Source organism: Pelmatolapia mariae, linkage group LG22 (assembly GCF_036321145.2).
Source record: "Pelmatolapia mariae isolate MD_Pm_ZW linkage group LG22, Pm_UMD_F_2, whole genome shotgun sequence".
In the NCBI taxonomy this organism is placed as follows: domain Eukaryota; kingdom Metazoa; phylum Chordata; class Actinopteri; order Cichliformes; family Cichlidae; genus Pelmatolapia; species Pelmatolapia mariae.
The window spans coordinates 5,960,047-6,032,135 of record NC_086245.2 but is presented as its reverse complement, the minus strand read 5'-3'; the positions used below and the strand labels follow the sequence as shown (position 1 = coordinate 6,032,135).

The 72,089-nt window shown below is 39.0% G+C and overlaps 3 protein-coding genes and 1 pseudogene across 3 annotated transcripts in view; 2 read left to right on the top strand and 2 right to left on the bottom strand.

The window, feature by feature from the left end:
- The first annotated feature begins 3,668 nt into the window (after positions 1-3,668).
- On the top strand, positions 3,669-8,370 carry LOC135932735 (DLA class I histocompatibility antigen, A9/A9 alpha chain-like; annotated as a pseudogene).
- Positions 8,371-29,659: 21,289 nt separating this feature from the next.
- Positions 29,660-35,844, bottom strand: LOC134632498 (G2/M phase-specific E3 ubiquitin-protein ligase-like). The gene is made up of 11 exons (XM_065470333.1): positions 35,575-35,844; positions 35,328-35,390; positions 33,170-33,595; positions 32,903-32,963; positions 32,503-32,638; positions 32,188-32,283; positions 31,671-31,963; positions 31,258-31,388; positions 30,669-30,869; positions 30,362-30,551; positions 29,660-30,105 (listed from the first exon to the last, which is right to left on the bottom strand). Exons 3-11 carry the CDS (start codon positions 33,275-33,277, stop codon positions 29,798-29,800), a joined length of 1,524 nt encoding a protein of 507 aa, XP_065326405.1. The 5' UTR covers positions 33,278-33,595; positions 35,328-35,390; positions 35,575-35,844; the 3' UTR covers positions 29,660-29,797.
- Positions 35,845-37,313: 1,469 nt separating this feature from the next.
- LOC135932732 (class I histocompatibility antigen, F10 alpha chain-like) lies at positions 37,314-67,536 on the top strand. The gene is made up of 8 exons (XM_065470334.1): positions 37,314-37,466; positions 39,393-39,653; positions 60,602-60,880; positions 62,911-63,213; positions 63,728-63,823; positions 66,054-66,071; positions 66,245-66,313; positions 66,643-67,536. The coding sequence occupies exons 1-7, from the start codon at positions 37,400-37,402 to the stop codon at positions 66,289-66,291; spliced, it is 1,071 nt and encodes a 356-aa protein (XP_065326406.1). The 5' UTR covers positions 37,314-37,399; the 3' UTR covers positions 66,292-66,313; positions 66,643-67,536.
- Positions 67,537-71,809: 4,273 nt separating this feature from the next.
- The window catches only part of psmb8a (proteasome 20S subunit beta 8A), a 10,637-nt gene continuing 10,357 nt past the window's right edge, over positions 71,810-72,089 (bottom strand). The window contains exon 6 of the mRNA XM_065470329.1: positions 71,810-72,089. This exon is cut by the window's right edge and continues 691 nt beyond it. The gene's annotated coding sequence lies outside the window, so the exon portion shown is untranslated.

Sequence of the window (72,089 nt, the reverse complement as noted above, 5' to 3'; positions counted from 1 at the left end):
TGCTAAATCATAGTGTCTGCCAAATCACAGTATTTGTGCCAAATTATGGGATTTTGCCAAAACATGGTCCTTGTGCCAAATTATAGTATTTGTGCCCAATTAATATTTCTGTTATGTTATAGTATTACTACTAAGTCGTAGAATTTCTGTTATGTTCTGCCAAATCATAGTATTACGGCTATTTCAAAGTATTTCAGTGAAATTACAGTGTTTCTGCAAAAACATTGTATTTCTGCCAAATCATATTATCTCTGCTAAATCATAGTGTCTGCCAAATCATAATATTTGTGCCTAAGCGCAGCATTTGTACCAAAACATAGTATTGCTGCTATATCATAGTATTTGAGCCAAATCATAGTATTTGTCCTAAAGCATAGTATTTCAACAAAATCACAGTATTTCTGCTATGTTCTAGTATTTGTGCTTGTAGAAAAACCTGTGTTATTGTGAGCTACATTACCCAGCAGCCTCTGATCAGTGAGGGAATTCATGGGACTTCTGAGCTAGATGGTCTTCCTTTGTTCCTGGGCTAATGATTGAGGAGAGAGCTGCTGGGAAGGGGAGCAAATAGCCCATCCTGTACTTGTTGGGGATGGTGTGTGTCACATAAACATGAGTTAATGTTCCATGCTTAAGATGTTTACCCTGCTACTTGTGTGTATCGGTTTTAGTTACCTTTAGCGTATGTGCTAGTTAGCGATAGCTATGGCAGCCCAGTTATTTGATTGTTTTGGGCTTGTTCCTGCTTTGTTTGTTCCCCCTGCAAATTTATGTGAATTTGTACACTGTAATATCGCTGTATTACTTAGTGGCTAAGTAGGAGGCTGACTGTTACTAAGTGCATCAGTGTACATAGGTCATCTCTTGTGTTGGACTGCCCTCTTGTGGCGCCTTTTGGGTAGTGCCTTAGTAAACGTGAACACTGCAAGAACTGGTATCAGACTGGTTTGTAGTGGAGGAATTTGTTGCCAGTTTCTTTCATCTTTAATCCATATTCATGTTGTAATGTAGTAACTTTTGTTGCACAAATACCACAATATCTCAGAAATACTATGTTTTGGCACAAATACTTTGATTTGGTATACTTTAGCTTCTTCACCCCTTTTCAGCAAAATGTTCATTTTTTCCCCCCTTTTCAGCACAACTTCCAGCTTTTTTGGCTGTTTTCAGAAAAAAACTCTTTTCAGCAGAAACTCTGCTGATTGACCTCTTTTCAGCGCAACGTTCTGCCTCTTTGCCTCTTTTCTGCAGAAATTCTGCTGATTCACCTCTTTTCTGCAAAATTTTCAGCCCTTTCACCTCTTATCAGCACAATTCTCAGCAGCTTCTGCTCATTTCAGCAGAATTGTCCATCTCTCCACCTCTTCTTTGTGAGAAAGAGTTTGGCTCAGTGAGATGAGTAGCTTCCTTGAGACTAGGAGGGCCAGGTTCGAATCCTGCTCAGGGCAACATTTTTTTTCAGCACCATGCAACTTTTAATCTTTTTCAGCTTTTCAGCAGACAGCTTCAGCGTTAAGGCATCCACACAGCATTTTCGCAGGAAATGCAAATTTTTCTAGTTAAAGATTTCTGTTCCAATTCTGGTCAAATTGGGCTTCAGTGTTTGTTTACAGCTCCAGATCCAAGTGACAGTAAGTCAAAATCATGTTACCTTTTAGTGTCCAACATCAGTCTGTATTCAGTTTGAATATTGCTGTAAGCTGATGTAGATTTGTTTATGTCCTTTATTCACTGTAATATATAACGTTTGAGAGAGAGAAAAGAAACAGAGTGGACATGGGGCCAAATTCACCAAACATTATAAAGTTGTAGCTTCTGTTTTACCCACATTCACTGATAAAGATTTCGCATAACGAAGCAGTGTGTTATGCTGTTATCAATTATGGATCCCAAACCTGCTCTTATAATAATCTTACAAAAATTATTCTAAGATTCTATTTTTTTAGTCTCTGGTTCCTAGGTGAATGCGGACGATGGAAAGAGAGAGAGGACAGAGAGATCATACAAGAACAGGAAGAACGAGGGAGCAGACAGTGAAGAAAAACTAAAGTTATTTGTCACAGAGTAGTTTTTATGTATTTCATGGAGACTTTGTTTTCCAGTAGCTCATGTAAAACCTGCCAGTGAACATCGTAAACAGAGCATATTGGTTTGAATAGCAGCATTTTACAGGATTCACTCTAAACATAGCTGAATATTGCTGCCACTACAACGATGTGACAGAGTACAAATCTGTTCTCCACGACTGTGGAGTGGCAGTGTGATTTTCTAGGCTCTGTACTCAATAACGCCACTTAAAGTGCTTGATGGTTTGGTGGACTGCCTCTGTGTGGTTAAGAAACTGAAATAATGTTTCTCATCTTATCTGTTTTACCACAAATAGTTCTTTAACTTCTTTAATGACTGAGCCTTTGCCTTGAGTTTTATAACTAAAGGCTCCGCCCTGAAACGGGTGGATTAGATTAAAATCTCTGATTGTTCGCTCTGATTTATTTTTAGAGACACATCATCCAACTAATTAGGTTGCCTTTGAAGGTAATATTTTAATGTGTGTCAAATTGAATTGAGGTTTGGAAATGTGAAAATGGTTGATGTCATTTGCAAGCAGCATATTGCCTTTATATTAGTCTTGCTCTGCAATTTTGATTTTCTTGGCCTGATTTGGAGGCTTGTGGACCAACTTTTCCTCTTATTTTGCTCTTTGTGTAAAATAACAGTGGCATTAACTTACTACTGTGATTATGTTAGTCTTCATAAACTTTACAAACTCAAAAGAAAAATAAGGTCTCCTGTTTCCTCAAGTGCCATTTATTGCAGAGCAACTAAGCTGTGTTGTAAAAGAGAAAACGGCTCTGCAAATGGAAAAAAGAAACAGTTCCTTTTATAAGATTTTGCTAATGAAATTTTATCTGGATACTTTAACCACCACAGAATGAATTTACAGTTTTTTGAGGTAATTGTGCCGGGATGAGATAAATCTGGGCTTCTCTGCTCAGGCTTCTGCCCCCGGGACCTGAACCTGGTCAATAAGTGGGAGAAGATGGTTGGGTGGAAGCTTGCCATGTTTGAACTTCAGCAGGGTGTCTCAACCATATCTACATGCCTGAAAGCATCGGATTGCTGCCATGTGATTGGCTGATTAGAAATTTGTGTTAATGAGCTGTTCAACAGGTGTACCTGATAAAGTGTCCGGTCAGTGTATATGTATAACCTGTTTTCCTTTTGAAGCACTGAGGGAAGCACTTCACCACAGTTTTAGTCTTTGTAGCGTCAATAAAACACTGTGTTTGTCCTCTGGTGACATTTTATTTGGCAATGTTTTCAGTCTAAATGTAGCTTAACAACACAGAGACAACAGAAACAATAGAAACTTTAACCTACAAAAGATCTGAGCAGCATGACTCATAAACTAAACATACTCCTGTATAAAAACAAAGCTGGAAACACCCGGCCTCTCTCCTCGCCTCCTTACATTATCACATTTGGCAGACTTTACTTTCAGTTCTGCTGATAACATCAGTGGGTCATTTTAACCCAGATATTAGTGACGTTGTCACTGAGGATGGTTTTCATTGGCTCGATGATGCTGCTTTGACCTCAGCTTTGGGTCTCCATGCAGACCCACATAGATAATAAGATATTAGCTGTTAGATTATCGAGAGGTCACCATGAAACTGTTTATTTTTCTGTTTCTCCTGGAAATACACAGCACGGTGGGACGTGAGTTAGACATTTATATCACTTACTGTAAAGGTTTGTTTTGGGTTTTTTTGTTTTGGTTTTTTACTAAGAAGGACATATTTAAGATTATTTTTAAAAAGGCCATTAATAAGCATTTTTTCCCATTTTTAAATAAAAGCCATTAATATCTCTGCTAGTTCTGGGAAAAATGCTTCAAGGGGCATGATTAGCATCACTTTCCAGTCAAAGTTTTAATCACATCAATGTGTCAGTGAGGACTTCCTGATTCCTGCACAGTTCAGGGTGTGTCAACAACATTACTAACAGTGTAACATGATCCATTACTCATTATCTTTATTAATCACATCAATTTAGACTTTTAAAATGATTTAAAATCAATTTTAACAAAAATACAATCTGATATTTTTTAATTTGGCAACATTTACAAGGAGCCAGTAACAAGTTAGTGATAATTTGATTAATAATCACATCAGTATCAGTCTAAAAAAATAGTTAAGAAAACCCTTTGTGTTGGACTGTGCCATAGCCTTAGATTTTTGTTTTGTTTACATTTTAATCACCCTGATATAATATATAATTTATAAAAACTGCCCTTAATTCAGCACTGTTAGAATGATAATAGGATGATTAGATGAAAGATGCGCTGTTTCTGTTGAGTCTAAAGGCTGAAACAGTAATTTTTTCTTGCAGCGACTCACTCTCTGAGATATTTCTACTCTTCTTCCTCTGGAGTCTCAAACTTTCCAGAGTTTGTAGCTGTTGGTTCTAGGGTTGCCAACTCCCTGAAAAAAAAAAAAAGGGACGCCTCATGGCCAGGGCTGGGTGACCCGATTGTCTTCACCCTTCCCAGTGTGGGGAATTTCTTAGCTCTTTTTTTTGTGTGTGTAATTATTTTTTTAACCATTTGACAAAGTGCGTCCCTTTTCAGCTCAATACTTTTGTTTCTAAATACGGAACGATTCCGTTTTTCAAGGGACGGTTGGCAACCCTAGTTGGTTCGGTTGATGATGTTCAGATGATTCACTATGACAGCAACACACAGAAAGCAGAGTTTAAGCAGCAGTGGATGGAGAAAGCTGCAGAAGATGATCCACAGTATTTGTCCCGCCAGACTAACAGGCTCATGAACACCCAGCAGGTCTTTAAAGGCAACATCGACATTTTGAAGCAGCGATTCAACCAAACTGAAGGTTTGTTTCTGTTTCACTTTTTTACTCTTAAAATGAAGCTTTTTATTAACCTAACTGCTGAGACTGAATGAATCTCTCCAGGATTTAAAGATGTTTATTGTTACAAACATAAGCTAGCTTGTTAGCGCCCTTCATGGTTGCTGACCAGCCAAATCTAAAAAGTTGATTTTGTGTATTTATGTAGTTTTTGATGAAGATCTTCAACCAAACTGAAATATCACATCTGTGGGAAAATATCAACTATTTCCTGCCCCTCTTGGACCTCAGGTGTTCACATTAACCAGCTGATGTACGGCTGTGAATGGGACGATGAAACGGCTGAAGCTTACGAATATCATCAGAGTCATGGATCGCTCCAGTAATGCAGGCTGCAATCACCAACTTGAGTGGGACAGTGACAGATCTCTTTCAGGTGATCTGAGGAACTATCACACCCAGCTTTGTCCTGAGTGGCTGAAGAAGTATGTGAACTATGGGAGGAGCTCTCTGATGAGGACAGGTAAAATCACATGACCTGATTTATTGTAATACACCACTTTAATTTCATGTGACTCTATAATGAACAGGCCACATCCTGTTCTCATGAATTTATTACCACTTTATCACATTTATCTTGTTCCTGTCACAGTTTCTGTTTATTTTACTTTTCCAAACCATCACCGCAGCTGTTTACAGCACTCACTTCACTTGTGTACTATTCCCCCATTCTTTAAACGGCATTTATATTTGTGTGTCTAAGACATTCAAAATACATCAAATGGAAATGGTGAACTTAGCATGCTGTTATCAACTGTGATTTTTTATTTATTTATTTATTTTTATTCCTTAGAGCTTCCCTCAGTGTCTCTCCTCCAGAAGACTTCCTCCTCTGCCATCAGCTGCCACGCTACAGGTTTCTATGCTAAAGGAGCTGAGATGATCTGGAAGAAAGATGGAGAGGAGCTCCATGAGGGTGTGATTAAAGGAGACATCCTCTCCAACCATGATGGGACCTTCCAGATGAGTACTGATCTGGATTTTTCATACACAAGGACTGGAGGAGGTACAACTGTGTGCTTTAGCTCTCAGGTGTGAACGAGGACATCGTCACCAAACTGGACAAAGCAGTGATCAGGACTAATGAGGGTAAGATTAGACACATAAGAGAAGAAACCTTAAAAATACGCCTTTATTTTGTCTTATTTGGGTTTTCCATTTGGCTCCATGTCAAAGAAGGAAACAGGAAAAAGCCATTTTCACACATGCTTAGAACAAACCAGGTGTTTGACACAGATTAGGCAGCAACAGTTATAATCTGGGCTTTAGTCCAAAGGGGCCGTTAAACTGATGATCCAAAACTTTCAACAAGAGTCTAAAAATGGCAACAAACTGCTAAATCCAAAATACACTCAGAGAAATCACACGAGGGAAGACAAACAGACACTAAAACAAAGACTGAAGGGAAAGAAGAGTGTTTATACGCACACGAGGTAACCAGAGAATGACGTAAAACTAAACCCAAGATGTAAAGGACAAATGACAAGCAAGCTAACAGGAAATGGATGAAACACTGAGCAAACTTAACACAGGGGCAGAAACAAAGACCCTTAAAGGACCAATAACACTCTGTGACTACAACACTAACAAGAACTAAAACACAAACAAGTCTGAAGGATCCACTAACACAGCACAGATGAAAATAAAGACCAGACAATAAACAGAGAGCTCGGCAATCACACAAGAGCACATAAAGAAGAAATAAATACAGCAGCAGACCCGAAGATCACACACCGCTCAGATTAAACTGAATCTTCGTCTTTCATCATCATCACTGGGAGGGATTTTTTTTTAAATAATAAGAACAACAAACTTTAATGTTGATGTGGTTTTAGTGACGCTGATATTTTGTTCTGGTTTTGTGTTGTCTGTTTATAACAAGGAAGGGTCGAAACTCTGATACTGTGTTCATTCATTTACTGTTTATGACTGCCTCAGTCAAACTGCCAAACATTGAACTGTAATATAAAACATAAGTTTGATTATTCACTATAATCTACAAATAAAAGTCTGTGTTTAGTTCCTCTGGTGCTCTTTAGATAAAGGACTAATGTGGTGTTAATGAACGTTGGTCCAACAGTGAGATGAACTACAGTATGTACTGTAAATGTGTTGGTTTCAGGTTCTTCAGTCTTCCCTGCTGGTGTTGTTATCCGGATTATGGGAATACTGCTCCTCCTGACTGTCTGCTTCTCTGGAATCTCCATCTGGATGAGAAAATATAAAGGTGAGAAATATGAAACACATTTACCTCCAACATGTTTCCAACATTTTGATGTTTATGCTCTTATAATTTGATATGTTTCATGTCTGTTGCTTCCCATGTGATAAAGTTCATAAAGTGTAAACATTTGTATTAGATTATTTTTGCTTTCATATGTTCTGAATAAATAACTATTGCTCTCTGTTTTCAGAGCTGTACTGACAGTAAGTATTTGGTTTTTATTTAAAATGTTTGAGACAGAAGACGTTTGAAAGATTTCTCTGTGTGTGACTCAGTGCAGCTTTAGAAAGAAATTTATCGCTCAACCATCTCAGCTTTGCATGAAGTCATCCTCTCCCAGCTGTCATGACTCAAAGGTACATCCAGGACGAGATGCCAGTCTATCTGAGAAAGAGAGAGACAACCACACAAACTCACACGTGCAGGGAAAACTTAGAATTAAAATGATTAATTAATTTCTGGTAATTAAATTATTTTAGAATAAACATTTAACTTAACCTACAAAAGGGTCTTTCTGTGTGGAGCTTGCATGTTCTCCCCGTGTTTGCGGGGTTCTCTGGCTTCCTCCCACAGTCCCAAGACATGCAGTTACTGGGGACAGGTTAATTGGAAACACTAAATTGCCCATAGGTCTGAATGTGAGTGCGACTGGTTGTCTCTGTCTGTGTGTTAGCCCTGCAACAGACTGGCGACCTGTCCAGGGTGTACCCTGCCTCTCGCCTTAAGACAGCTGGGATAGGCTCCAGCACCCCCAACGACCCTGAAAACAATCAGCGGAAACGAATCGATGGATGCATTTAACCTGACATGCATCTTTTTATACTGTGGATGGAAACCTACACAGTTACAGTGAGAACCTGCAGGAACTTATGATCAGGAAGCTTCCTGCTGCATCCAAAATGGAGAAACTGAAAACAATACAAGACGTTATTTGGTTTTAATTTACAATGCAAGTCAAATTCAGTTTACATAAAGTGTTTGCACTGAAAACCTTTAGTTTTGGTGAGAGAGATCACTGCAGGAGCTCTCAGGCAAAGCTGAGCACACGCACACACACACACAAGTGCTTTTAAGAAAATTAAAGAAATTAAAGAAAACTGATTTGCTCACACAGGATGCTGATGTATAACAGCCCCCTGACATGTCATTGTAGAGAAGTTCAGACCTCCATGATTGAGTGTAAATACTGTATTCTCATAATAATCTCTAAATATTCCAGAGCTGTGCAGCTGTGGAATATAAATGTTCTGTTGCTTTCATCTGTTCATCTTAAAGTTTCATAAATAAAATGCTTTTTAAATGAATTATTATGTCATAGTTTCATATTTTTTTAAACTCCCCCACAGTGAAGGTAGAGGAGAGGCAGGGCGCAACTACAGGTAACAACCTGACCTGGTTTGTCTTCATGATTTTCTGTCAGAAATGAAATTAGAGGAGAAATAGGGAACAAACGGGAACAAGGTTTCTGCTGATGAATGGACACATGAGACAGGACTTATGTTTCCATCCCACATGATGACACCATGAGCCAATCCTCAGCAACTCTAGACTTTTTTTTTTTTTCAGTCATTTCCAAATAATTTCCGGGAATATTTTTTTGAAACTTGTCAAAATATTTTTCTTTTGGGTAGATGAGGTTAACTGGTTACAGTCTTCATCATTTCATTGATAACATCCCCACCGTCCTGGTATAAGTAAGTTAAAATCAGTGTCAGTATTTTAAAGTCATCCCATTTCATATACAAGAGTAATAAAAAGTGTTTTGTTTACCAACTAACAGCTCTTTGAAAAGATCCTCCTCTTTTCTCTGAGATAAACCACAGATAATAAACTCTCTCATCCTGTGAATAACAATGAAAATGTTAAACTGATCCTGCGTGAGGTCATTTTAATATTTACATGGGAAAAAGATCTGAGAATTAGTTTTATGAGGCCTGGATTACATCATTTATTAATCTCTACCATGTTTGGTTGAAATCAAATATTGAAGTCATCATTTAGTGATCAGAGAAAGCCATCACAACTTTATTATTAAAATGTTTCCAGTTTTAGTTGCATATTATGAAACGTCAGATAAGAATAAAACAACAAAAAACAATTTTTAAATGTAAATGTTGCACCTGTGCAAAACTACATAAGAATATTTCAACAGCAGAAGTAGTGGTATATGATTAACTTACACAGAAACGCTTTTAAAACTTATTTGTGGGTAAAGCCATCAAATCTTTAAAATATTTGCCTGGATATTTTGTACATGAAGTTTTTATGTCCTATTAACCACTGAAATGAACATTATTTTAGATAATTCTTCAAAACAACTGCCCAAACAAGTGATCATATGCATGGCTAAGTGAGAGGACATTAGGGGAGTCATCATTTTTAACTCAAGCAGGTGATCTTTCCACTTTTCTACTGGGTAGAGCTCAGAACAGGTCAGTAGACTACAGCAGGTCAACAAAGACAACAAATCTACTGAAGCTCACAATAAACATTATGTGACTTATTATATGGCACTGACTGTTTATAAGTCTGGCCTGTAGTTATCTGATGTTTGAGATTCAGAAGATTGAAAAACCTTTTGACTGTGTGAGTTTGTGCAACTACAGAAAAATGATCCAGATGCAAAAAATAAAGTAAAAGCTGAGAGACTGCATGATATTACACTGGCTCAGTATTTCTCTTCTCTTGTTTTGACAGGAGACCAGTGAAGAGCAGAAGATAATGAAACTTCAATATGATATAATAATACATTAATGTACCATAGAAAACCACTCAAAAATTGTCCAATTGTCCATTTTTTAAATGCTAGTCTCCAGGATTTCTTTTTATGACAAAGGGAGAGAGAGATGGCTGATGTGATGGAAAGAATGTGCTCATTGTGAACCTGCTGTAATCTATGAAGAGCACAGGGCGCCAGTGGCGAAGTTACCAATCTTGGAGTTCTCTGGCAAATGCCAAACGTCCTGCACGGTGTTGGGCTGTAAGCACAACCCCCACCTGTGGACATTGGGCCCCCATGCCACCCTCATGGAGTCTGTTTCTGACCATTTAAACAGACACATGCACATTTGTGAAGGTCATCTTGCAGGGCTCTGGCAGTGCTCCTCCTGTTCCTCGTTGCACAAAGGCGAAGGTAGCGGTCCTGCTGCTGGGTTGTTGCCCTCCTGCGGCCTTCTCCATGTCTCCTGATGTACTGGCCTGTCTCCTGGTAGCGCCTCCATGCTCTGGACACTACGCTGACAGACACAGCAAACCTTCTTGCCACAGCTTGCATTGATGTGCCATCCTGGATGAGCTGCACTACCTGAGCCACTTGTGTGGGTTGTAGACTCCGTCTCATGCTACCACTGAAGTGAAACCACAGCCAGCATTCAAAAGTAACCAAAACATCAGACAGAAAGCAAAGGTACTGAGGATAGGTCTGTGGTCACCACCTGCAGAACCACTCCTTTATTTCCACCTGTTGTCTATTCCATTTGCAACAACATGTGAAATTTATTGTCAATCAGTGTTGCTTCCTAAGTGGACAGTTTGATTTCACAGAAGCGTGATTGAATTGGAGGTACATTGTGTTGTTTAAGTGCTCCCTTTATGTTTTTGAGCAGTGTAGATTAAAAATATATATTTTTTTAATTTAATATACTTAATTCTTTTTTAATATAAGAGCAGTCACCATCACCCACTCTATGCCCATGACTTGAAGACTGCTATATAACTTTGCTTAACTGCTACACTACATTCACTTCTACTGTTTTTAATATAGTTGGCTGATACTATTCTTACAACATTTACATATTTGTGTTCCACTGGCTCAATAAAGAGCTTCTAAACAGTGTTTTTATGTTTTTAACATTTAGTTGACACAACTCTTTAATTCAAACTTTGAAGTTAGTTCAACTTGTTTACTATACTTGGGTTAAAGTTGGCCCAACTTTTCTCCAAGATGACACAGTGACTTAGTACACCTAATTATAGATGTTGGGTCAAGTTAATGTGTCTCTTTGGGGTCTAGTTAGCCCAGCTGTTAAAAATGAAGTTAGCTCAATTATTTGCAGTTTTTTGCTGCACTCATTATTTTTTTTGGCCCAAAATAATAATACAGTGCTGCCACCCCAAAAATTAAATACACAATAAAAAGCTATTTTAAATGAGCAAAACACAAAGAAACAGTTCGCTAAAACTTTAAGGACAGAGACGATTTCATTGGATGATGACACTAAAAACAGTACAAACCAGTTAAACAGCAAATATGTGGAATGATGGTGGCAGGTACAGCTAAAGGTTTATAAAAACTTAAGTGGGCCTGTTCATTGTGTTGCATATTCCACATTTCATACTAAATTTTAATTACTAAATACTACATTTGTGTAGTATCACGCTCTGCAAGAAATGCTAAATGCTTAAACTAAACCTGACCTGAAAAAATGAAAACTGCTGCTGATTTCCTCAGCGTGAGTGTGTTTAGTATTAGATGAGTCAGATTGTACTGAAGGTTCACAGAGTGGAGAAGAAATTTGTCTTTAGGCTATATGCTAAACCATAAGAATGCTTTTTGGGTGGTTTTCATGTGAAAGTGTCTTTGTTAACTCTAAAGTTTGATCAACTAACCTAGTGTGAGCACTTCTGTTTGAAAGAGTTTTAGTCAAACAGTAAGTCTGCTACTAAAGCACATTAGATGTAGGTTCTCAGCACCTACGTACATCTAATGTGAGCATATTTCACCAAGTCCAACAAAACCTTTCTGTACTGCTTTAAATGTGTTCCTGCTTATCTGGATGTTCAGTGCTGAGAGTCAGTCACCCAGACTCAGACCTCTGCACCCTCCAAAACAAAAGCAACTTCAGCTGATCCTGCAACTGACTTCAGGGTACAGAACTCTAGTGGTGTGCGGATCGATATTGAAATATCGATTCTTCCGATACCAGTAAATTATGTTCTAGAATTGATTCTCATATTAATTTAGCGATATTTTAGTACTTTGGGGGTAAATTTGAAATTTATTATTAACAGGAACACAGTGGAAAGAAACTATATCATTTGGATCGTCTAAATTGGAAGGAACTGTCACTACCCGATCTGTACCGGAAACCCGATCGGTACCCCGCATGCGCGAAAGGTGTCTACTTCCGGTCGAAGCGTTTTACGATAGTTACGGGTCAGAGTATCTGTTAAGATGTTAAGAATAATAAGTATCTCTTAAAATGTTTCCAATAATGAAACATTTTAATATAATGTAGACAAAAACGAAAAATAAAAAGATAGTTACGGATCAGGACTCCCCGATCCTTACTGCGCATGTGCAAAGTCGGACCGTACAAATCGGGTCTACCCGATCCGTACCGCGCATGTGCAGGGGTTTTCTTCTTCTTCTGTTTGTTTAATGGCAGTTTACTCCCCAGTGTACGGGGATACTGCCACCTGCTGACCGAGCGAATGAACCCTATTGTAAACTGAATTAGCGTCATTACAAACGTGTGTTAAATTTGATTTAGTGATAGTCGAGTGTGTTTATGCTTGTCTGTGTGGAGAGGATTGATTGGAATAGTAATGATGATGTCCGCTATCACTGTCAATTGTCAGTAAACACTTCATCTGGCTGATGAATCTTCACGTGACATATTACAAAGTCTGCATTATTAACTCTGTAATTAGGCGCCATTCTTCTTATTTTACGGCGCTGTTCGGGGGACGCTCTCTGTTGAGGAGAAAAGCATGAATTTGTTTGTATACGGATTATCCACTGTTTAAATGTCCCGGTAGTCGAAAAGGAGGCACAGCTGTTGAGAAATGCTATGAGCTAACTGGGCGCTAACCGTATCATTCAAATATATTGAATGTCGCAATGTTGGCAAAGAGAGGAAGTGACGTAAGATTTGCGCATGTGGGGTACCGATCGGGTTTCCGGTACGGATCGGGTAGTGACAGGAACTATTTCCTCTTATGCCTTTCATAGTCATGTGCGAAATACAGCTGTATAAATGTGTCGCAGCCCCTTGGCGTGCGCACTCACAACAATGGCTGAGCGTAAACGGAGTCATGTGTGGACATATTTGACATATTCTGTGATATGATTTACAGTGCTGCAGGCAACATGCTCAAATAGCGCACAACTTCAGGTTTTTTATTTCTATATGATAATTCTGCATTATTAAGCTATATTATTATATTATTATTACAATTACATAATACAATTATATATTGCATTATGAAATACAATGAAAAATTACGTTTTTGTACAGAGTATCGGTATCTGATCAGTATCGTCGTTACCACCCTGAATTTTACTTGGTATCTGATTGGAAAGTAAATCAGTGGTATCGCACATCACTACAGAACTCCACAGGAGCTCTCCTTTAAAATGAAAAAAGGGACATTTTAAAATTCTTTATCATTAAAAAAAAAAATCACTGAAGCAGAAGCTAAATATAACACAAACATAACAGTTTGCCTCCAAAAAGTGTCTGTGAATCTGGTACGTGTTTAATTAAATAAACTTGCTTTTGGCTATACACCCACAACTCTTGTGATGTGACTTAAGGACACTTGGAGTGCAGTAAAAAACAAAAACAAAACAAAAAACAAGCCTTATAAGTGTTGCTGCCACAGAGCTGCCCTTGCTTGCTTGATCGCTGATCTAGAACTTTCTACGTGTGTAAGCGTGTGGGTGGGAGAGGGGCATTTGGCTATACAGCCAGCAGGAAAATCAAAGCTTTCATGTTCCGTTTATAAATGGATGGAAGTAGAACTAGCTAAACTGAGCTCACTAACATATCTTTACCGTATTACAGAGCACAACAACATCGCCTATACTGTGCAGTTTAAGCAAATTCAAGCAATGCAGACACATTACACCACCCTACGTCACTTAGCTTCTATAATGGCTGCCAGAGCTGTACTGGGTGTTATCGAGCATTTTCCCGATGGGCCGGCCTCTGGACACTGGATTGCCCAATCAAATCTCTTCATGCGCCCTGCTCCTCCTCTACCTTCGCTGTGAGCTCACGCAGCTTGTAGAAACGGTTTAGTCCGGAAGAAATGGCGAAAGGTGCAGCTGAAAAGCAAATAGAAAACAATAAAAAGAAATTAACTTTAAAAAATGTGTTAGCTATTATGGTGGACCAAACGTGCTAGGCCTATTTTTTTTTGGCCTAGTCCAGCCCTGGAGCCCTGCCTCTCCACCATTTGTCTTACAGTAACTGGCTGTCATGAAGTTTGATTGGATCAGCTTAGAAAGCGGTGAGGTTGTAGTGCTGTTGTGTAAAGGTCACGGAGTTGATAAACCATTTAATAAAAATGAAAACACTGATAGTATTAAAAAATATATTATTATTATTCACACCTTCTATCTTTTTGTGCTCACAATCGTGTTATATATTTGTTTGTATTTGTTTGTTTGCATTATGATTGAATGTGAAGGTTCTCAGTCATCCAGGTCATTGTAGTCTAAGGAGCTTGGAAAGAAAAGCGTCTGGACTTCTTTAAGTTACTTGAAGACGTTTCACCTGTCATCTGAGAAGCTTCTTCAGTTCTAAGGTCAAATGGTGGAGAATTCCAGATTTAAGCCCTGTGGAAGTAACCCCCCGAGAGGGGACAATGGACCCCCTAATGATCCTCTACCTACCTACCTCTACATTGGAGAGACCAAACAGCCACTTCACAAGCGCATGGTACAACATAGAAGAGCCACCTCCACAGGACAAGACTCAGCAGTCCATCTGCATCTTAAGGATAAAGGTCACTCTTTCGAGGATGCCAATGTTCACATTCTGGACAGAGAGGACAGATGGTTTGAAAGAGGAGTGAAAGAGGCCATCTATGTCCACTGTGAGCGACCATCTTTGAACAGAGGCGGGGGTTTACGACACCAACTATCTGCCATCTATAATCCAGTTTTGAGTTCCCTTCCCAGACGCCTTAACGCCCACTCACATCCTGGACCATCTGACCTCAGGAAATCACATGATAAGGTGGGGCCAGGTTTCACAATGAGCTCACCCGAAACCCTGGCTGATGGTGACCCACACCCACTTTCACACCTTGGCTCATGTGATTAGGTAGAGGATCATTAGGAGGTCCTTTGTCCCCTCTCGGGGGGATACTCCCACAGGGCTTAAATCTGGGACTCTCCACCATTTGACCCTAGAACTGAAGAAGCTTCTCGGATGAGAGGTGAAATGTCTTCAAGCAACTTAAAGGAGTCCAGACGCTTTTCTTTCCAAGCTCCTTAGACTACGATGATTGAACTTTGATTTTGTCATTATTTGTCATTCCTAGTCTTTTGGGTTCAATGTTAGAGTTCTTAGTCTTCTGGTTTCTGTCACTGTGTTACGTTTCCTGTTTTACTTTGAAAGTAAAACAGGAGCCCCCAAGAATACAGAAGACCCGAGGCCACACATCTCGGCTACCTGCACGTCCATCACAGAGTAACAGAAGCAGCTGACCTCCCTAATATTAGACAAGATCAGGCACCCAAGAACCGCTCGGCTTTGCTGGCTAGTCTAACAAAAACGGGGTCTCCTTTCTCATAAGACTCAGGATGCAAAGTCAAAATGACGTTAATCAGTTAGATTTGTAAGAAACATTTACTGGGTATAATATGTTTATTTCTGGCTAGTGAACTAAATTAGGAGTTTTCAAAGTATTTTAGTAGTTATGATAATAGCTTTTCTACTTTTATCAAATGCTTTTGAGAAGTTTAACTAGCGAGTGCTATGGTAGTAATGTTAAGATAAAGTTGAGTAATAGGTGTTATTCAAAATGCACTGACTCAGTTTCTGGAACATAAACTTGGTATGAAAAAGCTAATGGCAAACTAGGAGACCTGTGACTGGATAAGTGGAAGAAAATTGATGGTGGATAATGATTTTCTATTTTATGCCAACAGGAGCTGTTACTGCTGTCAGAATAGCTTATCATTGTAAATGATAAAGCTGATCATGTTGACTACAACCAGAACCAACCAACAAAAATATGTCAAGATCAATGAACTAAGCCTGGATGAATTCTTGAATTCAGATAAGCCATCCCAGAAAATTTGAAATTAATTGTGTAATTAAGTGGACAATGTCACTTTCTAGAAACCACTTTCTAACATGTATGCAGGTATACAGGGATTGTGTTTTTATGTAAAAACCATGTCAGCTTTGACAATTGACTTTTCATATCCTTATAAAGGAATAAGGAAAGGACCACGGAGAGTAGCCTGCTGATCTCAGCAAGTGACTGTAAGAAACATGAGCAATCTGACAGCTCTCCAAAAATGAAGCTAAAACATCTCCAAAACGTCCAGGTCATAAGCTCTGATTCCTCCATGTTAGCCAATCTGCTGTAGAGCCTCTTCAGTAAACCCCAGAAAAAACCCGAGGCCCCGCCGCACTTTTTCAGTAAATTAAATGTGTTAGTAAGCTGTAACTGACGTCATTAGCTAAGACGAGCTGTTGAGGAAAGCCATGCTCATTAACTGGTCAATGCATATGAATGAATTTACCCTGACTAGAGAAATTACTGTGAGCTTGAAAGTTAATTAAAATCAGCTGGAATGTAAATGTGTCTGCCTTCTGAGCTTCTGTTTAAATGTGCTATAAAATATAAAGAATACATTTTTCATAGTCCATGTTTGACACATATTTTTTCATTTAAAACAATGATAACATTAATAAATATAATTAACATTTATACTATAAGGATAGAAACAAAGCATGGATCCATTTGCATTAGTATTGATCTAATACTGATATCGATCCAAATGTCGACCGGTCCACCTCTAGTGCAAACAGCAGCATGTTTCAGTGTCTCCACATCAGTGAGGACAGTAACACCAAATCAAACGACCTTGCACTTCATTAATCCCTCATTAATGGCACATTTAACAGTTTTAGCTGAAGATGAATTTCTGAGGATTGAAAATGTTAAATGTTTTTTGTAATCATATTTTCTAATATTCTTTTATGTATCTCATGCATGTATTTTAAGACAGGTGGGAATTATGTCTCCTCACCCCCGTCTTCATCACTAATGACCTAGTCCAGTATTTACTTGGGCGTGACTTAACCAGTTAACCAATACTAACCCGTTATATGTCAGCTGGTCTATCCATGAAGATGTGATTGGTTAATTTGAATTTTTTTCTGTTTCCTGTTTTTAGCGTAAGCACACTGTTACTATGTGTTACTATGACCCTGATGAAGGCCACAAGCCGAAACCCGTTGGTCAGTCAATAAAGTTGTTCCTCTTCCCTTTAAGTGCTGCTGGAGTTTCTGCATTGTGATTGAAAATGTTCTCACAGTATTCTTCTATCACGTACTGTAAAATCAGTTCCAGTTTTTGATATCTCAGTTTGTTACTAACACAGCTAATGTCCACAAAATAAAAGAAACTGGATTAAAACAGTAAAGCCCAGCACTGATGTGCCGAAACTAACTACGCACATTTGGCTGCTTAAGTCAAAATTTGTGTTAGGTTATTCCACTTTTTCAGCATAAACTGTGTATAACCTGATATAATAAAACCTGATGTAAGGTCAAAAGGTCTTCACTTGTATATTAAACTAAAAACTTTAATCCAGGATTCTTTGCATTGTTCTGCTAACAGACAGAGGCTCAAAGGTATTTGGACAAATTAAATAACTGAAAATAAAATGTTCATTTCTAATACTTGGTTGAAACCCCTTTGTTGGCAGTGACAGCCAGAAGTCTTGAACTCATGGACATCATTAGATTAGATTAGATTAGATTAGATTAGATTAGATTAGATTAGCTAAAACTTGATTAATCCCTTTGGTGGGTTCCTCCGGGAGATTCAGTTTCCAGTAGCACAACACCGAAGGAAGTTGCATGTTAAAGAGTTGGAATACCAAATAAAGGGAAATGAGAGAGTACAAATATTAGCATAAATGTAGCATATTTACACATATACACATATATACATACAGACAGAATATATAATAAGGATAAATAGGATCAATAGGAATATGAGTGAATTACACATTTCAACTATTGTGAGTCTATTGCACAGTGATTGTTGCACAGTTGAATGTAAAAAAAAAAAATTGCACAGTTAAAAAGCACTACAGCTCAGTTGTTCCCGCCCTCCTTTGTCCTCCCTCTCCCCTCCAGCGAGGAGTTAAACAGTTTGATGGCGTGTGGGACAAAGGAGTTTTTAAGTCTTTTGTTTCTAGACTTTGGGAGAAGCAACCTGTCGCTGAACAGACTCCTCTGGTTGTTTATGACCATGTGCAGAGGATGCCCGGCATTGTCCATAATGTCCAACCGTTTCTTTCGTGTCCTCTTCTCTGCCACTGTCACCAGAGTGTCCAGCTTCATGCCGACCACAGAGCCAGCCTTCCTGATTAGTTTTTCCAGCCTGGACACGTCCTTCGTTTCTGTGCTGCTCCCCCAGCACCAGTGTTGGGTAAGTTACTTTAAAAAAGTAATTAATTACTATTACTAATTACTTAGTCAATATTGTATTTAAAATACTTATCTAATTACTGTTTCAGAAAAGTAACTTAATTACTACATAAGTATTTAACTAAATACTTCTTAAAATCCATATAAACCTTGAGTGGACAAACAATAGAAATTAAACTCTTTAAATAATAAATAAATTTTTTTAAAGACGGACACGCTACAGTACGCAGCGGTAGCATCTGTTCCACAATGTAGCCTGGCAGGGCTGGACTGGGACAAAAAAAATCGGCCGGGGCATTTTGACTAGAGACCGGCCCACCAGGTATTATAGGAAAAGCCATAAAGCCTTTGAATGAAAACAAACGCTGTTGTCACAGTGATGTACACTGTCTTGTTGGTATAAATGTATCAATCTAATAAACTTAAACCTACACCATCCTCCCTATTCTGGTATTGGTCGAGTTAACCTTCTGAACTATCTACAACACATAGTGAAAACCTGAAAGTAAGACAGAGAAGACTAGAGGTGAGACATGATCATTACTGATTACTGATGACAGATTTAGATATATTTTCATAAACCATTCATTTGCCACATCAATAAACAGCATGGCAGGGCAAAATATTTTTTCTAACATGGCAACCTTTAAAAAGTGAAAGGAGACAGAAAGACAGGTGAGAAAGAAAAACTTAATTGACTTTTTGATGGCATTTCACACACAGTACCGGTACAGAATCTAGAAAATGTGGGAAAATGCTGGCATCATAAACAGTACTTAGCTACTTCTGAAGAAATTATGATGGGACCCTAAAAAATTACTATGTACAATAATGGATTTCTATACATTTTACATCAGATGAAAACGTTTGTTGTAAGATTCAGAGCGATAAACAAACAAGAGAGAAAAGCCGATCAGCTGATCACTGATCAGTTTCATGATTGAAGTAGAAACAGAGGGAGATCACCATCGGCCCACCGGGCAAATGCCCGGTATGCCCGATGGCCAGTCCAGCTATGTAGCCTGCAATCATGTTTTAAGCTCACCTTCAGACGCTTTCTGTGCTGCTGAAGTAAAATCACGTTTTGCTGCTTAGCAGGAGTTGCTGCGGTGTTATCCATGGATGATGAACAAGGATCACTCAGAAGTGTTCGTCTATGCTCTGTGTCAGGCGCTTCAGTAGATTACTCGCGCTATTAACAGCAGCCGATAGCTTTTTCTCCCCAGCACATAGCTCACATATTACTGTAATATTCTTGTCTGCTTGTTTCAGAAAAGTGAAGAGTCGGGAATATGTCCATTTCGTAAAACAGCCACACGCTTCAGCCGAGTCCGACATCTTCCGCTTTAGAATACGACTATGCAGCAAACTGGCGCGAAATGACGTGCAGCTGCACTACAGCGATGTTAAAGCGGCGGAGTTTACTTCTACGTTTAGAAGATAAATTAATGAAATTAAATAATGATATTCAGCGAGTTTAATTATTTTACAATGTAACGCAAGTACATTGTAAGTAACTGTAATTAAAATACCTAAAAATGAACAGTAATTAGTTACTCTACTTTTTCAGTGGAAAAGTATTTTAATTACAGTAACGCGTTACACCCAACACTGCCCAGCACACCACAGCATAGAATAGTACTCCGGCAACCACCGACTGGTAAAACATCCTCAGGAGCTTCCTGCAGACGTTGAAGGACCTCAGTCTCCTGAGGAAGTACAGTCTGCTTTCTCACTCCCGAGGCGTAACATCCCGACGTTTTGTCACGTCCTGCGGCGTTCCTGAGGAACGCGAAAGGTGACCTTCCACGTTGTTATGGTACGCGGCGGTTTCCAGCCCTGTACTGCAGCCCTAAACTGAACCTTATCACTAAGCCTAACCATAACCTTATGCCTAACCTTAACCATAACCTTATGCCTAACCATAACCTTATTCCTAACCTTAACCATAAGCGTATCCCTACGCCTAAACCTAACCTTATCCCTAAACCTAACCATAACCTTATGCCTAAACCTAACCATAACCGTATACCTAAGCCTAAACCTAACCTTATCGCTAAACCTAACCATAACCTTATTCCTAACCTTAACCAGCACTTTAATGAGGTGAAATAGTGTTTTCTAAAGCATTTTAAGGGAAAAAGCGAAGATGTGTAGATTGAGTCCAAACGGTTCTCATGTGTCCGCAGTTTTCCGATGTCGTGACGTAGGAACGCCTTGGGTGCCCGAAAACGTAATATGTTGACGATTTGTCACCTAGCGTAAAATGTTACGATTTGGGAGTGAGAACGGGTTGTTTATGGAGGTGCTGCGTGTTGTGTGCGTGTTGCCCGGATTCCTTCTTTTTTAGTGTTCTGCAAGGCCTTTACTGCAGCAGCTTTTAGGTGCTGTTTGTTTGTAGGCCTTTCTGTCAGAAGTTTAGTCTTCAACAAGTGAAATGCATGCTGAATTGCGTTAAAATCAGGTGACTGACTTGGCCATTCAAGAATATTCCACTTTGCTTTAAGCCTTGAATGCCATTTGTATCATATTGGATACATACGTTTCTTAAAGGAAAAACGGTACAAACACGTTCTGTAATTGCAAAATGTTATGGACAAAACTCTTTTGTTATGTAAAATTAATTTTTAACAAAAAGTTGCCAAAAATGCCCAATGTTTCAAATGTGACAACATATGTAATAAACAACATGATATCGCAAGGAAAGTTTTTGTTTGTTTGCTTTGGCTACATGTTTTCCATCTGTATTATCAAATACCAGATTATTGGTTAAGCTGGATTTGAGCAGACAGTGTGTCTCTAAACACCTCAGAAATCATTCAGCTGCTTCTGTCCTGTGTCACATCATCAATAAACACTAGTGTTTACTAGTGCACTGCCATAACTGTGTAACTTTCTACAGGACTGAATATAACATCAATATGTAAAAGTCCAGAGCCTCTGTGCTTTATCTGAGGACAATGTGTCGAACACAAAGCAAAGGTCTCCATCACACTTTTCATAAACTGTTTGGTTTGTCCATCTTGTCAAACTAATATTGGAATAATAATAATAATAATAATAAAAATAATAATAATAATAAATCCTGATCATTTACTCACAATGTATTAAGTTCAGAAATGAGAAAAATCTCTTTCAAAAACCTTTCTGTACAAACAAATGTTTAAAATTACATGTAAATTCTCTCTCTTTCCTTTAAGGATCAAAAACCTGAAATGGGTGTGCACCAGTCACCTCTCATGCCCACACTGAGGTTTTGAGGAAAATTTAACACTGCCAGCTTCGCACAGATGTACAAATGTAAGTGTGTTCAAGTCCCAGCAAACAAACAAACAAACAAAAAGGCAGGTATAAGGTGGAAACCCAGATGTCCCAGTTCTACACTCATTTCTGTACAATGGGAGGAAGTCGAGCCAAGTCATCTGTCTTTTATATAGTCGTTGATCTCTGCTGAAGCTCTGGAGGCTAAAGGTGTTTATTAGGGAAAGCCTTAACATCTAGGGACAACTTTCTATTTTAACTTGATAGATTAAAGTGAATATACTACTCTGGATATATTTTAATTTTTAGCACTTCATAAGAAATGGCTCATGCTTGTGTATTCACTCATCACTCATCAGTATAACTGTGTCGCTGACATTACTAAATGGGCCCGGGAATACCTCCAAAAACCCCTGTCTGTTAACACAATTTGCCTTGCCGTCTGCAGATGGCAGCTAACGCTCTATCATGCAAAAAGGAAATATGAAGTGAGTCCAGAAGCGTCGTTTGTTTTTTGGCCATTAGCCTTTTAAGTTTATTTAATTATTTTTTGATTTTCTTCAGTCTCAAGTGCAGAGTATCAGAAGGCATGCTGGCCAAATAAGTGAGAGCACCACTCAATATTCTCCATTTCACACTTTGCAGAGCTATATTACTCCTGACGCACACATACACAAATCTGAATCAAACACTAACGGCTATGAAATGAACAGAAAAAGGAATTCATAAGGAACTTTTTGCTTTGCCTCTCCCGCTGGCCCAGTCAAATCTGTATTCAATAAAATCTTTAATGAGGTGAGTCACCGAGTCACTCCCTCTACATCACCTTTGGACAGCAGAACTTAATTTGATTCGTCACACTCCGTTTTTGCACAAACAGCTTGAATCACGTTGAATCACCTGCAACTGGAAAGCAAAAGTTTGCATTTTGCCCTATTACAGCTATAATTACAGCTCAAACTAGCCTGACAGAGGTGGTTAAAAATAAAATGCAGAATTGTAATGTAACTTGTAATGGTGGTGCAATACTCAAACAGATTGATGACACTATGCTTTACTACTGTTTGTGTGATTTTGGCCTGTGTTCTCTATCCCTGAATCTGGAATCCTGGTGGAAATATTGTCCAGGGATACAAAAAAAACAAACAGTCTGATTGACTGATGTGATCGCTGCAGACTGCTGTATTAGTATGTTTATGTAAGTAAAGGATCTGCAACTGTTTGAGAAAACACTCAAGAAATCACCAAGTTTGGTTTATCTACTCTTAACTCAGGGTGAAGGTATTCAGAGTTTGAACGAACGCTGCTGTTCTGGTACTGAAAACGGAGTTACCCATCTTAAGGCCTTTGCACAGCAGATGTGTCAAACGTGCAAATATTTAATATGTAAAAAATATCTTGTGGGCTCACACATTCTTTATGCAGTTATGCACACCAAATGCATAATTACACAAGACAAATTTTTGGTTTTTATTTTTTCAGATCAGTTTCGGTTTTTCCACACATCTAGTGGTGACACAATAAAAGCATGTACGAAGGCGGAACATTTGACTGTTGTTGTGTCTGGAAAAGCTCACAATCAGCTCTCTGAAATTACTTCTCTTCCTCCTCACATGTGGTCCCAACTCTGCTAACAAGAGCTTAAACTGTCCCTATGATATCCTGAAATATGTCAGAAAGCAGTCGTCCTGATTTATACAACTACTTCAACTCCTGGATTAAACCATGAAATTCTCACTGCTGCTGCCTAATATTGGGAATGGGATGTTTCTTCCTTTTTCTGTTTAGTAAAATCAGGATCAGCTGATCATTGTTTAATGTCATCTCCATTTTTTCACATGTGTTGAGTTTCTTACACAGCAATTACACATCCGGAAAATAGAACCATGGAACAAGACAATGCCTGACTTGAGAAAGTGCTACATTGGATTGAGTTAACTGCCCTAAAGCTCACTGCCACTGCAGTAGACACTCGACTACAGACTAACATCAACTACAGAAGAAGAGGATGGCCCAATTACAGTTGTAATTAACCACTAAACATCAGAACTTACATGAAAGTGAAAAGTTTATGGGGCGCCGTTTGTAAACTGAAACATGCCGAAATTAACGGCAACATTTTTCCACATTTAGCTCTAAATCTTACAAAAACATGTTTTTTCGAGTCATTTTTTATAACATTTAGTAAAATATTTGTAACTTTTTATATTTAAAACAGAATTTTAAATGTTAAATCTAAATGCTAAATGTTAAATCTAAATGCTAAATGTTAAATCTAAATATTATATATAAATCTAAATGTTAAATGTTAAATCTAAATATTATATATAAATCTAAATGTTAAATGTTGAATCTAAATGTTACGGGAAACTAAATATTTAGCTAATATGCAAATTTATTGTACGGGTCAACGGAAATACCAAAATAAAAGCTTCAAGAAAACCTCCCGCGCTAAAGTGTGCCGGTCGTGGTCAGGTTGTGTGTCTGCGCTCCTCTCACGGTCACTTTTCACTGCCATGAGCTGCTTCACCTATTCCCTACCAGCATGTCCAGCGATTTAGCTGAAAACATTGGAAGAGCCGTTTTGTTGGCCATCCAACGATTCAGCGGTAGTGCACCCTCAACCTCACAAACGCTGCAGCACTTGGTAAGTTTATTGTATAGCATTTTGGACGGGTTGATAGCAGTGTTAGCTGTTGGGTCTGTTCCCACAAACCCCGCTAGTTCTAGAGACTTATTCATCATGAAAGAAAACAAGGCAACAGCGTTCGATCGATTACTTGCGCAAGGGAGGCCTCATCTGTGTCCAGCACGAAAATGACCCCGACGATGGCCTCCTCCTGCTGCCTTTTATTGAGAGACAGTTCACACAAAAAGTAACGCCCACATAGTTTCTAAGACAAGGCATTGTGTGTGAACTTCTGTATGTAAGTAAGAATGTGTGTGTGTGTGTGTGTGTATGTGTGTGTGTGTGTGTGTGTGTGTGTGTGTGTGTGTGTGTGTGTGTGTGTGAGACCTCCTGCTGACCAAAGGGTCGTAAACGCAGGAAGCTTACATCAAAAGAAGCAGATCTTCCAGATAGGATGTATCTGCAATAAAACATTACAGCCCCCCCCCAACCAGAACCTCGAGAATCTGGGGGGAAGGACAGTGGAATCCCTTTCATCAGAGTTGGCAAGCATAGAAATGACAAACATTTAACAATTCACTCTAACATTAGCAAAACTAGCAAAGCTAAATTACTTAGCTAGTCCTCAATTATTTCATTTGGTAGGCAGCAGACAGAGATCGAACATCATACAACTCTATTTATTTATTTGGTAGGTAACAGTCGTTCTTGATGTAAATGTTTCCTTAGGAATCCAGCAATGCACCTGGACCAAGTAGACCTGCCGTCTCCACTGGGATACCGTACCGCTCGGTAGGCCTTCTTACACATATCATTTAGCTGACTGGTTTTTGTTTTTTCTTTGATGTAATATGTCACCTTAAATTAAATCCTGTCAAAGTAATGATTCTGATTCTACATACATTTCATCTTCTTAGGGGTCCATCATTAGCAGTGTCACATCACCACCAACAACATTCACAAGTTTTACGTCATATTTTATTACTGTTTTTGCTGTGAAGTGTCTTTTGATTGCTCACTTTAATATTTTAAAACTATTGATAAAATATTACTCTCTAGCTAATCTGTCACAATGTAATTGCCTCAAATTACCCATCTTTTGTTATAGAATTGTGCTAATTGAGATTATCTGTGCCGTGTTCTAGGATGGTTACCAAGGAAGGCTTCAGATTTCCAAAGAGGAATTGGAAAATGTTCTTTCCCTGAAAACATCTTTTACTGAAGCTGCATCAATCCTTTCCATCTCCAGGCCCACTCTGTATAAGTTACTGCAAGACTATAATATCTCAGTGTCAAAATTCAATGTAATAAGTGACCATGAGTTAGATAAGATAGTGTCCCAGATAAAAACTGAACATCCAAATGTTGGAGAAGTGATGCTGATGGGTCATCTGCGTTCCAAAAACATAGTGGTTCAAAGATGGCGTGTAAGAGAGTCACTGCGGAGGGTGGACTCGGCTGGTGTTCTATCCAGGAGAAGAACTGCAGTTGCTCGGTGAGTATATTCTGTGCCTCATCCAAATTTCATATGGCACATAGATGGAAATCACAAGCTGATTCGTTGGAAGTTTGTTGTTCATGGTGCAATAGATGGATACAGCAGGATGTTGATGTTTCTTCAGTGCTCCAGCAATAATCGAGCTGAGACTGTGAAAGCTCTCTTTACTGCAGCTATTGGACAATTTGACAGACCCCTGCATATCAGGACTGATCATGGAGGAGAGAACGCTCAGATTTGGGAGGACATGCGAGCAAGCAGGGGTGAAAGCTCTGTCTTAATTGGAAGTTCTGTGCACAACCAGAGGATTGAGCGTTTCAACCGAGACTTAAACAATAACTGTAGCCGCATTTATGCACCTATATTTTATGAATTGGAATCACTTGGTATCCTAGACTTAGAAAATGCAACAGACCTATTTTGCCTTCATTATGTGTTTCTACCACGAATCAACCGCACTTTGAAGGAATTCAAAGCTGGATATAACAATCACTCTATTTCCACTGAAGGTAATAGAACTCCCATCCAGCTTTTTGCCTGCAGAACTCATGTGTTTCATTGTCACAACCCAGAACTTTCTACAGCAGAGGTCTCCATACCCTCCTTGTCAAACTCTCAAAGTAGGTTTGTCCCATTAAATGACAGCGATTTGCAAGAGCTATATACAAGCATTCACCCCAGGGGCGATTTTAGCCCATTTTGAATCAAAATGAATCAAAGCACCCCCAAAGATTTCTTACTTTTTTTTGACAATATTTGCTGTTTTTGTGACACACTACTAAAAATATAAAAAGCATACAGTACTTGGTTGAGACGTAACATTTCAACAACAAGTATAGATTCCCCCCCCAAAAAAATGGTTTGTTCCAGCTCGGCTCTCCCCTTTTCTGGCTCTAGCACCCTTGCTGCCAGAGCGATGGTGGCTGAGACACAGCAGAGCGGAGGTGTAAGTGCCTGGCATAAAACAGGACATATTAGCTGCATTTAACCTTCAGTTACTCTGTATATAGTTAGGTAGGAGCCATGTTTCTTTTTAACTGAAAAACCTTACACCCAGGTAACCTGCAGTGTTGAAAACGTGTTTTCCGACGATGTTTGCTACCCCACAGTTTGTCCTGCTCTGTAGTAAAATCAGCGACATTTGACCGTCCTGTTGCTCCCACTGAAATGTATACAGCCTATTTAAAATCTAAAACTTAAAATTGTCCGTAGCCTACTGATGTTACCACTGTCCTGTTTGAAATGGATACTAACTAGCTAACTGACTGAATGCCCATTAACCTTATAACTCCTGTTGTATGTGTGTGTGTTTGTGTACAGAGACAGCCAGGTTCATAATGGATATAAGGAAGTTTTTCTCAAAAAAAGGAGCCACATTCAGGTAAAAGTGTAAGAACAAATGATCCATCAATAAAGGATAATGTTGGATCAGTGTTTCAATATTTATATCTTTTATTAGATGTTCATGTGGTTTGGTTATTTGCCTTTTGGTTGAAAGTACACTGAGAGAGGACTTTTCATTAGTGATCTTAATAGTATTTTTTTCATATTAATGTAATTTTTTCATCTAATTGAATACAATCTATTTGTGTATGATTGTCAGTCCAAAGAGGGAGAGAGGAAAGAGGGGAACGTGAGGAGAAAGTACAAGGTCAGGAAGAACCAGGTAAGAAAACAGACAGGGAACAGTGACAGGCAAAACAGAAACTATTAAACTGACGAAGAGAAAAAACCTGATTTTACTCATACAGTCTGGAAGTTGTGTTCTCCCTATATTAAAGCTGCTATACAGAATCTACAAAACAAACTGGGTTGTAACATTTTTGACCCTCTTTAACAACATTCCAACATAACATTATAATTGATTGGGGAGATTAAAATTCATGATATATTTTTATGTGGTTCAGCTACAACTCTACTAAAACCCCAGCCAGTAATAGGTAGGCCAACTTTTGGACCGTCCAGTTGTCTGTATGACTGCTGCAGTACGTGCACCACATTTGCACACTATCAGAAAGTGCCAAATGGTGCCCTGGTGGAGTGAGGAGCTGTAAAGAGAAGCAGAGTGCTCTGTTCATATTCTAAAACTGTTTTAAGCTAGCTTGTTTCAAAGATTCTGTACAGCAGCTTTAAATGTTTTCCAAAAGCACACATGCACTTACCTTATCAGTGTTTCTCAAACTTTTTACAGTGTGAACCACCTGAGAAAATGTCAAGCTCTCCCAAGTACCACTATGAAAGCATGAAACCCATAAATCTTACAACACAAAATTAGTATTATTAAATTAGTCAAATTAGTATCTGCAGTAAAGATTTTTTCATACATTGTATACATTCTACCACAGGCAAAGTTACCTCCATTTTTATATTTTTTATTAATATTTTGTAATAATTTATTTGTAATAACTTATTCTGTTTTGGGAGTATTTTTTTTATGTATCTGTATTATATTATACATACTCATTAAAAGTGAATCTCTGTCCAAATGCACTCAGTTTACTTCTTACTCACTATGAGCATCATTCATTATTCTCCCCCAGTAATTAAGATTAGAATATGTATTTTTTTTATTCAAATCCATTCTTCTTTTGCAGCATTTAAATAACCTTCATCAGATTTGATGGTTTTGTTACAGACTTTTAAAAAAAGTGTTTTGTTTTTCTTTCACAAATGTGGGGATTAAATTGTGTTAAAATGTACAAAACAGTGATGTCATGTTTTGTGACGAGGACCAGGCACAGAGAGACTTGATGAATTTAAGAATCTTATGATTTAATAAAGAAATTTACAGACTTGCACAGAGATGGTAAAGTTATGATGACTGATAACAGAGACGAAGACAACACACAGCGAGGACAGAGAGGAACAGGGGTTTAAATGCACCAAGGAGACAGTCATAGAGAACTCGGGACAACTGGAGACATTTAAGGATGCAGGGACTGACAGAGGCAGGGAAAAAGTCTCATCGTGATGTGTAAAGTTTATTTTGCCTGGCTGGGCAGCTCTCACCCCCAAAGCTCTGATCCTAGAATCGCCCCTGATTCACCCTTTTGAAGAAGACAACAATAATGGTAAAACATTGTTTCAACGAACACAGCAGTATATTTTTAACAAACTTGTAAATGTGTGACCTCAACCACAGGATACCAGTGATGTTCTAAAGAGTGATGACACTTAGTATTCTTAAATGCTGTACAGCAAATGTGTTTTTTGTACTACTGCAGAAGCCCCCGCCCCTCTAGCAGTGATACCTCCTGCCACATAAGGACTCAAAGTTAATGACTGATAGTGACTCATAGGCTATTCAGAAGGCTACAACCACTTTTGGTTTATGGGTAAAAACAGTTATTCAGATTGCAGTAAAGCCATCAAATTCACACTGTAACAGTGTAATACAGTATAACAGTGAAAATTATCAACATGGAACAGTCAGTCTTTAAATCAATTCACAAGATTATCTACAGTATTGTGCTAATCATTGTAAAGTTGCAATAGTCTTAATAAATGTTGCTGTTAGATGTCTAAGTAATCCTGGCTTGTTCTACAAAGCATGTTTAGTATACTCTGTGCATAAACTGTTTTGAAATGTCCTTGTTTAAAAAAAGAAAAAGCTTAATAAAATTATTAATTGTATTACACCAGTGACTTTATTGATTTGTTGTTGAAAATACAGAGTTAGCATTTTTATAAATCTATTGAAGCTTTGAAAATTATAACATTTCAACATTAAATGCAGTCAGAATTTATTTCAACTATCTTGTATGAAGCAAAGTTACTTGAAACTACAATTAATGAACAGGATTAGAGTTAACAAACCCACCATTTTAATTTCACTTTTTTGGAACATGTTTAGATGGTGCTGAATAAAGCTCCATTCATGAGTGCTACTAAGAAGCAGTAATGAAAAGCATCATCATCAGCCATTGTTGTTTCATTCACAAAAAGCTGAAGCTCATTTGCACATGTGTGTGCAATCGGGAGATGTTTGCTTTCATCATGAACGAATGTTATTTTAGGAGCTGGTTGAAAACCTATGGCTGGAACCTTGCTGCTCCCGGTGGCAAAAGCCAAGATGTGACCAGGCCTCAAAGCCTTCACAAATGCCTCTTCATCCTTGGTAAGAGTCCTTTCTCCAAGTGCGTCTCTCAGCTCTTTATCTAAAAACAAAGAAAAACCCCCGTTAACCTGGGGACACTAAAATAGTTAAAGCTTGAGCTAACAACTAAATGATGACTAATGTATTTATAAAAAATACAGAGGTTCTGTCTTTGCTTTGCTTGTCAGTTGTAAGCTTTCATACATCTTTATTCCTGTTTTGTGTGTGCATGTGACATAAAAAGACAAATTAAGTTTTACTTTAGTGTCCTGAATTGTTTCATGGCCAGACTACATTATATGTGAATTTCTGCTTACTTTCGACACACTGGAGAAATTCCCGAAATTTGACCACCATCAGCTCCTCTCTAACTCTTCTGTTGCTCCCAAGGACAGAATAGCTTGGCCTGAGAACCCCAGCAATTAAACTGGCTGTCAGATCTTTGTCCTCCCCCAACAGGTCAAGCAGAACACACAAACTGGGGTTCTCTCTCAGGAGTGATAAAATCTAGACAGAAAAGTTTAAATAATGGTTAAATTCCAGTTTTAAATACAAAAAGTAGCTCACTCTAAATGTTTATTATAAAATAATGACTAATTGATACAGAAAAAATATAAATCTCACTCCATAGTAGGACAAGCCATCAGTTAGCTGATCGAAACAGCTTTGCCGTTGCAGAACTGCAAGGTATAGAGCTGCATTTTTCACAAACAGATCTTTATTGGCCATGGTGACTGTGAGTGGAAGACCTTCAACTTGATATCGCCATGAGTCGCAGCAGCTGACTGCTTTCTCCAAATCATGTTGAGTTGTTGCATTTACAACCTAAATATTTAAGAAAAACACTTTAAATGTTTGTTTTTTACCAGTGTACACAAATACTGCAGATGTTTCATTTTAATTGGACTCGAAACGTTTTTGTTTTGGTTTATTTGGCTGTATTTCACCAATAATTTTTTTTTTTTTTTTTTTAAACAAAAAGGAAACAAATTGAAAATATAATACATGGAATTGCCTCTAATAACCAAAAGTGTATTTATTATATATTATAAAAGAAGACCAGAAGACTTGTGAATATAGGAAATATTACAATATTCTTGTTATAATATTGCAATTCACCTTTTTCAGATTCTCTCTTAACTCAGGGTCACCTATATCATCCGGTGTTAGGTGTACTTGAAGAATGTCTCCTGACACAATGTAGTCTACTTACATGTGGAGAGAGAAAGGCTGGTGCTTCTCCACCTTGCACTATTATCGTGGACAACATCCTGCCAATGGTTCGATATACTCCATTTTGCAAGTGTAGGATGTTAAATTTCAGTGTGCATCCATTTGGTGTAGCTGAAAAATAACACACAAAAAAAGTATATTCTGTGCAGACGCCAACTGATATCTTGAGATTGACAGACAAAAATGTATTACTTTTTTTTTTTTTTTTACTGTTTCAGACACACAGAACATAACAGATTTATTATCTGTAGTCATTTATTAACTTGTTAATGTTCTGTCAAACAATGTTCAGATCAGGTGGTTGTTGCGTTTGTAACATTATAAAAACAAGTGTCGTCAACAAGCCTTTAGGCCTTGAGTAAGTAAGTTAGTTTGTCTATGAAATCATATTACCTTCAAAAGCACCACTGTCCTGAAAGATGGCCTTCACCAGTAAACGGAAAAACTCCCGCCTTGGCCCCCCAAGGTCAGCAGCATCTTCCTCTGTATCATGTTCATCGCTTGCAAATGTGACATAAAGCATCTCACAGCTTTCTGCAAACTTGGGTCTCTTGAACTGCCGCAAAGCAGTCGACCACACATTGGCTCGACTGATATGGAGTTGTCTTGTTCCTGGTGTAATGACTTTCTCACTATGAGCTCTAAGAAGACCTTCAATTTCTTCTTTGCTGAGCTTCTTAAAAGACCTATATAAAAAAGGGACAATGACAAACAGATCTTGGGGAAAAATGGAAATTTGCTATACATTTGACTCAAGTGCACAGAGTTACAGATAATTATGTTGTGATAGTCCATATTAAATTAGTCAGAAATGAGCAATTACCTTTGTAATTGTGTAACTTCAAAAAAATGATGCAAGTAAAGATGCAAATAAGATATTCAATAAACAGAGGTTACTTTCAAATCTTACCTTGAAATATGAACTTCACTTTGTCTATCAGACTCTTCTAGGAGGCTACGCTGAATTGCCTCTTCAAGAGCTTCATCTTCCTCCAGAAAAATAGGGCTAAGTAGACATGAGATATTAGAAATCATAAAACATGTCAGCCTTGAAGAAATTCTCACACTACATCATTAAAAAAAATAAATTAATAAATGCAAATCCTAAAGTTGCAGTCATTCAGCAAAAAAAACCCAAACATGTAAATTGGAAACCTGCATCAAAACAATATCCTAAACAACTTCTAGAATGAAGGATTTCTTTAACCCCTAGACAACAGCTTACACAAATTCTGCCACATTATATGGAAACATCTGCTGTCCCTCTGCCTGTCCCTCATTTTCACTCTCCTGAATGCAGCCCTCTGTTTCCTGATGCTTGGCCTCACTTTCACCTGGTGCTGTAGGCAACGCATGATGCACTGAACAAAGGAAAGAAGGTCAGCATGACTTGCTTCATAATGTTAACAGAGCCTTTATATATCCTTATATTAGTTCAAGTGAAAGTTGGGCACATATTCCTCCTTGGCTGTAATCACCTGTGATAATCCGTAAACATTAAAATCGGACAAATTAATGATGCTCTCATCAAACAAACCTCCCAGGAATTACTACTCACTGCAGTAACAAAAGCTAACTGGTCATTGAGCTTAGAACCTCACTAGGTTTTCATTCACGTCACATACCTCGTCTTCTCCGGCAGACTGGACTTTCAAAGTCACTATCAGAAAGCTCGTCTGGTTCCTCCTGAGGGAAAAGAAAGCACGTTCTACATAAAATCAAATACAGCTGCACCAAATTACTGCTAACACAGAGGCACATGGCTGCACTAAAAACTGTTTACACCTGCTAAAAGTGCAATATTAATTAATACAATTAATAAAATTATGTTAAGGGAACAGACTCACTTTTTAGACAATAAATATTTCTGCACTGCAATATAAAATGTTTACCTGTGCAGGTTTTTGTATCCCTGCCATTATATAGAGGCAGGTGGTGGAACAAATCGAGCCAGCTTCTTGGCCACCCCAAAGAAAACTGCTAGAAACATTTGGTTTCATTAGTCGTTTACATCCTCTAATTGTACTCAAATACTCAAAAGGGAATGTCTGGCCAGTTGACAGTGCAAATGTTCTTCTGAAGATTGCTGCTATTTCTTCTCTAAGTTGTGCTTCAGACCAGTCAGATGTAAAGGAGATCTTCCCAATAAGGCCATCTTGTGCTAGTTTTGCTCTTGAATCTCCTCTCGGTATGAGAAACGTTGATGCTGAAGACAAGGGCAAGCACACAACATCTTTTGTATAGTGTTTGCAGGTCTTGTTTTTTCTCACAAAATGTTAGCGCGTAGCATGAGCTTGAGGAACTGATGGAAGAGGAACCTGAAATGAATTCAAACACAGATACAGATAGACACCTATGCATTACAATAGACTCAGACCATCTTACTATTGTCTACCCATTACACAGAAAACTGAACCTTTTGTATCTTGTAGATTAGCATTTGGTGATTGTTGGTCAAGTTGGTGATTCAGTCCCCAGGTGCTCTAATCTACAGCTCCCAATGGGTTTATCTGAGTATGACTGTGTGCGAATGTTGGACAGAAAAAGTGCTTGTATTAATCTGTGCCTGTGAATGGGTAAATGAGATCTGTTGTATAAAGTGCTTTGAGCACTCAATTAGAGTAGAAAAGGCCTGCAGTTAGGTCAATGTGTATTTGGACCCTAACAAGTTTTATTTTGTTGCCCGTTTACTGAAACATTTTCCAATCATAATTATATCATGAACATGATGTGCAGACTCAGCTTTAATTTAGGGTATCCATATTAAAATGATGATGTCATTACCAATTAAGCAGATAAAAGGCCTGGAATTGATTTGAGACTTAGTGTTTGCATTTTGAAAATTTTACTGTGAACAGACAACATGCGGTCAAAGAGAACATAACAGAAAAAAGAAAATTAAGAAATTAATATAGCCACTACAGTGACCATCAAAACAATGAAAAATATTGACGTAAAATTTATTTTGCGACACCACAGAACAAATGATAGCGTATAATATGAAATGATAGATGTTTTTATATCATCATATTGAACGGCCCTAATACAGAGGGTTCACTGCAAGGTGCAAGCCACTCATAAGCCTCAAGATTAGAAAGGCTAGAATGGACTTAACAAAAAAACAAAACAAAAAAATCATCTAGTAAAAGCCAGCAAAATTTTGGAAAAACATTCTTTGGACAGATAAAACCAAGATCAACCTCTACCAGAATGATGGCAAGAAAAAAGTATGGAGAAGGTATGGAACGACTCATGATCCAAAGCATACCACATCATCTGTAAAACATGGCAGAGGCAGTGTGATGGTTTGGGCATGCATGGCTGCCAGTGGCACTGGTAGTGTTTACTGAATATGTGACACAGGACTGAAGCAGCTGAATGTGTTCAGAGACATACTTGTCTGCTTAAGTCCAGCTAAAAGTAGTCACAATGATTGGGTAGCATTTAATAATAAAGATGGAAGATGACCCAAAACATACAGTCCAAGCACCCCATGACTTTATTAAAGTAAAGAAATAGAATATTCTTGAATGGCCAAGTCAGTCACTGGATTTTAACCCAATTGAGCATACATTTCACTTGTTGAAGACTAAATTTAGGACAGAAAGGCCCACAAACAAACAGCAACTGAAAGCCAATGCAGTAAAGGCCTGGCAGAGCCTTAGTAAGGAGGAATGCCAGCATCTGGTGGTGTCCATAACTTCAAGACTTCAGGCTGTCATTGCCAACAAAGAGTTTTGAATAAAGTAATAGAAATGATCATTTTATTTTCAGTTATTTAATTTGTCTAATTACTTTAGAGCCTCTGAAATGATAGGATTGTGTTTACAAAATACTTTTTTCCCCTCACATTTTTATGCAACCATTTCGTCCAGCCCATTGAATTAAAACTTAAAGTCTGCACTTCAATTGCATTGGAGTCGTTTCATTTTTAATTCATTCTGGTAATGTACAGAAGCAACATTAGAAAATGTGTCTGTATCAAAATATTTATGAACCTGACTGTATATCAAAACCAGTCAGCTAAATGATATGTGTAAGAAGGCCTACCGAGCGGTATGGTATCCCAGTGGAGACGGCAGATCTACTTGGTCCAGGTGCATTGCTGGATTCCTAAGGAAACATTTACATCAAGAACTACTGTTACCTACCAAATAAATAAATAGAGTTGTATGATGTTCGATCTCTGTCTGCTGCCTACCAAATGAAATAATTGAGGACTAGCTAAGTAATTTAGCTTTGCTAGTTTTGCTAACACTGCTATCAACCCGTCCAAAATGCTATACAATAAACTTACCAAGTGCTGCGGCGTTTGTGAGGTTGAGGGTGCACTACCGCTGAATCGTTGGATGGCCGACAAAACGGCTCTTCCAATGTTTTCAGCTAAATCGCTGGACATGCTGGTAGGGAATTGGTGAAGCAGCTCATGGCAGTGAAAAGTGACCGTGAGAGGAGCGCAGACACACAACTTGAACACGACCAGCACACTTTAGCGCGGGAGGTTTTCTTGAAGCTTTTATTTTGGTATTTCCGTTGACCCGTACAATAAATTTGCATATTAGCTAAATATTTAGTTTCCCGTAACATTTAGATTCAACATTTAACATTTAGATTTATATATAATATTTAGATTTAACATTTAACATTTAGATTTATATATAATATTTAGATTTAACATTTAACATTTAGATTTATATATAATATTTAGATTTAACATTTAGCATTTAAATTTAACATTTAGATTTAACATTTAGCATTTAGATTTAACATTTAAAATTCTGTTTTAAATATAAAAAGTTACAAATATTTTACTAAATGTTGTAAAAAATGACTCGAAAAAACATGTTTTTGTAAGATTTAGAGCTAAATGTGAAAAATGTTGCCATTAATTTCGGCATGTTTCAGTTTACAAACGGCGCCCCATATATATGACCCCACTAAGTGCATGTCTTTGGACTGTGGGAGGAAGCCTGGAGAGAACCTACACAAACACTGAGATAACATGTAAACTTCACACAGAAAGATAATTAAGGATCAATATTGTGCTTAGATAAATAATTTTTTGATTTTGTGAATCATTAATTAGATATCTGAAAGCATTTTCTGTTACATTTTACTACTTTTATTGATGTGGTTATTACATGTGATACTGAAAAATGTCACATTGGGTTATAGGGTGAAATGAAGTACGCTAACCAACACTAGGAAAGTCAAGCAGCTTCTTTCATTTGGACTTTGCTGTGAGTTTAATTACTATCTGTCTCTGTTTGTTTTTTGAAACCCAGACTTGACTCTTAACATCCCCTAGCATCAGCGAGGAACGCACATCTGGACCAACCCAAATCATGAAATGAGGAGGGGAGAGGGGGCTCGCTGGAATTATTATTTGTTGCCCAAAACAAAACTAATGCCAGGAAACAAACATGTTTATAAGTAACTTGTGAAGTGAACATTATTCAATGGTGATATGTTAAAAAAGTAGTAAAAAAGTAGACAAGTTGACTGTTATACTGTTTTCATCACGGCGCCCCTCGCCACACATATCAATGTAAAATAATTACCAATCACTCCACTGAGAATCTTAACGATGTTATCCACTGGAGGGAGCTCACACCACAACCATTCAGTGCAACTCAAATCACATTTGATATGGATTCTTCATCAGTCGCACAAAAAACAAAGTGTTTTGAGAAACCGTAACCTCACAGACTCCAGGGGCAATCTGTACCAAACGGCTAAAGAATGAACCCAGATTTATACTACTACTAATAATAATAATAATAATAATAATAGATTATACAATGTCTACCCAGCATAACATAAACTACGCCTGTCATAACATCAAAAATAATAAAGACCAGATGAAACTAACCTTAACCCTTCATCATTCATATGAAGATATTTTACTTTCAGTTTCGTTGATAACCCTAAAGGGTGCTTTTACCCCAGATTTAAGTGACGTTTACTGTCAGAGTAAATTCCTATTGGCTCAGATGGAGCCCAGTGGGGACGTACCTCCTGGTTCTCCTCGTTTTCTCCTATTTTAGCTTTGATACTTGAGCTGAAAGCACAGAGGCGCTTGTTCTGGACAAGCGAACACACGAAGTCTGTTAAAGGTTTGGATGTTTATGGTCACAATGAAGGCCTTCATCTTCTTTCTTCTCCTGGGAATTCAGGGAGCAGCGGCAGGTCAGTTTGATTTGAATGTTTTTGTGTTTTTTATATGTCAGATTTATGTCATTTGAAATACAAATGCACAGATGTTTTGTTCTCCAGAGAGTTCCTGTACGCTAAACATTTAGTTGTAATAGATCCTTGTAGATAATTTCAATGTTAAGAAACAATCGATCATTTTATACATGTAATTAAATCGTCTGTTTCTCTCTTCCATCCCTAATACCGAACTTTAAAGTTTAGATTAAAAATTACGTTTAGCTAATATAAATAAATAAATAAATAAATAAGGCAAAGACTAAAACAGGGCGATTTCTGTTCAAACTATTTGATGATTTCCGTCTTTAAATCGTTCATGACGCGTTTTTAAAGGTTGTGGCTCTGCTGTGTTTCCAAACAGTCCAACAAATAAAAGATCAGCGAGGAGGCTCGTTGATAATCTGGTGACAATAATCAACACTGTTCTTTAAAAACGGAGAACCATTTTAATTTTCATGAGGAATTAAAAACATTTTCACAAAACAGCTGATTATTAAAGTTCACTAAAGTGTATTTAACACAAAGTATCTGTTAAAATTAGAGTTTAATTATTTGTTCAGTATACACTGTATATGTAGAGCCACATATCATTTGATGGAGTTCATTAAAAGGTAAAAGACTGCTGCTTTAGATTGTATTCAATATTATTTCCCTGCGTTATGGGTTTGAATACTTTCTGTTTGAAGAGCATGCGCACACATGATGTAACTAACGAGTTACGCCCGGATTTAAGTTCACTGTTTTTCTGATGTTATTGATTCAGTAACAGCTCAATGATGTGACTTTTGTTATATAAATATAAATAAAATTAAATAGAATTCAGTTGAACTAAATTGCGATACCAATTAAGTCGTTATTTCTTTTTAATATCGTAGAGTTTACGTATGTAAAGTGCCAGCATGAGCTAATGTTGGTATCACTGCTGAATGATCAATAAGAAGCTGCAGGTGAAAAATACCAGAAAAGTTTTGCAATTTAAAAACAATCGCTCTCCACCAGGGAGCGCTAATGAGAAGCGTTTTAAACTATTATGCGCCTTGGTCAGTAACACAAACAAACAAATCCATGTACTTTTGATAACTGAAAACTGTCCTGCAAACCTGATTACAGAATAAAATATAAAATAAAAAATGCTTAAGATAATATTCCCCCAATAATCGTTACTTAACATTAGCTTTTTGTTGATAATATTATTGATCAAACATATTGAAAAGTTTCTGGAACAATTTTAAATGCGCATTAATTGACAAAAGTCTATGAAAATAATATAAACAAAGAAGACGCATGGGTATTAATATTTTAAAAACCCATTACAGAAATGATGGGAAAAAAAAACCAAAAGTCTGGACAGTCACATCAAAACAATGAAATCAATTCATATAATTTATAATATAAAAAATTAAAACAAAAAAGAAAACAACTCACTTTAGAAGTCCTGCTGCTTGATTCAGAAAAAGGAAATAAGAAACCTTACAGTTCATACAGCGGCTAACAAGCAAAACAGATTAAAAATAATGTGTACTTTCTTTAACACTGAAAATAGAAATATAGTCAAATTAAAGTTATAATGAGTTCAAACCATTAATCATGAAAACTGAATTAAACTAAACTGAAAAATAAAAACACCAGTTTTAAAACTTCATGTAAAAAAAAAAACAGGTTCAAACTAGAATCTGCTGCAAAACACAAAATTACAGTTTTGAAGAAAAGATGATCAGAAAATGACATTAAACACTTGTTGGAGCAGAGTATCTATTCATAAATCTATTTTGTGTTTACTGAAGGGACATTATACAGGATGTCTTTAATGTGCTGTAGTTTTTCTTATTGTGTTATTTAAAAAATAATGTTATTCATAAATCTGTGTTCCTGAGATCTCACAACATTAACTGTTTCTTACAGTGACCCACTCTCTGAAGTATTTCTACACTGGATCCTCTCAAGTCCCAAACTTCCCAGAGTTTGTGACTGTTGGGATGGTTGATGATGTTCAGATTGATTATTATGACAGCGACACGGAGAAAACTGTGCCCAAACAGGACTGGTTTGCCAGGAACACAGATCAGCAGTACTGGGAGAGACAGACTGCAGCAAATATGGGTTCCCAGCAGGTGTTCAAAGCCGGCATTGAAATCATAAAGCCTCGCTTCAACCAAACTGGAGGTTTGTTCATGTTTCATTTTTTACTGATACTTGCTGTTAATGTTTTCAGTGTGTTTTGTTTTCAGTACTAAGCAGGTTTGCACACATTAAATCTTTCATTCAGATTTCAGATTTAAATTATTTACATAATAATTCATAATAAATGTAGAACTACAGTCTGTGAAGCTTTAATTTAATTCAAACAGCCTCGAGGATCATGTTTGTATGAACTGATATAATTTGTCAGTTAACTGATTAGTTGATCACAATATTAAAATAATAAAGTAAAAATTAATTATATTTGCAGTTTTCTGTTTATATTTAGGATTTTTTGTCTCTGAAACCTTGATGGTTGTTTTTGCTACAATTTCTCAATGAACTGATTCATCAGAGAATAATCTCCTGCAGGATCTAAATAATCAGTCTGAGATGTATTTGTTTTACACTTATTGTGAACTAATGTATAATATAATAAATAATCACATGTTGTAATAAATTATAGAAAAAGAAAATATGTCAGACACATAATCTATCATCCAGAGTAGATGGTAAATGTGCTGCGACGTCACAGTTTTTACAGCATTTGCCTCCGATAATATTTTCCAGATTCCATTAAACACAGACTGATGTTATATTTAATATAAAAATGGAAAAAAGTAGAATCAAACAGGGTTGAGTTTGTATCAGGGTGAAGGTATAGACCGCTCAATTAAGCGCTCACTGTCCGAGGCCTCTTTATGAATCATCTTAATGAACATCTTAATGTTGTTAATGGGGCGATCGTGGCTCAAGAGTTGGAAGTTCGCCTTGTAATTGGAAGGTTGCCGGTTCGAGCCCCGGCTTGGACAGTCTCGGTTGTTGTGTCCTTGGGCAAGACACTTCACCCGCACTGGTGGTGGTCAGAGGGCCCGGTGGCGCCAGTGTCCGGCAGCCTCGCCTCTGTCAGTGCGCCCCAGGGTGGCTGTGGCTACAATGTAGCTTGCCATCACCAGTGTGTGATTGGGTGGATGACTGAATGTGTAAAGCGCTTTGGGGTCCATAGGGACTAGAAAGCGCTATACAAATACAGGCCATTTACCAACATTCATGTGAGAGTGACACTTTAACTTGTCACTGTCACTTGTATTTAAGTAACTTATGAAGAAAATTCACTGTTTTCTGAGATGATTTTGTAAACCAGCAAACATCCTCATTAATAACTAAATATATTGAACTAAATGCATCAAACATTGTGAAAATGAAACAGACATTCAGCCTGTTTTCATGAGGAAATGTTCTGCTAATGGAGAACATGAGGAAATGTTCTCCATTAGCAGAGGTTCCATAAATATATGATAAATACATGAAAATAAATAAATATTTAACTTTCAGTTTGAGTCTAATAGCACAAGAGTTTAGTGAGAATTAGACCAAAAATAAGAAACACAAACTAACAGACAGACAATACAAGCTGAGATCTGACAGGAAAATCAGATTTTTTTAAAATGTCACACTGATTTTTATCAGTTTGAGTTTCAGTTTATGTTGAATATTTTTGGTCCCAGATTTATTTAATTTTTTACTAATAGACAACAGCCTGACAATATAATGAGGAAATTAAAGCGTTAAAATGTCTTCAATTTCCCATAAACTGGCTGAAGGTTGATTATTTAAGGTGGCAGTCACTGCCTGAAGTTTGCCTGAACTTTAAGTTTCAATCAAAGTGAATCTGGGATGATTTGGAGCCTGCTCTCCTTCTTTGATTGGAGTTTAAGTAAAGGATAAACCACCGGGAGGCCCTGAAAACGCTCTCAGCTCTCACAGAGCTCTGAGAAAAGCGAGCTCAGGCCAAGAACACTTTTTTCCACCGCTCATAAACGTTGCACAACCGAGTGACATACAGAGCGGCCATCAATGACCGAAGAAATCCATCTTTTTTTTCCTTTTTGTTAACATCTCATAAAGAGGTGTTTAAAAAAACATCGTTGGTATAAAATGCAGCTTTCTCACGGGGTTTTTACAGACTTTTACAGTGCCCTGATCTAATAGACGGTGACTTTTACATAATTTCTTAACCAGACTGGCTGGAAAAGCAGTGAATTTTGGCCTAGATGTAATGTATCTGTCCATGTTCATGTGAAAAAAATAACTGATGATGCTTTGTGGCGTTTAAGCCTTCTCACATAGGACGCGGCACGCGCAGCGCTGCGAAACCCATTCATATCTATTATTTGTGCCGAGCAATGACGGTTTCCCGCTGCACTGAGCAACGCTGTGGCTTGCCAACTGCTCTGTGGACCTGGGGGGGGGAGAAGTGTTGTGGAAACGACACACTCGTCACTAGTCGGGATAGTTACAAAGCTTTCTTCTTTATGAATGAGCGATACATGTTTTTATTAAACATTTGAACATAATACAACACAGACTCCCGTAGATGATATAAAGTCAGAGAGATATACATTTTAAAATGACAAGGAGCAGGTGCATCTAGTACACGTAGAGCGGCCGCAAAACGATCCCGTACAAGCAGAGCGTAGCGCGTCCCAGTTCCGATGTGAAAGCGCCGTTTCTCGTGGCTTTGAAAGCAGCGATGTTATAAAAGCAGGAACGAGTCCTCGTGTCGTCCTCACCTGTAGACTGTCTGCTCTCATCACAGCATCAGCAGCGCTCACAGGTCTCTCTGCTGCACATTCAATGATATCATCAGTGTGAATGTTTTAATGTTTTTAGAAGAAAATCTTGATCTAGTCACAGCGCTGAAAAACACCAAAATGTCCCAGAGTCAAAATCATGGTGTGAATTATTCTTTCAGCCAGATTTCAGCATTAAATAAATATGATAAATATTTAATGACTTATAACAGTAAAACAGCACAAAGACCAACAGTAAGAAACACAAACGAAGAGACAGACAATACAGGCTGACATCTGACAGGAAACTCACATTTCTCTGTATTTCACACTGTTTTTTGTCTCATTTTTACATGACAGTAAATCTGAGTTTCAGTTTGTGTTGAATGTTCTTTGGTCCCACGTTTCTTTAAGTTTTTATTAACAGACAATTTAAGTTTAGCAGTTCCTGCAGATACTTAAAACCTGAAATTGTAATCAATGAAATTAAGGTCTTAAAATGCTTTAAATTTGCCATAAACTGGCTGAAAGTATTCAGATTATTTAGGTGGCATTTTAAGACTAGTTTACAAAAATAACCCTTAACATAAATTTTTTAATTGGTCGCATAAAATTCACATTTTCATGTCTCTTTGTGATCACCCTCATTGATCTATTATAAGATGTAGTTACATGGACAGACAACAGGGGGCGCTAATCTCATAGCATAAGTGTGTAATCTTCATTAGCAGCTTCACAGCGGAGCAGCTGATAACAGGCGGTCACACAGGAAGACCCCGAGCAGCTGATCCACAGCAGCTTTTTGTTTTTAGTGCAAAACAAAATATATTTTTGAAAATGAATAAACACAAACAGGGAAACAAACATGTTTGATGTCAGTTATTAAACGTCTAAAAACATTTATTTAAATGAAGAAACGCTGAGAAAGAAAAAATCAAACAGATTCTGTTGAACATGTTTATTTGTCACAAACAGCAGAGTTTGAACAGCTTCAGGATCCTTCGAGTCTTTAACTGATCGAACGTTCGGCCTGAAGTCACGAGCACAAAGAAAGGAGGGACGTCTCCCAGTGTGCTCGCTGCAGCCAGTATACTGGGATCACAGCGAGCATACTGGGATCGCAGCCAGTACTGGCTGCGATCCCAGTATGCTCGCTGTGATCCCAGTATACTGGCTGTGATGGACGTGAAACTTTGCCCATAAAACAACCAGGTCCATTATATCTCTGCTGGTGCTGTTAGTTTGTTCACGCTCAGTTTGAAGAGCAAATAAAACATCTTTCCAAAATTAAACAAAACCTTTAGAAGATTTTCTGCAACAGAAGCTTCACAGATTCGACCAAAAGTTCTGAACAAAAGTGCAAAAACCAAAACGTGCGACAGATTCTGGGCGACTCTTCCAGAAACTCCAGCTCACATCAGCGTCTGCTTTCAATCCAGCTTTGAGCCGTTTTCACATCAATTCTATCAACGAGTTTAAAGAAACTTCTTGAACTTTGTTGGTAATCAGATGCTCATCAGGTCGCCGCAGGTTTCATCCACCAAACGGCTCCAAACACAAACTGCATCTGGTGACGTGCTCGTGTTTCTCTGGAATAAAGATCCAATAGATTTGTTTTTATTTTTAGAGCCACCAGAACAAACCAGTTTTCCCAGTGGGAGTGTGTGATGGAGACAACAGGACAGATGTTGAGTCTGAACTGTTGCTGATATTTAAAAGCACCAAACGCTGTGACATCATCTCCTGGAGCCACAGCCTGTCAGTGTCTTTGTTTATTATGGAGGCGTCGAGCCAACGCTGCCTCAGGGACACCAGAGACTCCTGCTGTAGTCCAAACTCTTCCTCTCAGTGAGAGAGACGAATCTGTTTTAACTCTTTCTATAGGATCAAACTTTGATTCATTCTTTTGATCCTCAGTGATTCATATTCTTAAACATGAAGCTGTTTTTAATGGAGATGTTACAAAGGTCAGATTTGGAGCATCTGTGATGAGTTCACATTTATTAATATTCAGGTAAAATCTGGAAGCTTTGGAGAAACTGTTCACTGCAGCAGCTCAGACTCCATCTTCATTTGTCTGAATCAGAGCGGTGTCGTCAGCTCGCTGTGATTAACTCTCTGCCAGTGACGGAGATCCTTTTACATCACCTGATTTTACACGTCTGATAAAAGCTGAGCCGCTAACAGGAGGAGGTGCAGAGAGGCGGAGCAGCCTCGTCTTCTTCCTCCATGCAGGTTAAATCTGTGGATGTAGCACCATCAGTTTATTACAGCTGTTACTGTTTGTGTGAAGAGTTTTGACTGAAGCAGAGAAATAATTACTGAAACTAAATGAGTTTAAAGATTGAAAGATGAAATGACGCTCTGCTGTATCAGAGGCTTTGTAGACGTCTGAAAACAGGAGGAATCATTACTGTTCATCATCTCTGGATAATCCAGATTATCTAGTCTGACACTGATTTTTGTGTCTTTCTGCCTGAAGCCTGATTGTGTTTCATCAATAACTGAGTCCAGCATCATCTTTGTTCTGCAGCTACAATCAGAGCAGAAACAAACTGGACGCTGACTGTTGATCAATAAATGATCTTTGTCAGGTTTAGTCGGTGTAGTGAACCTCTGAGTCATGGTGGTGGCAGCTGCTCGTTTTCTAACCTTCAGACTTCAGAAAGGAGACGACTGGTTAGAGACGACTGGTTAGAGGCGACTGGTTAGAGGCGACTTTGTGACGTTCAGAATCAGACCGTCAGTAGCAGCTTCCTGACAGCAGCTCGACTCGCTCGCCGTCTCCCTGCAGCGTTCACGCATGCGTCAGGTGGTGTCGCTCGCCCTCTCCTCACCTGTTCGCTCCACCTGTTGATCCTCTGAGCTGTTTCCTGTGGTCACTCTCTCTCCTCCTCACTGGCTCCAAAGCGTGAGCTGTAAGGTGTGTGGGCGGAGCATCAAAACAGCTGCTGGCTTCATCTTCCGCCATTTTATAGTGTTTGATGAGCTCACCTCTTCCGCCATTTTGTAGTTTTTGATTAGCTCACCTCTTCCGCCATTTTATAGTGTTTGATCAGCTCACCTCTTCCGCCATTTTGTAGTTTTTGATGAGCTCACCTCATCCACCATTTTATAGTTTTTGATGAGCTCACCTCATCCGCCATTTTATAGTTTTTGATGAGCTCACCTCATCCGCCATTTTATAGTTTTTGATGAGCTCACCTCTTCCGCCATTTTATAGTGTTTGATCAGCCACCTCTTCCGCCATTTTGTAGTTTTTGATGAGCTCACCTCATCCACCATTTTATAGTTTTTGATGAGCTCACCTCATCCGCCATTTTATAGTTTTTGATGAGCTCACCTCATCCGCCATTTTATAGTGTTTGATGAGCTCACCTCTTCCGCCATTTTGTAGTTTTTGATGAGCTCACCTCATCCGCCATTTTATAGTGTTTGATGAGCTCACCTCTTCCGCCATTTTAGTGTTTGATGAGCTCACCTCTTCCGCCATTTTGTAGTTTTTGATGAGCTCACCTCTTCCGCCATTTTGTAGTTTTTGATGAGCTCGCCTCTCCTGGGAGCGCTACCCAACCAGCCGACCTGGTGACGTAATGAGTGCTGTAACGACCACAAATCAGCGAGCAGGAAAATGACTATAAACAAGAATCACTTTGAATCCAACGTTTCTCTCAGAATAAATCACAACGCTCTTAATTTTGTGTCAAAGCTGTAAAATGTGCTGTTTCATGTCCTCTTTAACTCGACATGTTTCCTCACTTTGACCCAAAAAACTCACAGCGACTAAATCCTCAAGTAAAAAAACTTTAATCAACTTTCAGTCGTACAAAATAAATGAGACGAGCTGAATTAAAAACACTGAGGCTCATCTCCAAAATCATCACAGTACAGACATAATTACATGATCACAGCAGGCCCTGTGGTATCGTCCAGGCCAACATTCAACACTTTTCCAATTCGTCTGGTTAAGAAATGATGTAAAAATCACCATTTAATAAATCAGGACGCAGTAAAGGTCGGCGAAAACCCCGCCAGGACACCACATTTACCGCCGACGGGTGGCGTTTGAAAGCCTTCATATGAGCAGCAAAAAAAACGACATTTTTGAGGGGTCATTGAACGCTGCATTGGACGTCACGGGTGTGCGCGACATTTAAGAGCCGCGGAAAAAACAGCGCTCTTGCTCGGTCACTGAGCTGCTTTACCCGGCGCTCAGTGACAGCTGTGAGGCGTTTTCTTAAACTATGCGGGGCCTCCCCGTGTTTCTCATCCACTGTAGTTAAACTCCAATCAAAGAAGAAGGAGCGCAGACACCAACTCATCCCTCAGTCCGGTAAAGTGATCGCTTACATTTGCCTATTTGATCACCAGCAGCACTGACTAACAACGGGCTGTGAGGCCGTTCCTCTCTGCACATGTTACTCAGGGCCGCTGATCAATGATCGTGACAGTTTGCGTGTTTATAATCAGACACTGACCTCACGGCCCGTGTTAGTCGGTGGTGTTAGCGTCAGTCATTATGCAGATGTCCTGTTTCAACGTTGGGGAAACCTGCAGTCAGCTGAGGCTGAAGACGTCATTTAGATGAGCGATGAAACGTTTCTCCCGCTGAAATCGCGACGTCCAGATGAACAGCATCAACTTTTTTGGACTGTTTGTTCCACAAAGACCGTTCTGCGTCTGTTCGGGTCTGAAACGCTGTTTTTCCTCCGCGCTGAAATGTTGCGCAGCCGCGTGACGTACAAAGTGGCGTTCAGTGACCGAAAACATCCGTCGTTTTTTTCACCGCTCATAAGGAGGAGTCCTGGTGTGGTTTTCGTTCATTATTAGGGCGTCCTGATTTATTAAACAGCGATTTTTACATCATTTCTTTACCAGAGGGGTTGGAAAAGTGGCAAATGTTGGCCTGTGTGGCTCGTAACTCTACATGTTGACATAAAGAAAATATCTGATGATGCACTGAGGCGTTTCTCGTGGCTTTGAGAGCAGCGACGTTATAAAAAAAGGCCTCATATCTTCCTCACCTGTAGACTGTCTGCTCTCACCACAGCATCAGCAGCACTCACAGATCTCTGTGCTGCACATCCAATAATATCATTAATGTCAATGTTTGAATGTTTTTAGAAGAAAAACTTGATCTGGTCACAGCGCTGAAAAACACCAAAGTGGCCCAGAGTCAAAATCATGGCGCAAATTATTGTTTCAGTCTAAACCCGGATTTCAGCAAATTAAATACATATTATAAATATCTAATGACTCATAACAATAAAACAGTCATGGCAAGAAGCACAAAGACCAACAGTAGGAAACACAAACCAACAATCTGACAGGAAAATCACATTTCTCTTCATTTCACTCATTTTGTCTCATTTTAAAATGAACGTAAATCTCAGTTTCAATATATGTTGAATGTTTTTTAGTCCCACATTTGATTAAGTTTTTATTAACAGACAAATTAACTATAACAGTTCCTGCAGGCTGAAATGATCATCAATGAAATGAAGGTCTTAAAATGTTTAATTTTCCCATAAACTGGTTGAAAGTATTCAGATTATTTAGGTGGCATTTTTAAGACTATTATAAAAAAATAACCCTTAACATAAATTTGTTTTCTTTTCCCCAAGCACGCCCACCCAGTTTACCAGGTAACAGGTCACTACACGCGCGTCACGCCACGACCACAGCTGCGTTTGTTAGCTTAGCGCGAGCAGGAATCCTCACATCCATCAGCATCACTGCAGAAGAAGCGGTCACCTCCTCCGTCACTCACACTCGTGCTTTATTTTTCCCACCATCTGGTGTGACGACACCACTCACTGAGACGACGCCGTCACTATGAAACATTTTCACAGCAGCTTTGCGACACGATTTCTAAAACAGGAAACAGGAAATAAGCTGTTCCATAAGATTTTCATCCACTGCACACGTCAATCAACCTTTTTTTAAACGGCCTTTTTTAAACAAATCAAACTCAAATCAAAGTGTTTTATTGACAGAACTGATGTGAAAAACTTCAAAATAAAAACAGATTTTAGTGTGTGAGCCTCTAAAAACTCCACAATAAGACGACAGCAACAGAAAAAAACATGAAAAACACTCAAACTTCATGGTAACAGTAGAATTTAAAAATAGAATTTACAAGTAAAATAAGCGCAGCTGTAAAATGTTGATGCACAGAATAAAATAACTCCTCCCACCTCGCTGCAGAGCCGTAAACGAGCTCTCTGAGGGATCGATCACGTGATCAATGTGAGTCGCACAGCGTGAGAGGCTGATGATGTCATCAAACAGCTCCCATTGGAGGATTTTAACCGTGTGACGTAATAAAACATCACATGGTTAAAATCCTTCTACAGGCTCTGGTTGGTGCACATCCATCTTTTCCTCTGTTGTTTCTAAGCCTCCACCCGTCCTCCACTCCACCTCTCTGATCACTACAAGCGCTAATTAATGATTATTAATAAAAGCTGGAAAATGAAGTTTGAACGTCGGCGTGATTCTCACGGCGCTCGCAGCCAGAGCGAATCGCTGCGCCGAGAATAACCGCGCTGCTTGTTTCTGTTAAACTTTTGTTATTATCGTTACTGTTATTATAACACGAGCAGAACCACAGCGGCTCGAGGCCACGAGGACGGAGCGCCGCCGGGAGTCGAGTCTGTGGAGCTTCCTGTTAAAGAGGAGAGAGCGTGGATGTGAACAAACATGGCGTCAAAGGCTCCACTTACACTCTTAGTTTATTTCTAGAAGCTCCCGACAGGAAGTGATCACAGACATGCGCGACAGGGACAGAGAGGCGGGGGACATAAGAGGGGGAGGAGCCTGACTCCTGTCTGTGTGGCTCACCTGAGCAGAGCGAGCACAGACGCGCTCGTCATCAGCTGTGACGTAACACGAGTCTAAACTCACGTCACCAACGAGCCGAAGACGACGTCAGTGAAACAAAGTCTGCTTTCTGACTCTGAATATATTCCTGGCTGTGACCTCACGTCTCATCAGCCAATCAGCAGCAGGCGCGGTCTGAACGGTCATCAGTGGAGCAGCAGCCGTGGACGTGGAGCTCAGCTTAAAATCAGCAGCTCGTCTTAAATCTCGCTTTGATTCAACGTTTCAAACGTCGCTCTGTCCGCTTTCAGACGCTGACGTTAAGCTGTCGTCAGCAGACGTCAGAGCGCCCGCTGCTGATTGGTCGCTCCTCCGACACGCCCCTCTCACAGCGAAGCAGCTGATAACAGGCGGTCACACAGGAAGACCCCGAGCAGCTGATCCACAGCAGCTTCTTGTTTTTAGTGCAAAACAAAATATATTTTTGAAAATGAAGAAACACAAACAGGGAAACAAACATGTTTGATGTCAGTTATTAAACGTCTAAAAACATTTATTTAAATGAAGAAACGCTGAGAAAGAAAAAATCAAACAGATTCTGTTGAACATGTTTATTTGTCACAAACAGCAGAGTTTGAACAGCTTCAGGATCCTTCGAGTCTTTAACTGATCGAACGTTCGGCCTGAATTCATGAGCACAAAGAAAGGAGGGACGTCTCCCAGTGTGCTCGCTGCAGCCAGTATACTGGGATCACAGCGAGCATACTGGGATCGCAGCCAGTACTGGCTGCGATCCCAGTATGCTCGCTGTGATCCCAGTATACTGGCTGTGATGGACGTGAAACTTTGCCCATAAAACAAACAGGTCCATTATATCTCTGCTGGTGCTGTTAGTTTGTTCTCGCTCAGTTTGAAGAGCAAATAAAACATCTTTCCAAAATAAAACAAAACCTTTAGAAGATTTTCTGCAACAGAAGCTTCACAGATTCGACCAAAAGTTCTGAACAAAAGTGCAAAAACCAAAACGTGCGACAGATTCTGGTGACTCTTCCAGAAACTCCAGCTCACATCAGCGTCTGCTTTCAATCCAGCTTTGAGCCGTTTTCACATCAATTCTATCAACGAGTTTAAAGAAACTTCTTGAACTTTGTTGGTAATCAGATGCTCATCAGGTCGCCGCAGGTTTCATCCACCAAACGGCTCCAAACACAAACTGCATCTGGTGACGTGCTCGTGTTTCTCTGGAATAAAGATCCAATAGATTTGTTATTATTTTTAGAGCCACCAGAACAAACCAGTTTTCCCAGTGGGAGTGTGTGATGGAGACAACAGGACAGATGTTGAGTCTGAACTGTTGCTGATATTTAAAAGCACCAAACGCTGTGACATCATCTCCTGGAGCCACAGATGATGTTTAACTGGAGTTCTTCACAGAGAGCAGCTCAGCGTCTGTGTGGAGCAGCTGATTTACCAACATCATCATATTATCAAACCAATATTCAGACAAACAGATTTCCTCTTGGACAAATATCCTTGTTGTTCCATATAAAATAAGTGTGAGGCTCAAACTGTGTTTGTAGATGAGAGTCTGTGACGAGGAAGCCTGGCGATGAGAGGCCGACGTGTTCACGGGATTTTATCCAAAGTTACACACGAGAAAAACTCGATGCAGCGACTCAGAGAGGAAATGAACAGGTGCAGCGCTCAGGATGGAGGCGGGGCTTCTGATCAGCTGTTTGAGCCAGTTTATCTTAAATGTGCTGTTTAAAGTGTGGAAATCTGAAACGTTCAGCCCACCGTTTACATCGAGTTCATAAGAACTGTTTTTCTAATGTGACGTCTTCTGTTTGTCCTCATGAAGCTGAAGAGCAGCCTGTCAGTGTCTTTGTTTATTATGGAGGCGTCGAGCCAACGCTGCCTCAGGGACACCAGAGACTCCTGCTGTAGTCCAAACTCTTCCTCTCAGTGAGAGAGACGAATCTGTTTTAACTCTTTCTATAGGATCAAACTTTGATTCATTCTTTTGATCCTCAGTGATTCATATTCTTAAACATGAAGCTGTTTTTAATGGAGATGTTACAAAGGTCAGATTTGGAGCATCTGTGATGAGTTCACGTTTATTAATATTCAGGTAAAATCTGGAAGCTTTGGAGAAACTGTTCACTGCAGCAGCTCAGACTCCATCTTCATTTGTCTGAATCAGAGCGGTGTCGTCAGCTCGCTGTGATTAACTCTCTGCCAGTGACGGAGATCCTTTTACATCACCTGATTTTACACGTCTGATAAAAGCTGAGCCGCTAACAGGAGGAGGTGCAGAGAGGCGGAGCAGCCTCGTCTTCTTCCTCCATGCAGGTTAAATCTGTGGATGTAGCACCATCAGTTTATTACAGCTGTTACTGTTTGTGTGAAGAGTTTTGACTGAAGCAGAGAAATAATTACTGAAACTAAATGAGTTTAAAGATTGAAAGATGAAATGACGCTCTGCTGTATCAGAGGCTTTGTAGACGTCTGAAAACAGGAGGAATCATTACTGTTCATCATCTCTGGATAATCCAGATTATCTAGTCTGACGTTGATTTTTGTGTCTTTCTGCCTGAAGCCTGATTGTGTTTCATCAATAACTGAGTCCAGCATCATCTTTGTTCTGCAGCTACAATCAGAGCAGAAACAAACTGGACGCTGACTGTTGATCAATAAATGATCTTTGTCAGGTTTAGTCGGTGTAGTGAACCTCTGAGTCATGGTGGTGGCAGCTGCTCGTTTTCTAACCTTCAGACTTCAGAAAGAAAAGGAGACGACTGGTTAGAGACGACTTTGTGACGTTTAGATGTCAGACCGTCAGCACCTGCTGGATCCACAGCAGCTTCCTGACAGCAGCTCGACTCGCTCGCCGTCTCCCTGCAGCGTTCACGCATGCGTCAGGTGGTGTCGCTCGCCCTCTCCTCACCTGCTCGCTCCACCTGTTGATCCTCTGAGCTTTTTCCTGTGGTCACTCTCTCTCCTCCTCACTGGCTCCAAAGCGTGAGCTGTAAGGTGTGTGGGCGGGGCATCAAAACAGCTGTCGGCTTCAACTTCCGCCATTTTATAGTGTTTGATGAGCTCACCTCTTCCGCCATTTTGTAGTTTTTGATGAGCTCACCTCTTCCGCCATTTTGTAGTTTTTAATGAGCTCACCTCTTCCGCCATTTTGTAGTTTTTAATGAGCTCACCTCTTCCGCCATTTTGTAGTTTTTAATGAGCTCACCTCTTCCGCCATTTTGTAGTTTTTGATGAGCTCACCTCTTCCGCCATTTTGTAGTTTTTAATGAGCTCACCTCTTCCGCCATTTTATAGTGTTTGATGAGCTCACCTCTTCCGCCATTTTAGAGTGTTTGATGAGCTCGCCTCTCCTGGGAGCGCTGCCCAACCAGCTGACCTGGTGACGTAATGAGCGCTGTAACGACCACCAATCAGCGAGCAGGAAAATGACTATAAACAAGAATCACTTTGAATCCAACGCTTCTCTCAGAATAAATCACAACGCTCTTAATTTTGTGTCAAAGCTGTAAAATGTGCTGTTTCACGTCCTCTTTAACTCGACATGTTTCCTCACTTTGACCCAAAAAACTCACAGCGACTAAATCCTCAAGTAAAAAACTTTAATCAACTTTCAGTCGTACAAAATAAATGAGACGAACTGAATTAAAAATACTGACGCTCATCTCCAAAATCATCCACAGTACAGACATAATTACATGATCACAGCCCTGTGGTATCGTCCAGGCCAACATTCAACACTTTTCCAATTCGTCTGGTTAAGAAATGATGTAAAAATCGCCATTTAATGAATCAGGACGCAGTAAAGGTTGGCGAAAACCCCGCCAGGAAACCGTAAACCGACATTTTTGGCGGGGTCATTGAATGCTGCATTAGACATCACGGGTGTGCGCAGCATTTAAGAGCTGCGGAAAAAACAGCGCTCTTGCTCGGTCACTGAGCTGCTTTACCCGGCGCTCAGTGACAGCTGTGAGGCGTTTTCTTAAACTATGCGGGGCCTCCTCGTGTTTCTCATCCACTGTAGTTAAACTCCAATCAAAGAAGAAGGAGCGCAGACACCAACTCATCCCTCAGTCCGGTAAAGTGATCGCTTACATTTGCCTATTTGACACCAGCAGCACTGACTAACAACGGGCTGTGAGGCCTTTCCTCTCTGCACATGTTACTCAGGGCCGCTGATCAATGATCGTGACAGTTTGCGTGTTTATAATCAGACACTGACCTCACGGCCCGTGTTAGTCGGTGGTGTTAGCGTCAGTCATTATGCAGATGTCCTGTTTCAACGTTGGGGAAACCTGCAGTCAGCTGAGGCTGAAGACGTCATTTAGATGAGCGATGAAACGTTTCTCCCGCTGAAATCGCGACGTCCAGATGAACAGCATCAACTTTTTTTGGACTGTTTGTTCCACAAAGACCGTTCTGCGTTTGTTCGGGTCTGAAACGCTGTTTTTCTCCGCGCTGAAATGTTGCGCAGCCGCGTGACGTACAAAGGGGCGTTCAATGACCGAAAAAATCCGTCGTTTTTTTCACCGCTCATAAGGAGGAGTCCTGGTGTGGTTTTCGTTGATTATTAGGGCGTCCTGATTTATTAAACAGCGATTTTTACATCATTTCTTTACCAGAGGGGTTGGAAAAGTGGCAAATTTTGGCCTGTGTGGCTCGTAACTCTACATGTTGACATAAAGAAAATATCTGATGATGCACTGAGGCGTTTCTCGTGGCTTTGAGAGCAGCGGCGTTATAAAAAAAGGCCTCATATCATCCTCACCTGTAGACTGTCTGCTCTCACCACAACATCAGCGGCACTCACAGATCTCTGTGCTGCACATCCAATAATATCATCAGTGTGAATGTTTGAATGTTTTTAGAGGAAAAACTTGATCTGGTCACAATGCTGAAAAACACCAAAGTGTCCCAGAGTCAAAATCATGGCGCAAATTATTGTTTCAGTCTAAACCCGGATTTCAGCAAATTAAATACATATTATAAATATCTAATGACTCATAACAATAAAACAGTCATGGCAAGAAGCACAAAGACCAACAGTAGGAAACACAAACCAACAATCTGACAGGAAAATCACATTTCTCTTCATTTCACTCATTTTGTCTCATTTTAAAATGAACGTAAATCTCAGTTTCAATATATGTTGAATGTTTTTTAGTCCCACATTTGATTAAGTTTTTATTATCAGACAAATTAACTATAACAGTTCCTGCAGGCTGAAATTACCATCAATGAAATGAAGGTCTTAAAATGCTTCGATTTTCCCATAAACTGGTTGAAAGTATTCAGATTATTTAGGTGGCATTTTTAAGACTATTATAAAAAAATAACCCTTAACATAAATTTGTTTTCTTTTCCCCAAACACGCCCACCCAGTTTACCAGGTAACAGGTCACTGCACGCGCGTCACGCCACGACCACAGCTGCGTTTCTTAGCTTCGCGCGAGCGGGAATCCTCACATCCATCTTTTCTTCTGTTATTTTTAAGCCTCGCCTGAGCAGAGCGAGCACAGACGCGCTCGTCATCAGCTGTGACGTAACACGAGTCTAAACTCACGTCACCAACGAGCCGAAGACGACGTCAGTGAAACAAAGTCTGCTTTCTGACTCTGAATATATCCCTGGCGCGCTGTGACCTCATATCTTATCAGCCAATCAGCAGCAGGCGCGGTTTAAACGGTCATCAGTGGAGCAGCCGTGGACGTGGAGCTCAGCTTAAAATCAGCGGCTTGTCTTAAATCTCGCTTTGATTCACGTTTCAAACGCCGCTCTGTCCGCTTTCAGACGCTGACGTTAAGCTGTCGTCAGCAGACGTCAGAGCGCCAGCTGCTGATTGGTCGCTCCTCCGACACGCCCCTCTCACAGCGAAGCAGCTGATAACAGGCGGTCACACAGGAAGACCCCGAGCAGCTGATCCACAGCAGCTTCTTGTTTTTAGTGCAAAACAAAATATATTTTTGAAAATGAATAAACACAAACAGGGAAACAAACATGTTTGATGTCAGTTATTAAACGTCTAAAAACATTTATTTAAATGAAGAAACGCTGAGAAAGAAAAAATCAAACAGATTCTGTTGAACATGTTTGTTTGTCACAAACAGCAGAGTTTGAACAGCTTCAGGATCCTTCGAGTCTTTAACTGATCGAACGTTCGGCCTGAATTCATGAGCACAAAGAAAGGAGGGACGTCTCCCAGTGTGCTCGCTGCAGCCAGTATACTGGGATCACAGCGAGCATACTGGGATCGCAGCCAGTACTGGCTGCGATCCCAGTATGCTCGCTGTGATCCCAGTATACTGGCTGTGATGGACGTGAAACTTTGCCCATAAAACAACCAGGTCCATTATATCTCTGCTGGTGCTGTTAGTTTGTTCTCGCTCAGTTTGAAGAGCAAATAAAACATCTTTCCAAAATAAAACAAAACCTTTAGAAGATTTTCTGCAACAGAAGCTTCACAGATTCGACCAAAAGTTCTGAACAAAAGTGCAAAAACCAAAACGTGCGACAGATTCTGGGCGACTCTTCCAGAAACTCCAGCTCACATCAGCGTCTGCTTTCAATCCAGCTTTGAGCCGTTTTCACATCAATTCTATCAACGAGTTTAAAGAAACTTCTTGAACTTTGTTGGTAATCAGATGCTCATCAGGTCGCCGCAGGTTTCATCCACCAAACGGCTCCAAACACAAACTGCATCTGGTGACGTGCTCGTGTTTCTCTGGAATAAAGATCCAATAGATTTGTTATTATTTTTAGAGCCACCAGAACAAACCAGTTTTCCCAGTGGGAGTGTGTGATGGAGACAACAGGACAGATGTTGAGTCTGAACTGTTGCTGATATTTAAAAGCACCAAACGCTGTGACATCATCTCCTGGAGCCACAGATGATGTTTAACTGGAGTTCTTCACAGAGAGCAGCTCAGCGTCTGTGTGGAGCAGCTGATTTACCAACATCATCATATTATCAAACCAATATTCAGACAAACAGATTTCCTCTTGGACAAATATCCTTGTTGTTCCATATAAAATAAGTGTGAGGCTCAAACTGTGTTTGTAGATGAGAGTCTGTGACGAGGAAGCCTGGCGATGAGAGGCCGACGTGTTCACGGGATTTTATCCAAAGTTACACACGAGAAAAACTCGATGCAGCGACTCAGAGAGGAAATGAACAGGTGCGGCGCTCAGGATGGAGGCGGGGCTTCTGATCAGCTGTTTGAGCCAGTTTATCTTAAATGTGCTGTTTAAAGTGTGGAAATCTGAAACGTTCAGCCCACCGTTTACATCGAGTTCATAAGAACTGTTTTTCTAATGTGACGTCTTCTGTTTGTCCTCATGAAGCTGAAGAGCAGCCTGTCAGTGTCTTTGTTTATTATGGAGGCGTCGAGCCAACGCTGCCTCAGGGACACCAGAGACTCCTGCTGTAGTCCAAACTCTTCCTCTCAGTGAGAGAGACGAATCTGTTTTAACTCTTTCTATAGGATCAAACTTTGATTCATTCTTTTGATCCTCAGTGATTCATATTCTTAAACATGAAGCTGTTTTTAATGGAGATGTTACAAAGGTCAGATTTGGAGCATCTGTGATGAGTTCACGTTTATTAATATTCAGGTAAAATCTGGAAGCTTTGGAGAAACTGTTCACTGCAGCAGCTCAGACTCCATCTTCATTTGTCTGAATCAGAGCGGTGTCGTCAGCTCGCTGTGATTAACTCTCTGCCAGTGACGGAGATCCTTTTACATCACCTGATTTTACACGTCTGATAAAAGCTGAGCCGCTAACAGGAGGAGGTGCAGAGAGGCGGAGCAGCCTCGTCTTCTTCCTCCATGCAGGTTAAATCTGTGGATGTAGCACCATCAGTTTATTACAGCTGTTACTGTTTGTGTGAAGAGTTTTGACTGAAGCAGAGAAATAATTACTGAAACTAAATGAGTTTAAAGATTGAAAGATGAAATGACGCTCTGCTGTATCAGAGGCTTTGTAGACGTCTGAAAACAGGAGGAATCATTACTGTTCATCATCTCTGGATAATCCAGATTATCTAGTCTGACGTTGATTTTTGTGTCTTTCTGCCTGAAGCCTGATTGTGTTTCATCAATAACTGAGTCCAGCATCATCTTTGTTCTGCAGCTACAATCAGAGCAGAAACAAACTGGACGCTGACTGTTGATCAATAAATGATCTTTGTCAGGTTTAGTCGGTGTAGTGAACCTCTGAGTCATGGTGGTGGCAGCTGCTCGTTTTCTAACCTTCAGACTTCAGAAAGTAAAGGAGACGACTGGTTAGAGGCGACTGGTTAGAGGCGACTTTGTGACGTTCAGAATCAGACCGTCAGTAGCAGCTTCCTGACAGCAGCTCGACTCGCTCGCCGTCTCCCTGCAGCGTTCACGCATGCGTCAGGTGGTGTCGCTCGCCCTCTCCTCACCTGTTCGCTCCACCTGTTGATCCTCTGAGCTGTTTCCTGTGGTCACTCTCTCTCCTCCTCACTGGCTCCAAAGCGTGAGCTGTAAGGTGTGTGGGCGGAGCATCAAAACAGCTGCTGGCTTCATCTTCCACCATTTTATAGTGTTTGATGAGCTCACCTCTTCCACCATTTTATAGTGTTTGATGAGCTCACCTCTTCCGCCATTTTGTAGTTTTTGATCAGCTCACCTCTTCCGCCATTTTATAGTGTTTGATCAGCTCACCTCTTCCGCCATTTTGTAGTTTTTGATGAGCTCACCTCATCCACCATTTTATAGTTTTTGATGAGCTCACCTCATCCACCATTTTATAGTTTTTGATGAGCTCACCTCATCCGCCATTTTATAGTTTTTGATGAGCTCACCTCATCCACCATTTTGTAGTTTTTGATGAGCTCACCTCATCCACCATTTTATAGTTTTTGATGAGCTCACCTCATCCGCCATTTTATAGTTTTTGATGAGCTCACCTCTTCCGCCATTTTATAGTGTTTGATCAGCTCACCTCTTCCGCCATTTTGTAGTTTTTGATGAGCTCACCTCATCCGCCATTTTATAGTTTTTGATGAGCTCACCTCATCCGCCATTTTATAGTTTTTGATGAGCTCACCTCTTCCGCCATTTTATAGTGTTTGATGAGCTCACCTCTTCCGCCATTTTGTAGTTTTTGATGAGCTCACCTCATCCGCCATTTTATAGTGTTTGATGAGCTCACCTCTTCCGCCATTTTATAGTGTTTGATGAGCTCACCTCTTCCGCCATTTTGTAGTTTTTGATGAGCTCACCTCTTCCGCCATTTTGTAGTTTTTGATGAGCTCGCCTCTCCTGGGAGCGCTGCCCAACCAGCCGACCTGGTGACGTAATGAGTGCTGTAACGACCACAAATCAGCGAGCAGGAAAATGACTATAAACAAGAATCACTTTGAATCCAACGTTTCTCTCAGAATAAATCACAACGCTCTTAATTTTGTGTCAAAGCTGTAAAATGTGCTGTTTCACGTCCTCTTTAACTCGACATGTTTCCTCACTTTGACCCAAAAAACTCACAGCGACTAAATCCTCAAGTAAAAAAACTTTAATCAACTTTCAGTCGTACAAAATAAATGAGACGAGCTGAATTAAAAACACTGAGGCTCATCTCCTAAATCATCCACAGTACAGACATAATTACATGATCACAGCAGGCCCTGTGGTATCGTCCAGGCCAACATTCAACACTTTTCCAATTCGTCTGGTTAAGAAATGATGTAAAAATCGCCATTTAATAAATCAGGACGCTGTAAAGGTTGGCGAAAACCCCGCCAGGACACCACATTTAGCGCCGACGGGTGGTGTTTGAAAGCCTTCATATGAGCAGCAAAAAAAACGACATTTTTGAGGGGTCAGTGAACGCTGCATTGGACGTCACGGGTGTGCGCGACGTTTAAGAGCCGCGGAAAAAACAGCGCTCTCGCTCGGTCACTGAGCTGCTTTACCCGGCGCTCAGTGACAGCTGTGAGGCGTTTTCTTAAACTATGCGGGGCCTCCTCGTGTTTCTCATCCACTGTAGTTAAACTCCAATCAAAGAAGAAGGAGCGCAGACACCAACTCATCCCTCAGTCCGGTAAAGTGATCGCTTACATTTGCCTATTTGATCACCAGCAGCACTGACTAACAACGGGCTGTGAGGCCGTTCCTCAACTCTCTGCACATGTTACTCAGGGCCGCTGATCAATGATCGTGACAGTTTGCGTGTTTATAATCAGACACTGACCTCACGGCCCGTGTTAGTCGGTGGTGTTAGCGTCAGTCATTATGCAGATGTCCTGTTTCAACGTTGGGGAAACCTGCAGTCAGCTGAGGCTGAAGACGTCATTTAGATGAGCGATGAAACGTTTCTCCCGCTGAAATCGCGACGTCCAGATGAACAGCATCAACTTTTTTTGGACTGTTTGTTCCACAAAGACCGTTCTGCGTTTGTTCGGGTCTGAAACGCTGTTTTTCCTACGCGCTGAAATGTTGCGCAGCCGCGTGACGTACAAAGCGGCGTTCAGTGACCGAAAACATCCGTCGTTTTTTTCACCGCTCATAAGGAGGAGTCCTGGTGTGGTTTTCGTTCATTATTAGGGCGTCCTGATTTATTGAACAGCGATTTTTACATCATTTCTTTACCAGAGGGGTTGGAAAAGTGGCAGATTTTGGCCTGTGTGGCTCGTAACTCTACATGTTGACATAAAGAAAATATCTGATGATGCACTGAGGCGTTTCTCGTGGCTTTGAGAGCAGCGACGTTATAAAAAAAGGCCTCATATCTTCCTCACCTGTAGACTGTCTGCTCTCACCACAGCATCAGCGGCACTCACAGATCTCTGTGCTACACATCCAATAATATCATCAGTGTGAATGTTTTAATGTTTTTAGAGGAAAAACTTGATCTGGTCACAGCGCTGAAAAACACCAAAGTGTCCCAGCATGGAGTCAAATTCAAAGTCTGAATTATTGTTTCAGTCCTCTGCTCTTAGTAAATGTAATAAAAATGACAACGTGGTTTTAAAGTCTTAGAGGAACCTTTTTCACCTTTCTGTCAGGTCACAGCACAAGAAATTAACTGATTTTTCAAAAGGTATTCCTTGCATAGTGATCAATGGTGACATGAAGCATTTCCTGGAGCCTGAAATACTGTAAGTAGAACTCCAGATTAGATTAACATCACATGATCATATTAAACAGAGACACCTCTAGAAAAACCTCAGGACAGTCTGGTGTTTAGTTTCTCACAGGAAGTTGCTCCACCTACAACAGCAGAGATAAACTGTGCAGTGATATCTCTGCAGGCAGGACGTAGATGTGCTAACAGGAGAAAATGAATTCTGTTTTTTCCCAGTGTCTTTTTCTAAAATCTACATTGTTAATGATGATTGGTTTTAAAAATCTTCCACTGAGACAAAAGCAGCCATAAATGTAGATCCTCTATATGTTGATCACGTCTCTGTGTCAGTGTCAGTCTTTAGTGCAGTCTCTCTCTGGTTCACTGCAGTCTTTGTCTCTGTTTTTCTGTCAGGTGCTCACATTGTCCAGCAGATGTACGGCTGTGAATGGGATGATGACACAGGTGAAGTGACTGGATATGATCAGTTTGGCTATGATGGAGAGGACTTCTTAATCTCTAACATGAAGACAGAGACGTGGGTTGCTCCTGTACAACAGGCTGTCATCACCAAAAACAAGTGGGACAGTAACAGAGCTAAAATCACACAGGACAAGAACTACTTCACCAAGCTTTGTCCTGAGTGGCTGAAGAAGTATGTGAACTATGGGAGGAGCTCTCTGATGAAAACAGGTAAAATCACATGACCAGAATTAGAGCGATAACAAAAAGTCATATGTGTCAGTTTATTATTACAATTAATATAATTACACTTTGCATGGCATTTTGATAAAAAAAATTTTTTAATTAATTTTATAAAGTACATCATATCAAAAAGAAATCAGTATGCTTTTAATAATAATAATAATCTTCTTTTAAAGTTGCTCCTGGTCGCCACAGCAGATCATCTTCCACAGTTTTAGCTTTGATAAACTCATTTCTAATCCTTCTCACTTCTTATGAAAATTTTAATATCATCAGTTCTGCCTCCTGTATTTTTCTCCGTGCCACCATCTCCAAACCATAAATCATAGCAGGTCTCACTGCCAATGTTCCCTCTAAGCTGCGCACGTGCGCAATTGCGCACTGCCGGCACGGTCTCTGCGCACAGAAAATCTGTGTTGCGCACAAAAAAAAAATCTAACCTGAATTGAAATGAAAATTAATACTTTAACAATTCTGTTTTGCAGTGTTAGTCAGTAAGTGACTGGCTGCTCCCGTGTGGGAGAACGATGCCACCTTATCCCATAGTCCAGCCAATGATGCGATTCACATTCGTATATACGCAGCTAATCAACGTGGTTGACAGGCTATGACAGCGTCCTTATGTGCCGACACCGGTGTTTTAGCTAGCAAAGCGGCGTGGCTGATGTGGAGTGAAGCCACGTTAATGACAACGTGTACAACCATTGGAGATGTGAGCAGGACAGACAGAACAACTGACGGAAAAAGTGTGGACTTTATACCAGTTTTTAAATTGTGTTGATAGGCCACGTAAAACCAGAGTTATGATAAAAATATATGTAATGTTTGGTTTTCTTCCTGAATACTATCGTTGTTTATATTTACTGCGGGAAGAAACGGTAAAAACGGCGTTTTATAAGGAAAACGCTCGAGAGCCTGTGAGCAAAAACCAAAAACACCCCCCACCCTTTCCTATTGGTCGAAAAAAGTACCATGTGCACCAATCAAAAAATGATATGGCAAGTTGTTAAGAAACGGGGGGGAGTTTTAGGAGTGACGGTGGTGTTTAGAGATGTGAGAGATTTGAGACGTTTAGCGCAAATCTTGTGTTGTAGTGTGTAGTGTAGTCAATAGTTTTGTTGTGTGTGTCAGAACAATGAGGCGACTGCTGAATGTTACAGGTGTTACAGCAGTGATACATCTCCTGTTGTCAGGCCTGCAGGTATCAGGCTGTTGTTCTCCTTTATCTCATAGTGGACAGAAATTATTTTTTGGAGTGGCACAAATAATTTGTGTGGCATCAAATTTGATGCAGAACAGCTGATTGTTCTGTAAATAGTTTGAAATGTTTATTTAAAAAAACGCCTTGGCTGCATTTTTAGGTAAACAGCTGCAAAAAACTTTGTTTGCATAACTCAGTTACTTTTTTGAAGAAGTAACTATATAATTAATTGCCCAACATTGGGTCATTATATACTATATTTTGCAGACAGAGAGTTACAGGACTCTCTCCCAGACCACAGACTCATAATACAAGTCAGAGCTTTATGAAAAAAAAGAAAGAAAGAAAGTTGTGTTTTCAAAATTGGAGTTCAAGTTATTTTTCCTTCCAATAGTGTTAACATACTACACAGGCCATGAACAAGATTTTTTTTTTAATTTTCATTATAAGTGGGCTAAAGCAGTTAATTAAAAGTAGTCTAGCAGAAATGTAAATGCTGTAATTTGATTATTTTAATAAACATGTAACTTGGATGGATTCGATGCTGGCGTGACCACAGTGCACACGTCTGATGTCGCTCACAGTGGTCCAAGGGATCGCTCAGGGAGTTTGTGTGTTCGCTCAGACACATGAAAAATTAGAGGGAACATTGCTCACTGCCATCTTGTAAACCTTCCTTTACACTTTTGCTCGTCTCCATCCTCTCCACCTTTTCTCCACTCTTTTCTTCACCTCTCTTCTGCACTGTGCATCTCTCCAGCTCAAATACAAAAAGTAATAATGCAGAAAGATTGAACTGTTTGTCTTTACTCCACAGATGTCCCCTCAGTGTCTCTCCTCCAGAAGTCTTCCTCCTCTCCAGTCACCTGCCACGCTACAGGTTTCTATCCTAACAGAGCCGAGATGGTCTGGAAAAAAGATGGAGAGGAGTTTCATGAGGGTGTGCACAAAGGAGAGATTCTCACCAACAATGACGGGACCTTCCAGATGAGTGTTGACCTGGATGTCTCATCAGTCAAACCTGAAGACTGGCACAGATACAGATGTGTGTTTCAGCTCTCTGGTGTGAACAAGGACATCGTCACCAAACTGAACAAAGCAGATATCAAGACTAATGAAGGTAAGTCTGGATTCAGAATGAGATGATAAACATGGGAAACACACACTTAAATTACTGCAATAGCCCTGTAGCTCATGTTGGATGGGAAAATCTGTTTGCTTGGGTTTTCTTTCTGTCAGCTTCTGTCAGAATAATTTTAAGGCCTAAATCAGTTTAGATCAAAATGTGGTTTTCCACCACATTTTTTCCTTGCTGAACATTGACGAATTTCAAACTTGTTCATTTGTGGCAACTGATTAGCAATTAAAATCTCTGTATTTTACCTGACGAAAGGACAGTTTTAGAAGATTATATAGTACATGGGGTGAAACCTTGTATATGTTAAAAAACTGCCAGATTCAAATCTATTGGCAATATTCTAAAATTAAATTTAATGTCAGAACTTTTATTGTTGGAATGAAAACAAAAATTAGTTGGACAAATATGTAGTGACCATAAAAGAAGCTGTTGTACATGATTAATATGTGGTTGGAAAGTTTTTGTTCTCACCTTTTGTCGGTTCTTTCATCTACAGAAAGTTCCTTCTCCATGATCATCCCTATTGTTGTTGCTGTGGTTGTTCTTGCTGCCATCACTGTGATCGGATTCATTATTTACAAAAAGAAGACAGGTGAGAAACAAACTTCCTGGATTTCTCTTGTATAGGCAAGGCAAGTTTATTTATATAGCACAATTCAACAACAAGGTGATTCAAAGTGCTTTACAGAGACATTAAAAACAAAAACAAATAAAAAGCATGATTTAAAATTGATTAAGACAAACAAACAAACAAACAAACAAAACAGTATTTAAAATCAAAAATCAAAACAGTAGATAAAATCAGAACAGTAGATAAAATCAAAACAGTAGATAAAGTCAGTAGTTAAAATGTAAGTTTTGAAATTTAAGCTTAAAAGTGTGGATTTGGTGCTTTATTCAAAAGCAGCTGAGAACAGGTGAGTCTTCAACCTGGATTTAAATAAACTGAGTGTTTCAGCTGATCTGAGGCTTTCTGGGAGTTTGTTCCAGATATATGGAGCATAAAAGCTGAATGCAGCTTCTCCGTGTCTGGTTCTGACTCTGGGAACTGATAAAAAACCGGATCCAGATGACCTGAGGGATCTGGAAGGTTCATACTGGGTCAGGAGGTCACTGATGTATTTTGGTCCTAAACCATTCAGAGCTTTATAAACCAGCATCAGAACTTTAAAGTCTATCCTCTGACGGACAGGCAGCCAGTGTAAAGACCTCAGAGCTGGACTGATGTGGTCCACTTTTTTGGTCTTAGTGAGGACTCGAGCAGCAGAGTTCTGAATGAGCTGTAGTTGTCTGACTGATTTTTTAGGTAGACCTGTAAAGATGCTGTTACAGTAATCAAGCCTGCTAAAGATGAATGCATGGACTAGTTTTTCCAGGTCCTGTTGAGACATCAGATCTTTTATCCTTGAAATATTCTTGAGGTGATAGTAAGCCGATTTTGTTATTGTCTTAATGTGTTTTTCTAAGTTTAGGTCTGCATCCATCACTACACCCAAATTTCTCGCCTGGTTGGTGGTTTTTAGGTGTATAGATTGAAGTTCTCTGGTGACCTGTAATCGTTTTTCTTTGGCACCAAAGACTATTACTTCAGTTTTGTTTTTGTTTAGCTGGAGAAAATTGTGGCACAACCAGTCATTAATTTCCTCAATGCATTTACCAAGAGCCTGTACAGGGCCTCGGTCTCCTGGTGACATTGTGATATATATTTGTGTGTCATCTGCATAGCTATGATAGTTTATTTTGTTGTTCTTTATAATCTGTGCCAGTGGGAGCATGTAAATGTTAAACAGAAGGGGTCCCAAGATGGAACCTTGGGGAACTCCACATGTGATACTTGTCTGCTCAGATGTGAAGTTACCTATTGATACAAAGTATTTCCTGTTTTCTAAGTATGTTTTGAACCAGTTTAGTACAGTCCCTGAAAGACCTGCCCAGTTCTCCAGTCGTATAATGCAAACAATAAAAAATAATAATGATAGTAAGAGTAATATAACTTAATTGAAGTCATTATTAACAGTTTTCAAAAGAAAACAAACAATGCACACAGGATTAAACAGGTAACAACCAAAAGCAGTGTAAGCTGAGTCTTCAGGTTAATATTTAAGTATTTTAACACTTTCTCTGCCAGCAGGGTGCTAGCACTTTTAAATACTCAATATATTAAAAGTGGTATTCATTAATCATACTTCGTCAAATATGGAGATAATACTTACATGTATGTTGCGTATTTCATAACTTAACCCTGCATTTCTCTGCAATATACCACTTTTGTCCAGTTACTTCACTTTTTCTTCTTGTCTGTTATTTACTTTTTTCTGCATCATCTTTCTTTGTTTTGATATGGTTTGTTTATTTTACACCTGAGCTACAGTTTGGGTGTCAGGGAACAAAATAACCACCAACTCAGTTATTGAAACCCAAACATTGTTTCTCTTTTCTTAAACATCAACTCTGCCAAACAAACACAAATGGGTTTTGTCAGTAAGCTCCTTATAAAAACTGCCTATGAGTTTAGAATGATTCTGATTCAATAATATATACGTACAGCTGTCAAAATTAAATTAGTAAGTACAAATGTTTCACTATTCTGACTATAATTTTATATGAGCACATTTTGTGTTCAAAGTCAGAATATATGTCTATAAACACATTAGTGAGTAAGCCCACTGTCTGTTTTTAATTTTACAAATTAAGTTAATGCTTTTGTTCAGATTGCAAAATGAAAATATGAAATTATGTTTCATGCGTTGCATAATACATGAAAAAAATATAAAATTTATGATGAATTACTAAAATGATGTATTTTTTCCTTTTTATTTCAGACAAACGTCCCCCATCTCGTAAGTTAAACTTTGTCACTTTTCTTTTGGATCTCTTATCCACACTCAATTAAAAAGGGTTTCTGTACTTTAATCTAAACAGTCTTTCAGGGCTGTTTCCTGTTGTGTTCGATTGTTGTAAAAGTGACAGATGAGAGCAGGATGTGGACTAACATTGTGTTTCTGACCTACAGCTGTAGAGAACCGTGAAGTCAAGGAGCAAATGCTTCCTCAAGCCTAAACCACAAACAGCTCTGCACACAGTGAGTTACTTCATATTTGTGTCTCATGTTTTATCTTTCTTTTTAAAGCTTATGTAAAATACTGTGGCTGTAATAAAAACTCATTTTTTAAAAAGAACCAAAAAAAAGTGCTTTAGTATAACTTTAAATCATATAAGAGAAAGATGCTTTCAAAAACAGTTTCATGCAATTATTTAACTAAATTAAAACAAATGAGTTAATTCCATTTAGAAACATATGAAGTAAATACTCGATTGAATCAGTATTTTTGATCTTAATGAAACTGTAAATGGGTTATTTGTGAATCTGAACAATCCTAACATTTATTGTGTTTCTTTTTATATCTTCAGGCTTATGGATAGATGGATAAAGAGAACCTGAAAGAAGACGTGATGTCAACTCATTCTTCTCCATAAACTGGAATTCATTGATTGTTCACATCATAAAATCTCTTAAAAAGATCTAAAATCTAAAATATAGTTGCAGATGCTGGTTAATCAAGAAGTTTGAAAATGAGTTGGCAAATGTTTAACATAAACATCATAATGGTGACATTAAATTATACTGATTTTGTTGTTTTCAGTTTTAAAAAAGTCACTTTAAAAAAAAAAAAGTTCTAACAAAGATATGACCACCTGGATAAACGTAAAACACAATAAAAACAATATGAAACAATGGAATCATCACAGCAGTTGTAGTACAATCATAATTAACCCTTTGTGTGTTCATCTTAACTCAAAAATCCAATAGTTTAGTGTTTCTGGGGTTTTCTTGTAAATTGTTGCATCACTCATGAATGCTGAGATTCCCTCACTCTCAGTGATAAACGAATCATAATATATTTCTAAATTTTGTACATGTTTACTTGTGTAGTTCGTAAAATTTGATTTAAAAGACAATCTTGTGTTGAATTCCAGGAGACCTTCAAAGATTTAACTTTATGTCTGATTTATTTCTTAATTAATGAAGATTATGTTTATTCTCTGTTGTTTGATTTAAGATATGTTTTGAGTTTTCTGATTTTAGAGTTTAGTTCAAGTTGAGATTCTGGAGGGTTGTGTGGGTTATGTTTTTAACACATTGGTGGGTGTGTTTCTGCTTATAGTTAAGGATTTTTCAAGGTTTTTCTCATTTGTCTGTAAACTTAAAAAAATTAATTAGGCAAATATATATCAGTAAAACGGCATTGCTCTTTCTCTCCTTTTCGTACTTTTGCTTGTCAATAAAGTTCCAAATAATCCAAATTTCTGTGACCTTTTTGTCATAAAATGTACACTTGGCTACAGTTTCATGAATACGGCCTAAATATTAATGGACTCGCTACAATTTAACTTGTGATAGTAGCTCAGTAAGCTTACATGTCATAGTGACAGCTCAGGTCCATTAAGTGTCCTTGTGATAAAGGACCCGACAGACATAGTGTTGAAAGATGGTTCAATGTTTATAGTTTTTTTTTTTTTTTTTTTTTTGGCTCCACTCTTTTGGTTGTGCAGCTTTGCAGCGGCTGTCTCTAGCACAGTATACAGCAAACCTGGGGTATTGACCAGCCAACTCCAAGAAGTGACTCACCTCGTTTTTGGTCTTGGGATGCCCTGCCCGCCTCCCAAGTGGTACTCCAGATACTGTACCTCCGTCCATCCAACTATACGCTTCTTTGGGTTGGAGACCTGCCTGCCTAAGGGACTCCAGGACTGCACCTGCTCCACATGCCCCAGGCGTCACTTTGTATGATGACACCATCCAAATAGAGGCAGAAAATGCAGCGTGAGGGTGCAGCACCTAGTCTAAAAGGTGCTGGAAGGTGGCAGGGACTCCAAACCATTCAAACAGAAGTGTGACAAATTAGTACAAACCAAATGGATGAAATTTGACTGAGTCTAGCCCCTCTGTTGTACAGGCGCTGCTGATGTTCCTGGGCCTGGAGCAAATTTCGCCCCACATAATATGAAGCTTTGCTCTCTGGTCCAAAACATATTGAATTTCATTCTTAGCTGGGCTTGGACCTTCCTCCTAGTTTTCCTTAATTAGGTCCAACACCTCCTGTGGCTTCCTGCTGAACAATAACTCAAAAGGAGAAAATCCTGTGACAGGCTGGGGAGCCTCCTGCACTGTAAACAACAGAGGGTCTAAACAGCAAGCCCAGTTGCATTCATCCTCATGAATGAAATTACAAATCATGGACTTTACAGTCTTATCCACAGTTAAACATTCCATCATAAATATACCTGTGTCCTTTTTTTGGCATGGCAAAATATCTGCAGTTATTTACTGAAATGTGCAAACATACATGAAAATGCAGCAAATAAGGCAAAAACAGAGTTTGTACAACTTTTGACCTTGAAAGTCAGTATTTGGAATGACCACCTTTATTCTTCTACACAGCCTGAATTCTTACTCTGGATGGCATTACCTTGGCCTCCAGTAACACTGTGAGGAACCTTGGAGTCATTTTTGACCAGGAAATGTCCTTCAACGCACATATTATACAAATATGTAAGACTGCTTTCTTCCATTTGTGCAACATCTCTAAAGTTAGAAATATCCTGTCTCTTAGTGATGCTGAAAAACTAGTTCATGCATTAATTACTTCCAGGCTGGACTACTGTAATTCATTAATATCAGGATGTCCTAAAAACTCCCTGAAAAGCCTTCAGCTGATCCAAAATGCTGCAGCAAGAGTCCTGACAGGGACTAGAAAGAGAGAGCATATTTCTCCTGTTTTGGCTTCCCTTCATTGGCTTCCTGTTAAATCCAGAATTGAATTCAAAATCCTGCTCCTCACATACAAGGACTTAAATAATCAGGCCCCATCTTATCTTAATGACCTTGTAGTACCATATCACCCTATTAGAGCACTTGGCTCTCACACTGCAGGCCTACTTGTTGTTCCTAGAGTATTTAAAAGTAGAATGGGAGGCAGAGCCTTCAGTTTTCAGGCCCCTCTTCTGTGGAACCAGCTTCCAGTTTGGATTCGGGAGACAGACACTATCTCTACTTTTTAGATGATGCTATAAATAAAATAGATAAATATAAATAAAATCGAATTGGAATAGAGGGGGTATTGATCAGTTTCAGCTGCTTTGATGTTAATGAAATTAAAAACAGGTAAATGGGAAAGAAGGAGTTTTGTTCTTATTAGATCCTATGTGTTTTCAAAGTGTTCCCATTTTTTTACCACTGCATATTATCAAGAGTCATCATCAAGCAGAGTGGTTATATTATTATGTAGCCAATGAGCTGTTACTCAGTCGTTCTCCCAGTGTTTACCTTTCAGAAGACTCCCTCCTCTCCACTCACCTGCCACATTACAGGCTTCTTTATCAGCAGAGCTGAATTGGTTTGGAAGAAAAATTGAATTGAGCTTAAGGACATTGTGGACTTCCTTTCTCTCTCTTCCTTTATCAATTTTAATGCCTCGGCCTGTATTAAATTGTATTTTTTCTCCCCTGAGGTTAAAAAAATCTCACTACTGACTGGATGACAAAGAAACAGACAAAGAAACACATTTTAAAATGCATATTGCTACTATGAACCACCAAATGTTTTACAAATATGTTCAAGCTTAGCATAATAAATATGCTAAATATTGGGATGAAAAGTGTTGTTTCCAGTGCAAAAAAAGTCACAAGATTTATTACAGTATATGAAGAAATATTTGATTCCAGTTCATACATACATCTTCAAATTTGAGCTTTTGGTTTTTTATGTACAATAAATGAAGTATAGATATAGTTAATTAGATCTGGTTATTGCTTTTTACCCTTTAAGTTTGTACACAGACCTATTCGCATACTCCTGTATAGAAAGGGATAAAGTAAAGATTTTACATATAAAGATATTTAATCTTTGTCTTTGCCACAAAAATTAATTGAACTGTTGAGTAACATTTATGAAACTAGATTTTTTCCATTTCTAGCTCAGGTTGGTGTTTTGGTTGCCAAAGTGTTCACCTGAAAATCTGTTTAACTGATTTCTGGCTGCCAACTGATGACCTGTTCTTTGTTATCACTAATAAAACTTGATCCATTTGTTCATATGTTTACATCAAATTTTTTTATCATCTGCAGCTGGCATGCAATAAAAATAAATCCTAAAAATAAAAATATCAGTAACCATTATTCAGGCTTCATAATTGTGATAAACAATATTAGCTATGTTTTCTTGCTGTGCTGTCATTTCCCTTTTTTTTAAAATTTAAAATCATATTTTGACAGTGAATTATTTTAGTTTTTCTCATTGTGTAAAACATTTAATTCTTAGGTAATGAAAAATAATGAAAACATCTGAAAAGGTTAAGCTGAATGTCAACCAATGATGTTAACCACCTATGAAGCCTATTACAGTATAGAAATGTAACTCAGTATTAATTTAGTTATCTGATATTTGATGTCCAATATAGAGTTACATTCAGTTACTTTCAGAGTTGTGATATCATTGATTTGTGACGGTTTCACGACAGTCAACTTGGGAGCCAACTCTGGCGGGAAGGGCTGTGAGCTCACTTGGTCCACAGCTTTGGCAGACCACGCTTGTGTGATCCCGCTGGGACATTTTTATGCACCATAGCTTTAAAGTCACTGTTATGCAATGATTTTCTGGACCATTGAGTATTTGGATCAAAATACATTGCATATAGAGCTCTATACATACATGGTGTTTTCTTTTTTAAAATTTTTGCTCAGCAGCTTCTAAATTTTTCTAGATTTTTATTTCAAGGACTGTCTAAAAACATTCTCTTGTTATTTCGTCATGTTTTCTCTCACTGAAAACGCTACGTCCAGATGAACAGAATCAACTTTTTGGGATTTCTTTACCTGGATGATTGAGCATGCATTAAGAAAATACTATTAATAAAGTCAATTAAATGCATTCACATATAAACAGATCTTTTTATTTATATCCATATGCAGTTTTCATGATAATTTTCTTTTGTAACGTTTACAGTCATAATTACAAGTGACTTACTAAAGTGTTATCAGAAAGTTAAATGTTAAACTGTTTAATACCATTTAATACTGTAGATGAGGTTTGGTGCTTTGTGTTTTAAAGTTGTTGTTTTTTTTACAAAACAATTTAATTTTTATTTTCTTATTTTTTTTCCTTTAACTTTTTAATGACATACCATCTAAGGTTTGGTGTTGTTTTGGTCACATGTTAAATAGATTTTTTTCACAAACTAGAACATGTTACATTTCAAAAAAGTCTCCTCAAATATATTTACATTTGTTTGTTCTAAAGAAGCAAAATTCTGCACAAAAAGGTGGATATTAAGTGCATCCTCATCCTACTGCTAACCCAAAGTCAAGCTGGGTCATGCTTAATATTTAGAGGTTAAAATCTCCAGCTGACCAATGACAATTTCATAGTAGGAGAATTATGCATTAAAAAAATAAACAGTAAATGTTTGTATGTTATACCATAAGGTGTAGGCTGCTACCAAATCTGGCACATGAAAACTATTCACAATAAACAAAATTCTATTCCATAATTTCACCACAAATCTTGAAATCATACCTGTTTCCATTTCAAAACCTTTTTTATTATATCTGCCAAGATGTCCACATTTTGAGTACAGCGTTAAAAACTACTGCGCATCATATGACCCAATGGCTTTGGGCTTTGACATTTCCTCACACAAACTCTAAATAAGGGAAAACTCAGCTCATGGTATTATTCATTCAGTTCCAGCAGTTCATCATGTTGCTGGAATGAGCAGTAACTAACTTCAACTTAGAAACACTACTCTAAGAGCCTGTTCAGAATAATGTGACTTTCTATATGCAATATATAATCTGTC

Bases quoted from the DNA above. Each gene is read 5' to 3' on its own strand.
- LOC135932732 (XM_065470334.1), top strand. From the start codon at position 37,400: ATGTTTATGGTCACAATGAAGGCCTTCATCTTCTTTCTTCTCCTGGGA. The intron at 39,654-60,601 runs GTTTGTTCATGT...TTTTTCTGTCAG, and splicing joins TCGCTTCAACCAAACTGGAG to GTGCTCACATTGTCCAGCAG. The intron at 63,214-63,727 runs GTAAGTCTGGAT...TTTCATCTACAG, and splicing joins AGATATCAAGACTAATGAAG to AAAGTTCCTTCTCCATGATC.
- LOC134632498 (XM_065470333.1), bottom strand. From the start codon at position 33,277: ATGAAACCAAATGTTTCTAGCAGTTTTCTTTGGGGTGGCCAAGAAGCT. The intron at 32,964-33,169 runs GTAAACATTTTA...CTTTTCCCTCAG, and splicing joins GGATACAAAAACCTGCACAG to GAGGAACCAGACGAGCTTTC. The intron at 30,106-30,361 runs GTAAGCAGAAAT...CTTTGTTTTTAG, and splicing joins ATTTCTCCAGTGTGTCGAAA to ATAAAGAGCTGAGAGACGCA.